Below are 72089 nucleotides of genomic sequence, written 5' to 3'. Positions count from 1 at the left end.
ATAAGAATGAAGTATGGATTGTAACTATGTGAAACAATTATGTCAATATGAGGTGTTCATGAATGGCCAATAGTAATGATCAATTTGGTAAGACTTTGGTATGTGTTTATTTGAGGTAATGGTATAATGATGCTATGAGAATGAATGAAGTGTATTAAGATTATGGAACAAATGTCTTGGTATGATTATAGCTTATGATTTGGCATGATTTGGTATGGATGACAAGCATGAAATTTATTAATGATGGCATGGCATGAATGGTGTATGTTTTGGTTGTGAATTGGTTGAGAATTTGGTATAAAATGTGCTTTGTTTTATGCTTGTAGGGATGACCCTTTTTGGGTCGAAATTTGGCTTTGCAAATAGCCTATTTTTGTCCACACGGGCAGAGACACGGGTGTGTGTCTCAGCCGTGTGCGACACACGGTTATGTTACACGGCCATGTGTCCCCTGGGGTGCCCTATGATTTAAAGTCATTACACCATACAGTTTTGACACGGCCTAGACACACGGGCGTGTTTACCGGTCGTGTATGGCATACAGGCTGGCATATGGGCGTGTATCGACCGTGTGACCCAAGTCAGTAGCCTCCCTAATTTTCACATGGCCTGGCACACGGATGTGTCTTGTGGCCTTGTGGACAAGTCAGTATGTATGCCCTTTTTACCACGGCTTAGGCACACGGGCCTGTCTAATGTCGTGTGAGGTACACGGCCAGCTCACACGGGTGTGTGACCTTTATAACTTTAAAAAATGTTTAAGTTTTAAAAAATTTTGTATGAGCTCAGTTTAGACCCGACCCTTTTCTAATGTATGTTTAAAGTCTCATTGACTTACGTAAAGGACTCTATAATGATGTGTGACTTTGATGCTATATTAATTATGAAATGAATGCGAATTGTTTCGATATGTTCGGTAATGCCTCGTAACCCTATTTTGGCGATGGATACAGGTTAAGGGTGTTACAATGCAAGCATACACCGGGAGTTATGATTATTGGGAAGTTGTCAAGCAAGACTATGAGGTGGCTCCACTTCCTAACAATCCAACTATGAACTAGATTAAATTGTATAAGGAGGGAGTCATCAGGAAAGCAAAGGCAAAGGCTTGCCTTTATGCTACTGTTTCACTAGTCATCTTCAATAGAATTATGGTCTTTAGATCAGCAAAGGGTATATGGGACTACTTCAAGGCTAAGTATTAAGGAGATGAGAGGATCAAGAGCATGAAGGTGTTGAACTTGATCAAGGAATTCAAAAGGCTACATAAGAAGGAATCTGAGTCAATCAAAGAAAACTCAGCTAAGCTAATAGATATGCTAACATGGTAAGGGTTCTCAAGACTGATCTCTTTGATAGTGGACTGGTGCAAAAAATACTAGTTTATGTGACTGAGAAGTATGAAGCAACAATTGCTTCTTTGGAGAATACTAAGGACTTGAATCAGTTGAGAGTAGTGGAGTTTGTTAGTACTTTACAAGTGCAAGAGCAGATGAGGCTAATGAGTAGAAAAAAAGCATATAAGGAGCATTGAAGGCTAAGATGTAATAGGGTGAAGGAGGAAAGGACAAAAAGTGGAAAGGAAGAAGAGTGGTGGCAGTAGTGGTTCAGAAGCTGTTGCAAAAGGTAGTGGTACAGCAGAACCATCCCCATTTCAAGTAATAAAGAAGGCTAGATGTGAAGTGTAAAAGGTAAAACTTAATGGGGCATGTTGAGAGGTTTTGCAAGGAAACAAGAAATCAATAATAATGCTGCAGTAAAAGAAGAAGAGAACCAGTTGTTTGTTGCCTCTTGCTTCTCATCAAACACTCCATGTGATAGTTGGTTAGTTGATAGTGCTTGCACCAATCACATGACTTATGATGAAAAGCTGCTTAAACAGGTCATTAAAGTCGAGAGTTGGGATAGGAAATGAAGAGTACCTAGAAGTAAAGGGAAAAGTCATAGTGGCAATAAAGAGTTGTGCTAGAACTAAGTTTATATCAAATGTTTTGTTTGTACCTGAGATTGATCAAAACTTGGTGAATGTAGGGAAATTGGTAAAGAAGAGATTCAAGGTAATGTTTAAAGAGGGAAAGTGTTTAATCCTTCACTCTAGTGGCAATGAATTATTTAGAATCAAGATGCAGAAGAAAAGTTTCTTATTGAATTCACTCGATGATGAGCACGTGGCATTCAAGTGTCAGGTCAGTGACTCTGAATTATGGCATAAGAGGTTAGTCACTTTCATCACAAAGGTCTACAATTCATGTAGAAGAATAAGATGTCAATTGGGATACCAATTTTGTAAGAGTTGAACTTGAGGTGCAAAGCTTGCTTGACTGGCAAGCAAACAAGGTTGTCTTTCAAAAACTCAACTTGGAAGGCCAAAAAGAAGTTGAAGCTGATCCACATTAATCTATGTGGTCCACATGCAACCCTTTCATTGAATGAGAACATGTATTTCATTATCTTCATTGATGATTTTACCATAATGTGTTGGATTTACGTTATGAAGCAAAAGTCTAAGGCTACTGAAGTTTTTTCAAAGTATAAGAGATAGGTTGAGAATAAAAGTGGCTATAAAATCCAGATTGTCAAATATGATAATGAGACTAAATATATCTTAACAAAGGTTCAATGCTTTCTATGAGGAGGCTGGGATAGAGCATCAACTCACCGCTCCTTACTCTTCACAATAGAATGAAGTTAGTGAGAGGAAAAATAAAACTATTGTGGAGAGACTAGGTGCATGTTGCATGAGAAGTCCCTACTTAAGGAGTTCTGGGCTGAGACAGCTAACACAGTTGTATTTTTGTTGAATAAACTGCCTACAAAGGTTTTAAAGATGTTCAATTCCTAGAAGATGAGTAGTGGGACTGGACAAGTGTTGAAAAATAAAATAAGCAAGATTTTCTCTCAATACTAATGAACTAAGGGATGATACACTAGTTAGAGGTACAAGATCATCGAGTGAAGCTTATCAAAGGTGTAGTGTGGTTTTTCTTGAACTTGCAGGGTATGAGGAAGCCAAAACGATTAGGAATGAATAGAGGCAATGAAGGAAAAGTTGGGTATGATGGAGAAAAAACAAACATAGGAGCTAATTGAGAGGCCTACAAATAGAAAGGTGATTGCAATGAAGTGGGTTTTCAAGATCAAACTTAATCCTGATGGCTCTGTAAACAAGTACAAGGCCAAGTTGGTGGCTAAAGGAAATGCACAAGTTTGGGAAGTTCATTTTTTTAAAACTTTTTCTCCTATGACAAGGATGGACACAATTAGAATGCTTCTGGGTGTGCCAGCTCAACAAGGTTGGATAGTCTATCAGTAGGATAAGAAGTCAGCATTCCTGAATGAAGTAATGTAGGAAGAAATCTATATTGAACAACCAAAGGGCTTCATCATACTAGGTCAAGAAGAAAGGCTTATTTTTTAAGGAAGGTTTTCTATTGGTTGAAACAATCTTCCAGAGCATGATACAACAAGATGGATGAGTATTTGCTGAACTTAAGCTTTATGAAGAGCCTGGGTGAATCCATTCTCTATGTAAATAAGTTAGAAGTAGATCTAGTTATTGTATCTCTTTATGCATATGACATGTTGGTGACAGGAAGTGATGTAACTCATATTACATTCAAGAAGGATATGATGAAGGTATTTGAGATGACTAATATTGGTGAGATGCATTACTTTTGGGAAATAGAGATCAAGCAGGGTCAAAATGAGGTGTTTCTCTGCTAGAAGAAGTATATGAAGGGGATTCTGAAAAGGTTCAATATGGAGGAGTACAAGAGTGTGAGCACTCTGATGAATTAGAAACAAAAGCTTCAGAAGATAGATGGTGCAGATCCTACAGTTGAGAATCTGTACATGAGTCTTGTTGGGTGTCTCATGTACCTCACATCAACTAGACCAAACATAATGTACATCGTAAGTGTTTTGTACAAATTTCTCCATTGTGCAAGTGAAATTCGTATGATTGCTGCAAATATGGTATTATGATACTTGAAAGGGACACTTATATATGGAATCAGTTTTAGCAAAGTTGAAAAGTTCAAGTTGAAGTTATTCTAATAGTGATTGGGCAAGATCACTAGATGATATGAAAAGCACTTTAGGCTATTACTTCACATTTGGGCCAAGTTACTTCTATTGGTATTCAAAAAAGCAAGAGATGGTGTTTCAATCAACTGTAGAATTTGAATTCATTGGAGCTATAACTACTGTGAATCAAACCTTATGGTAAAAGAAGCTAATGGATGATCTACATTTGAAGCAAAAGGAAAGTATAGAGATGTTTATGGATAATCAAGCTACTCTAGCTATTTCACTTAATCTAGTATTTCATGGAAGAACAAAGCATTTTAAAGTCAAGTTTATATACTGAGGGAAGTGTATAAGACAAGTGAAATGAAGCTGGTTTATTGAAGATCAAAAGACTAGATGACAAATATTTTTTCTAAGTCTTTCCATGTTAGTCAATTTAAATTTCTTAAGAGCTAACTTGGTGCCTACAACACTTGAGTTAGGAAAAGAATGATAGTGTCTCAAGGGCTATAAAGTATTTTTGTCATTAAAATAATCTTAGTCAAAGTCTTAGTTTCTAAAGAGATTGTTAGCTTGTTAATAAGAGTAGGAAGCTAAGTTTGTTAGCTTGTTAGTACGAGTAAGAAGCTGAATTTATTAGAGTTTGTTAGCTTGAGTCATGTATATAAGCACTGCTTGTTAATGAATTTTCATCATCCTTCTCCGTTTTTAGTTTTTGTGCCTTTAGTTTGCTCTCTTCTAAAACAACAAGCTAAAGCCTTATTCTAACTTTCTTTCTGTATAGATAAACTTATTTTTGCTCAAATGGAGATTTCTCTTTTTTTCAAAGTACTACCTGGTATTGTCACCATTTTTTACAAATACCTAAACACATCAAGCAGAACATGCTCAATATTTTTGCAATAGTCGAGCAAGAACGCCATTATAACCCATCATAAGTTGTAAAATAATTGGTTGAGAGAAATTCCATACTCTTCCAATATATGCACAAAAAAAAGATACAATGGAAAATGAAAAATCAACCTCCAACACATACAACCATAAATAAAACCCTCTCTCATCCTTTTCCTCGTAGATCTAACGATGCAAGCCATTCAAAATTGAAAAGACATACAAGTAATTTGGTACCTAAATAGCCCTTTCCTTGCACATTTAATTGTGCACCTAAAACTATCATTCTCCACCTTGATGGAATAACAAATTAGCCCCAAGTGATGTATTCGGTGCATGTGAAATTTAAATTTTTTGAACACATTTATATTTGTAAACATGATCTTAAATCTATACAGCACCCCTAACTCGTCTCCATCGTCGGATTAAGGTTACGGAATATTACGAAACATGTCAAAACCATTAACATCATTAAGCATTCATTTATTAAATTAAATAACCAATATTCAGTTCTAAATATCATTCATAGTATAAATACATTTACGAGCCTTAAATCAAACTTACAGAGCCTTAAAAGTAATTTAGAAACAATTAGGGACAAATTTGAAACAAAACAGAAAATTATAGAAAAAATTTGAAAATTTGAAAACACAGGTCACACAGCTATATGGCTACGCCATGTGAAAGAGAGCAACCTATGTGGCAACAAACATGGCTGTGTGGCTACGCCACATGCCTGTGTGGCTACTCTACATGCTCATGTTGTCAAGTCGCGTAATAGGCTGATGTCGTGTGAAAAATCTTGCACCTAAAACCAATAAGGCACACCGCCATGTGCAGAGGCCGTGTGATAGCCCGTGTCCCGAGCCATGTGCACCTAAAATGACATCTAAAACAAGCCAAAATATTACTCATTTATTATCTGCCAAGCCAAACCAACACCAAACATTTATATACCTTCAAAACACATTCAAACAAGCTTAAAACATACCAAAACATACAAAACATACAACCTAAATGCCTAACCAATGTGCCCTTATTGACACCACAATTCAAATATCAAACCAAAATCATATTTCATACCAAACTAATTTGCATTCAAAGTTCATAAGTCCATACATTAAACACATGCCAAACTTATCTTTTCATTTAATCCATTCACATTCAATCTTACCAAAATTCAAATTATGTTCATAAAGCATAAACCAAATGACCAAAAACATTTATAATCACAACCATTAACCAAAGACACCAAACATATATACATAACCCCAAAAATTTCCTAAACCAAAAATTCAAACATTATCAACATGAACAAAATTAACCAAAAGACTCCTAATACATGTCATTTATAACCCAACGTCAAAATGATCAAATCTTCTACCGTGATCAAGGATGAATAGTGTAAATGTGCTTCAACTTGATTCCAATTGATCGAGCTTTCCTATAATCTACAATGAAATAAAACAACAAACGTAAGCAAATCAAAGCTTAGTAAGCTCGTATATAATGGGAATTTAAACTTACTGAATTTGAACCATTTTGTACAATTCATGCATAATTTCATTAACACGCTTATGAATTCATTCATTTCCTATATACAGAACAAATCTCACAAGTTAGTGAGTTCACTTATATTCTTGAAACTTGAGTCTACTATAGCAAAAACATTCAAATAACATATTTACCAATCAATTCTTATCTCATATTCAAATGGTAAATCACATTCCATTTTAATGTATCATGTCTAATTTCTCCTTTTAATGTTTAATTCCATGTAGCTAATGCATATATTCTTTTCATTTTACTCATATAAAAACTTAAATCATATCATGTCATATAATGTTCATAATTAACAATTGCAATTCAATAATCCATCTCATGTTTATATCATATAACACATTTATCATCCGATGCATATTACCTGATAAACAATTGTTCAAGGATGCCATAGCATATTTCAACCACGGTTTTATTTATTTCCAACATGATGCCATAGTGTCTTTCAACTACGGTCTTATTCATTTTTAGTATAGTGTCATAATGTTTTTCAATTATGATTTTACACGTTTGAATCGTGATGCCATTGCATCTTTTAGCTATGGTCTTACTCTTTTGAATAGTGATGTCATAACGTCTTTCAACTATTGTCTTACCCGTATTTCAATTGAGGAACTCGGTTATCATCACATATATATACTAAATTACCAAAATAGAAATTAAATTAAATTAAATTAATTTACGAACTTACCTAGACAAAAACGATTGCAAAAACAAGACTGACGACTAATCCGTTAATTTAGCTTTTCCACAATTCGATTTCGATCATATCATTTCTCAACATAAATAATAATTTTCATTCAATTAATCCATTTAAAACAATTTAACCGATTCAACTTATGCATATAAACCCCTTTTATTATCATTTTATACTTTTACCCTAAAATTTTACCTTTTATTCAATTTAGCCCCTAAATCCGAAACTTTCAATTCAACCATAATTTTATCCAAACAAGGCCAGCCAAATTTTCTATAATTCCCATACAACCTATATTCATCATATTTTTACAATAACTTTACTGTTTTAGCAATTTAGTCCTTTAACTTAAAAATTAACCAAAACCACATTACAAAATTGTCCTATTTAACTATCAAGCTTATAAATCTCTCATAAAACTTCAAAGCATCACCAATTCATCAATGACATAATTCAAAATTTTTAAATTTTTACGAATTAGTCCCTAGATTGGCTAGATTAAGCCACAACAATATCAAAAACATAAAAATTACTAAAAACGGAAGTCAAAATTACTCACTTGCAAGCATCTAAAACCACTGAACGCTCAAGCTCTTCCCATGGCCAATTTTGGTTCTTCAATTTAGAAATAGCTCAAAGAATTTGATAATGGTTTGTTTATTTTCATTTGTTTATGTTTTATTAACTTAATTACCAAATTGTCATTAATAACACTTAAAAACTTCTTTATTAACCAAGCATAAATCATCCACTACCATAAAAAGGGCCTAAATACATAATGTTTCTTTAACGAATTGACACATTTAAGCAAGTAGTGATTAGTTTTTTTATATTTTACAGTTTAGTTCTTTTTACTTAATTAACTATTTAAACGTTAAAATTTATGGACCCTATAACACCCCATACCTGTAATCCACGTCGGAGCGAAATACGAGGCATTACTTAACTCGATCTCATGCACACAACATTCCCTAAGTCACCGAGACTTGATCCAAATTAGAACTTTTTCAATTTCAACTTAAAACTTATTATTATGGGCCTATGAACTCCAAATCGACCATTGAAACTATTTGGGATCAACCCAGGTCCTTAAACCATCTATAGAAAATTTGACTTTGAAACAAGGCACATGCCCGTGTGGAAGGGCAACATGCCCGTGTGGCCATTTTGACATGGTCGTGTGATGGCCCGTGTGGCTCACACGGCCCAAGAAATACAGGGATAGGCACATGTCCTCCACTTGTGTGGAAATAATTTTAAATGCACACCTATAGGGGTTTTCTCACGGCCTAGCACACGCCCGTGTCTTTCACACAGTCGTGTCTTTCACACGGCCATGACACGCCCGTGTCCTAACCCGTGTGCAAAAAAATAGACATTCTGTTTCTAACGTCAGCATCCCTAAAATGTCACACAACTAAGGCACATGCCCGTGTGCTAGGCCGTGTCCATCACACAGCTGAGACACGGTCGTGTCTCTACCCGTGTGCTTATTATCATGCATACTGACTTGAAATTTTTACGTACAGGGGACACACGGCCGGACCACAGGCCCATAGGGCAAGCCGTGTGTCGCACACGGTCTAGACACACGCCCGTGTGTCTACCCGTGTGAACAATATAAGGCTATTTACCAAGCCTTATTGCCATCCTTATATACACAACCTACACATAAGCAACCAAAACCAATACAAAGCTATCTCATGCATCCAAATCAGCCATAATAAACAACATTCCATTAGTGCATTTTACTCATCCATGAAAATAACATCTTTGCCTATAAATCAAAATGAATAATAACCATCATTCAAGGCTTAATACAAAATGAAGGGTTTCCAATTCAAGCCAATACATTTGACCAACTCTCAATGACTCAAAACACAAGTCTAGTTCCCTATACATGCCATACTCAAAAAATATAAATCAAACTATACCGAAAGCTTTGATTGATAGTGTGATCAATATCTCTGACTTCCATTGACCCTTGAGCTAGATAAGCGACACTATAAGAAAATGAAAAAGGAGAGGGAGTAAGCATAAAGTTTAGTAAGTTGCACATAAATAAATATACAACATAACTTTACCATCCATCAACAAGTATCATAATACACAAATGGCCTAAGCACAAATTACTCATCAATATTCAATACACCTTATATAGTATATATCAAGCTCACAGTTCATACATACCATATAGGTACGTGTACCACTCACAACACGGTTATACTTTCCTTGTTAACTTGAAATCATGCTTTCACCGTTGAACCATTTAGAACTTTATTGGATATTCATTTAGCCTCAAACATGGGATCAGGTGCTGATGTCATGTCCCACACATAGTCTTACACAAGCTCTAGTATATCTGTACTGATGCTAAGTCCCAGACATGGTCTTACACTGACACATCTCGTAGCCAATGCATGTCCCAGACATGTCTTACACTGGCTTACTTCTAGAAGCCGATGCATGTCCCAAACATGTCTTATACTAGCGCTCGTCTCAATGCCGATGCCATGTCCTAGACATGGTCTTACACTGGCTCTCATAATGTGGCCGATGCATGTCCTAGACATGTCTTACACTAGCTCACACAAGTGACCCAAATGTCATAGCATGAATATCCGATTTATTTCTTGAGGTTCATTCAAGAATTCTACTATATCTATTCTCATCACATTATCTCATTTCCACAATCAAGAAATTCATGCTATAATAATTTCAAGTACAATTCAATCACATACATTATCAATGTAGTTGTATTATTTACATACAACTTACCTTGGATTACAAAATGTGACGACTAGTCGATTTAGTCGATTTGCTTGGCTTTTCCTCGGTCTAGATTTGGATTAGGTATTTCTTGATTTAAAATAAAAAAAATGCACTTATTTAGTCACCTTATCAATCTAGGCACTCTACCATACATAATTGGGCAAAATAACCAATTTGCCCCTAAACTTTTACAAAGTGACAATTTTACCCCTAAGCCCGAAAATCGATTTTTATCGAATTTCTCCACACCTCACACCTTATGCCTATCCGAACCCTTTATACTCTTATAGCAACTCCAAATTTCCACTATTTCACACACTTATCATCTATTTTACAACTTATGCAAAATAGTCCTTTTAGGTGTTTTCATGCTAACACATTTCACAAAAGTTGGTTATAAGACAGCCAAGACTCATTTTCTTCCATAAAAACTCAGCAAACATTACAAATCATTTCATGAAAAAGCCCTAAACTCTTAATTATTTTGCAAAATAGTACCCTCATTTGAAAGCTCATGCTTCAAGGGTCTCAAAAGTACAAGAATATTCAAGAAAAGCCATAAAAATCACTTCCTTGTGAAGGCTTAAAGTTGTTGAAATTTCAAGCTCATAAAACCCCATTGTTTGCTGAAAATTTCGGTGAAGAAGGAGAGGTGAAGGAGATGATATCATCCTTTGATTATTTTATTTCTACTTTAGTCAAAAAGTAAAAAAAAAGTCAATTACCTAACATTGAAAATTTTCAATTCATTGTCCCCTATGACCTGCCACCCTATTTCTAAGGGTCTAATTGCCCTTTAAAGGCCCCCAATTTTTATTCTCTAGCTATTTGACACTTTTAGCTATCAATTTAGGACTTTTGCATTTTATAAGATTTAGTCATTTTTCTCAATTGAGCTCACGGACGTCAAAATTAACTCACCAAAATTTCCATACACTAATGTAAACATGCAATGACTCCAAACTAATAATAAAATAATTTATTCGACTCTGGATTGTGGTCCTGAGTCCACTATTCCGACTAGGCCTTATATCGGGCTGTTACATTTCTCCCCCCGTACGGATTTTTTTCCCCAAAAATCTTACCAGCGAATAATTTATGGTACTGATCTCTTATAGTCTCCTCGAGTTCCCAGGTGGCTTCCTCGACTCCATGTCTATGCCACAAAACCTTCATGAGTGCAATACTCTTGTTTCTTAACTGTTTGACCTCCCGTGCCAATATCTTGACCGGCTCTTTGCCATAAGTCATATCTGGAAAAATCTCAACCTCTGTTGGCGCAATCACAAGCGAAGGTTCTGATCTATATCGGCGTAGCATGGACATATGAAACACGTCGTGAATCTTTTAAAATTTTGGTGGTAAAGCCAATCGATAGGCAACCGACCTACTCTCTCGGTAATCTCATAAGGTCCTATGAAAGAAGGACTCAACTTGCCTCTTCTACAAAATCTGAGTACTTTCTTCCATAGGGATACTTCTAAAAACACTCGATCACTGACTTGGAATTCGATCTCTTTCCGTTTCAAATCTGCATAGGATTTCTGCCTATCCGAGGCAACCTTTAAATAGTCGTGAATCACTTTAACTTTCTCTTCAGTCTCTTGATTAAATCAACTCTGTGAATCTGACTCTCTCTGAGTTCAGTCCAATATAAGGGCATTCGACACTTTCGCCCATACAAAGCTTTAAAAGGTTCTATTTTCAAACTTGTCTGATAACTTTTATTGTAGGGGAATTCAATCAATGGTAAGTACCTTTCCCAACTGCCTTGAAACTCGAGAACACAACACCGCAACATGTCTTCTAAAATCTAAATCACTCTTTTCGACTGGTCGTCGATTTGCAAGTGAAATGCCGTGCTAAAACTCAACTTTGTTCCCAATGCCTCTTGTAACTTTTTCCAAAACCTCAAGGTAAATCCTAGGTCCCTATTTAAAACAATCGACAAGGACACCCCGTGTGTAGTCTCACAATCTCAGAAATGTACAACTCAACCAATCTCTCAAGGGAGTAGTCAATACGCACTGGTGTAAAATGTGCCAACTTTGTTAGCCTATCCACAACAACCCAAACTGTATCCTTTTTTTTCGGGGTTACCAGTAAGCCCGTCACAAAATCCATGGTAATCCAGTCCCACTTCCACTCTGGAACCATTATAGGCTGAAGTAGACCCGAAGGTACTTAGTGTTCAGCCTTCACTTGTTGACACATAAGACACTTAGAAACAAACTCTGAAATAACTCTTTTTATCCCCTACCACCAATACATTTTTACACTACCCGAATGGACAAAAATACAACCATTATGTGCCTCTTACAGAATCTTCTGAATAAGCTCATTGCCCTTGGGTACAAAAACTCTATTTTTGAACATTAAACATCCATCAACACCAATACAAAACTCAGATTCATTTTCCGTCTCACACTGAGTCTTTTTAGCTTGCATCTCCTTATCATCTTTTTGAGCCTCACGAAGATCTTATAGAAATGTCAGTCTAGCTCTCAACCTGCTAGAACCGAACCATCATCTAATAAAGCTAGTTGGGCATCCATTGCTCTTAATGCAAATAACAATTTTCTACTCAAGGCATCGGCGACCACGTTTGCCTTGCCTGGGTGATAGTCAATCACCAACTCGTAATCCTTTAGTAGCTCTATCCATTGTCGTTGCCGCAGATTCAACTCCTTTCGAGTCATCAAATACTTTAGACTTTTATGGTCGGTGAAAAATCGACATTTCTCACTATATAAATGGTGTCTCCAAATCTTTAATGTAAACACTATAGCTGCTAGCTCCAAATCGTGGGTCGGGTAATTTCTTTTGTGTAGCTTTAGCTGTCTCGAGGCATAGGTTATAACCTTTCCTTCTTGCATGAGCACACACCTTAACCCATTCAATGATGCATCACTATACACCAATAACTTTTTTCCTGATTTCGGTTGCACTAAAACTAAAGCTTCGGTCAACAAAGCCTTTAATTTCTTAAAACTCTGTTGGCACTTCTTTGTCCATTCAAACTTGACATCCTTTTGTAACAACCTTGTCATCAAAGTGGCTATCATAGAGAATCTCTTCACAAATCTTCTGTAGTATCTAGCCCAACCCAGAAAGCTTCGAACCTCTGTCACATTCCTCAGCGGTTTCAACTCAACAATAGCCGAGATCTTGCTTGGGCCAACTCTGATCCCATCTCCCGACACAATGTTTCCTAGGAATCCAACCTCTTTAAGCCAAAATTCACTCTTACTGAACTTGGCATATAATTGCTTATCTTTCCAGGTTTGTAAAACAGTTCTCAGAGGCTCCGCGTGCTCACTCTCATTACTTGAGTAAATCAATATGTCGTCGATAAAGACCACCATGAACTTATCCAAATACGGCCAGAAAATACGGTTCATTAAACCCATAAACACCGTAGGAGCATTTGTTAAACCGAAGGGCATAACAAGAAACTCATAGTGCCCATACCTCGTCCTAAAAGCGGTTTTTGGTACATCTTGCTCCTTAACCCTTAACTGATAGTAGCCCGACCTTAAGTCAATCTTGGAAAACACAGTGGCTCCCTTCAATTGATTGTACAAATCATCGATCCTTGGCAAGGAATACTTGTTCGTTGCGGTTACTTTTTTGAGTTGTCAGTAGTCTATGCACAATCTCATTGACCCATCTTTCTTTTTCACAAAAAGTACTGAACAACCCACAGTGAATAACTCGGTCTTGCAAAACCCTTATCCGATAACTCTTGTAATTAAGCCTTCTACTCTTTTAACTCCGTAGGAGCCATCTTGTATGGAGCGATCGAGATGGGTGTCGTATCAGGGACAAAATCGATACCAAACTCAACTTTCCTAGTTGGACGCAATCCGGGCAACTCTTCCGGAAACACATCCGTGTATTCACATACCACAGGCACTGACTCAATTTTCACTTCCAACGTCTGAGTATTTAACACAAATGCAAGGTAGAGCTCATATCATTTTCTCAAATATCTCTCCGCAGTCATAGACGATATTGCTACAGGCAAGCTATCCGATTCACTCTGTTCAACCCAGAGGACATCCCCGTTTTCACATTTCAACTCGATGACTTTTCATCCACAATCCAATACAACCCCATGAGAAGTCAACTAGTCTATACCGAGGATTACATCGAATTTATCAAATGGCAAAAACATAAGGTTAGCCGGAAAGAAATGACCTCTAATTGTCAAATGACAGTTTCTACATACTTGGTCTACCAACACATGTTTGCCTAACGGGTTAGACACTTTAACCACAAATTCAGTAGGTTCAACTAGCATATCCATACTGGCTACTAATTTCATACAGATATAAGAATGGGTAGATCTCAGATCAATTAAAGCAATAATAAAAATATCATGGATAGAAAAAGTACCCGTGATCACGTCCAGAAACTCTGCCTCTTCACGGGCATGAATAGCATAAGTCCTTGCAGGCGCTCTGCCCTCGGACATCACTATAACATCGCTTGGTGCACCTCTACTAGTAGCCCCACTTCCAGAGTTCTTTTGTGGTCTACCCCTCAATGGATCACTATTTACCTTCGCTTCTTACTTTTTCTCCCTCGCTTCCATTTCAGGATAGTCTCAGATGAAATGGTCCAGTGACTCACATTTGAAGCACCCTCTTTCTTTACCTCGGCACTTACCGAAATGACGTATACCATATTGTGAACATTCTGGCCTATCTGGTCGAGCACTGCCGACACTTGTGACAAAAGTGGTTTGGGCTCTAGAAGTTGTGTTTTACCTGTTCTTATTTCTATTCGAAAACCCTACTGAAGCATTTGATCACGTAGTTAGTTCCTTCGATCTCTTAGATGAGGACTGATGTGACTTTTCCATCTGTCTCTTCTTTAAATCTCGTGACTCAAAACTTGTTTTCCTCCTCTCTTTTACCAGTTCCTCTTCCGTGCATGCCCTCTCAATGAGCACCACAAATTCTCTTAGTTCTAGGATGCCAACAAATACTTGAATATCTTCGTTAAGACCATCCTCGAACCTCTTATACATAGTGGCTTCTGAAGACACGCATTACCACGCATACTTACTGAGCCTCACAAATTCATGTTCATATTCCGTCATCGACATTTGACCTTGCTTTAGCTTTAGAAATTCCTTTCTCTTTTGATCTATGAACCTTTGGCTAATATACTTTTTTCGGAACTCTTTCTAGAAAAATTCCCAAGTTGCTCTCTCTCTCGGTACCACAGGCACAAGAGTGTTCCACTCCTGGTAGGTCGAATCTCTCAAAAGCGATACTGTACACTTTATGCACTCCTCGAGCGTGCACGATAGTTCATCAAATACCCTGATGGTATTTTTCAGCCAAAATTCTACTTTCTCCAGGTTGTCATCTATGTTAGTCAGGAATTCCTCAGCCCCTTGCTTCCTGATCTTATCTACTGGAGGCTTCTCTCTCCTAATCAAGTCCACGCCTTGCGGAGCTATTGGGGCATACTGAGGAATCGGAGGAGGTGGGGGAGGTGGAGCGTTCGAATTCGCATGAACGAACTCCGTGTACCAAGCATCCATCATTCGGAGATAGGCTTCTCTAGCCCCTCCGTCTTAGCCCATAGTCACGAGCTCACTCTCAACTGGCGCGGTCCCTTCTGCGAGAGCTGGTGTGTTACTCTCCACGTCATCCAACGTGGCTCTATCAGAATCCATTTACTTTATAGAAAATACAATTTATAATCATTAGAAGTCGTCACATTATCAATATACAGTTATGGCATGTATAGCTAGACCTATACGCTCGCTAGGTTGTCCTAGAACTGGTTAAACCATAGCTCTGATACCACTAAATGTAACACCACATACCCGTAATCCACGTTAGAGTGAAATACAATGCATTACTTAGCTCGATCTCATGCACATAACATTCCCCAAGTCACTGAGACTTGATCTAAATTAGAACTTTTTTAATTTTTACTTAAAACTTCTTATTATGGGCCCATGAGCCCCAAATCGACCATTGAAACTATTTGGGATCAACTCGGGACCTTAAACCATCTATAGAAAATTTAACTTTGAGATAAAACACACGCCCGTGTGGAAGGGCAACACGCCCGTGTGGCCATTTTGACATGGTCGTGTGATGGTCGGTGTGGCTCACACGGCCCAAGCAATATAGGACTAGACCCGTGTTCTCCACTCGTGTGGAAATAATTTTAAATGCACACCTACAGGGGTTTTCACATGGCCTGACACACGCCCATGTGCCTGGCCCATGTCCTTCACACGGCCATGACACGCCTGTGTCCTAGCCCGTGTGCAAAAACATGGACATTTTGTTTCTGACATCAGCATCCCCAAAATGTCACACGGCCAAGGCACACGCCCGTGTGCTAGGCCGTGTCCATCACACGGTTGAGATACACAGCCGTGTCTCTACCCGTGTGTTTATTATCATGCATACTGACTTGAAATCTTTACGTGCAGGGGACACACGGTCAGACCACACGCCTATAGGGTAAGCCGTGTGTCACACACGGTCTAGACACATGACAATATAAGGCTATTTACCAAGCCTCATTGCCACCCTTATATACACAACCTACACATAAGCAACCAAAACCAATACAAGGCCATCTCATACATCCAAATTAGCCATAATAAACAACATCCCATTAGTGCATTTTACTCATCCATGAAAATAACATCTTTGCCTATAAATCAAAATGAATAATAGCCATCATTCAAGGCTTAATGCAAAATGAAGGGTTTCCAATCCAAGCTAATACATTTGACCAACTCTCAATGACACAAAACACAAATCTAGTTCTACACATGTCATACTCAAAAATATAAATTAATCTATATCGAAAGTTTTGATTGATAGTGTGATCGATATCTCTGACTTCCGTTGATCCTTGAGCTAGATAGGAGACACTATAAGAAAATGAAAAATGAAAGGGAGTAAGCATAAAGCTTAGTAAGTTGCACATAAATAAATATACAACATAACTTTACCATCCATTAACAAGTATCATAATACACAAGTGGCCTAAGCACAACTTACTCATCAATATTCAATACACCTCATATAGCATATATCGAGCTCATAGTTCATACATACCATATAGGTACCTGTACCACTCACAACACGGTTATACTTTCCTTGTTAACTTGAAATCATGCTTTCACCGTTAAACCATTTGGAGCTTTATCGAATACTCATTTAGCCTCAAACATGGGATTAGGTGCTAATGCCATGTCCTAGACATGGTCTTACACAAGCTCTAGTATATTTGTACCGATGCCATGTCCCAGACATGGTTTTACACTGACACATCTCGTAGCCAATGCATGTCCCAAACATGTCTTACACTGGCTTACGTCTCGAGGGATGCATGTCCCTGACATGTCTTACACTAGCGCTAGTCTCAATGCCGATGCCATGTCCCAAACATGGTCTTACACTGACTCTCATAATGTGGCCAATGCATGTCCTAGACATATCTTAGACTAGCTCACACAAGTGACCCAAATGTCATAGCATGGCCGATGCATGCCCTAAACATGTCTTACACTAGCACTCGTCTCAATGCCGATACCGTGTCCAAAACATGGTCTTGCACTGGCTCTCATAATGTGGCCAATGCATGTCCTAGACATGTCTTACACTAGCTCACACAAGTGACCCAAATGTCATAGCATGAATATCCGATTTATTTCCTGAGGTTCATTCGGGAATTATCTCTATTCTCATCAAATTATCTCATTTCCACAATCAAGTAATTCATGCTATAATAATTTCAAGTACAATTCAATCACATATATTATCAATGTAGTTGTATTATTTACATACAACTTACCTTGGATTACAAAATGTGACGACTAGTCGATTTAGTCGATTTGCTTGACTTTTCCCCAATCTAAATTTGGATTCAGTATTTCTTGATCTAAAATAACAAAATGCACTTATTTAGTTACCTTATCAATCTAGGCACTCTACCATACATAATTGGGCAAAATGACCAATTTGCCCTTAGACTTTTACAAAGTGACCATTTTACCCCTAAGCTCGAAAATCGATTTTTATCGAATTTCTTCACACCTCACACCTTAAGCCTAGCTGAACCCTTTATACTTTTATAGAAACTCCAAATTCTGACTATTTCACACACTTATCATCTATTTTACAACTTATGCAAAATAGTCCTTTTAGGTGTTTTCATGCTAACACCTTTCACAAAAGTTAGTTATAAGACACCCAAGACTCATTTTCTTCCATAAAAACTCAGAAAACATTACAAATCCTTTCATGATAAAACCCTAAACTCTTAATCATTTTACAAAATAGTACCCTCATTTGGATACTCATGCTTCAAGGGTCTCAAAAATACAAAAATATTCAATAAAAGCCATAAAAATCACTTACTTGTGAAGGCTTAAAGTTGTTGAAATCTCAAGCTCTTAAAACCCCATTCTTTGTTGAAAATTTCGGTGAAGAAGGAGAGGTGAAGGAGATGATATCATCCTTTGATTATTTTATTTCTACTTTAGTCAAAAAGTAAAAAAAAATCGATTACCTAACATTGAAAATTTTCAATTCATTGTCCCTTATGACCGGCCACCCTATTTCTAAGGGTCTAACTGCCCTTTAAAGGCCCCCAATTTTTATTCTCTAGCTATTTGAAACTTTTAGCTATCAATTTAGGACTTTTGCATTTTATGCGATTTAGTCTTTTTTCTCAATTGAGCTCATGAACGTCAAAATTAACTCACCAAATTCTTTATACACTAATTTAAACATGCAATGACTCCAAAATAATAATAAAATAATTTATTCAACTTCGGATTGTGGTCTCGAGACTACTATTCCGACTAGGCCCTAGATCGGGCTGTTACAGACCAAATTTCAATATACCTAAATAATCACTCCATAAATATTTAATAAAAATATTTACGAGTTTGATTTATAGAAACAAGGTCCTAATACCTCATTTTATAAAATCACTTGACTTTAGGGATAAAGCACTTGAACTTAACTATTCGTTCAATTAGCCAAAATTATAAAATCAAAATTTAATATAATACTATATTTGACTAACAAATATTAAATAATATTTATGAACTCAGTCATTGGATTTGTGATCTTTAAACTACTATTTCTGACATCATTGAAAGGCGAACTGTTACAATCTAAGCAAAGACTAATACAAAATTAACAATCTAATTGCACGACAAGATTAATAAACTCATATCATGAATAAAAATCTAAAATGCATCAAACAATATTGTAAGGAAATGATTTGTCACACCCCTTACTCTATTTGGGGGGCCTGTAAGATAAAAAACACCACATTCGTCGCCTAAGCAACTTTGATCATTCTATCGTTCAAAGCATTTTTTTGGTCAAACTATTAAAGCCAAGAAGGAGACTACAATGCACTTACCCAAGAATGCACTTACCCAAGAAATATTCTCTTCAAATTTCACAAAAAATAATTCATTCGTAAGGACTTTTGCAGAGTTTTCCTAAATTTTTTAAAAAAAGGTGAAAATTAAAAAGCTAAAATAAGCTATTTATAAAAGTCAAAACAAGCATTTCCAACATGCCTAAAAAACATGGGAGTTCACCCTCTAAGCCACAGTGGGCACATGAAAAGTCTATAGTCACACCTTTCCATTGCCTATTCATGCAAAGACATGCATCATATATATAAATGTAAAATTTCAAAACCCAAGAAAAAACATGCTAGACACGAACTTTCAATAACCTGCTTAACAAAAAAGAAACTTTTCCAAGTATCTAAAAAAATTATTACTATAGACCTCTTTCACCAAGTTAAAATTCATTTAGAAAAATGTCACTTTATAACATTTCCCTTGACTTGAAGGATTATTATATTAAACTACATTATCCAAACTAGCTACCTCAACTAAAGAGGATAATAAGGAAGATTTCACCTAAATCATAAATAAAAGATTGCCTTGCCCAAATAAGCTACTTAGCTATACAACATATGATTACCATGCCTAGAAGATCTAGGTTGTTTCCTTAATCAACACTAGTCTTTTGCATGCATACGTGCACAAGTAGCAATTAAAATTAGCCCCATCTAAGGATTATTTAGTAAATGTAACAACCAATTTTTTGCCAATTTCAAAAAAATCGATCTTGGGTTGGATCTCTTAAACCAAGTCATTTCGAGAAATTATACTAAAAGGTTTTTAGGAGTGACACGATAGTATATTAGGGTTTTATTAATTAGTAATTAGGTATTAGTTAGAAATATTAAGTGATTAAATTATAGAATTTAGGAATTAAGGCCTCTGAACTAGATTATGAAGTTAGCAAAATTAGACCAATCCTATTTTTACAATTATTCTTTTTTTTAAAAAAAATAGTTGGAAATAATTTATTCCCTTCCATTTTCTTAAAAACAAGATATTTTCAATTTTCTCTCATATCTTTCAACTAAATTTTTATTTTCTCTTCAAGAATTTAGATTGGTAACCTAGATTTCTATTAAATTCTTGGATCTGAACAAGTTTTAAAAGATCAATTTTAACATGTCTTCTTTATTATCCTAGTCACATTTGTTTTCAGAAGAAGAGAGAATAAGAGTTCTTTTGATTTCTTTGATTGGATCTTGATTTTCTAGCAATGCAAAGTGTTTTCTCATCTTAATTCATAATTTTAAACTATTGAATATTGATTTTTTTTATTTCCTTTTCATTTTTCTCCATTTTAAGAATTTTTCAAAATAAAGAGAGAATTTTGATTCTTGGTTTTTTTTTCTTTTTGGATTAGTTTTTGGTTAAAATGAGTTTGAATGGAGTAGGTTAGCTAAGGATCAAGTTAGAATAGAGGTTGGTTAAAGATTTCTTGAGTTGTCATTGTTAGGTACTTAAAAAGTTACAGAGAGAATGTGAATTAGTTGTTATTGCTGGTAAGTTTTGGAAGTCATTATTAATGTTCTTAAGGTTAGATTTTAGATGTGGTAGGGTTAGAGTAGAGTTTTCATGAATTTTCTATAAAAGTTAGAAAAGTCTCGTTGTATCGAAATGCATTTCACGACTAGTTAAAGTGATTTTTCTTGCTTGATTATGTTCATCTAACCTTGTTTCATTTATTGTTCAATAGTTGTAGCTAAGGAGGTAGTTGAGGCTTACAAGGCTAAGGGAAAAGAGAAAATTATTAAGAATTTACAACTTTTGATGGGTGTCGAATCCACCAAAATAAATCCCTATACCTAAACATAATATAAATTTGAGAATAGGGAGTAAGGTCGATCCCACAAGGATTGAATATCTAAAATTGTGGTTCCTTATAACCAAAATGTGTCGCAGGCAATTGTTGTGCCCACAACAAGTGTCGACCTATACAAAACAAAAAGGGGGATTAAATCTGATTAAAAATAAAAATAAAAAAACCAATAAAAATTGAAAATGAAGTAAAATAAACAAAAATAAATTAGAACTAAATAAAAGTAAAAATTGATAAGACGATGCTTCGTAATTAATAAATTCCTAAAAGAAAAAGGCAAGCTTCAAAATACAAGAAGTCCTAATATAAATAATAAGAAAATAATCTTAAAATCTTCGTTTTGTGTGCCAACTTGAGTTATCATGTTAAATCTTTGTCATTTTTTCAATGTGTTGGAAAATAATTGTACCTTCAAAGAAAATTATCAATTAAGTATCAAATTAGGTAAAAATCTTATCCAAAATTAATTAAAAATAAATAATAAAAATATATCAATTAAGCGTATTATCAGATTCGGTTTGTGCTAACTTATTTTGATTTCTTAATATAAGTTTATTAAGTGATTGAGTTTAGAACATTGTTGTTATTGATTTGTTGATATATGTTGAATTACATTAATGTAATGCTTTCTTGTTTGGTAGATGTATTGATGAAATGCTATGTGGATGCATGAGCTAGTTGGATAGAGTTTATGCCTTGATTAAGACTATTGAATGAGGATTTATGTTGATTAATGATAATGAAATATGTAACTTAACATGTATTAATATAAAATTTCCTATTAAGTGATATTGGATAAAGTTCGATTTAGTTGGCATGCCATAGAATGTGTTTCGTGTTAGTAGGAGCATTTGACTCTTGTGTACATTTTATTGGACAGCTGTACGAGTATTAACATATTAGCACTTGTGTGCACCTTTATGAAGTGTTAGGGGTAATGTGTTTATACATATTGGAGCTTTTATGCCTGTTTGGGGCTTGTGTGCATCATTCTCGATTGTTAGGGGATTTGTCCGTGTATTCGACCTTGAATCCATATTTGGTTAATAGGGTTTGTAATTTTGATATAAAGTTATGTTCTAAGGGTTTATGGAATAAATATTACAATTAATTGACGAACATGGAAGTATGTTGATAAGCATGTTGATCTTGGTTTAAGAATTCGAGATGAGTTGATTCTTCAATCTAACATGGTAACTCTTTGTTACATAGAAGTCATGTGATGATTTATATTTGAATTTATATACTGCTCATTGACTTTTCTTCATAAACTAGTATACTTTAGTGATTAATGCCTTTATATTATGAGCTCAGTTATGTTAGCACCACTGAGTTTCGTTACTCAATGTGCAATTTGTTTGTTTTCATGCACATGTGTTTAAAATATTTTCGAGTTGTTTTGGCATATCTTTTTAGCATCTGAGGCTCAACATCTTAGTTGGTTGCTTGATTTGTAATGTTATTTTAATTTTCTAGTGGAATAAATGACATGTAATTAGGTCATGATTTGGATGTTGGTATTTTGAATGTTTTGGTCACTTGACATATATTGGTTATCATATGGGTCTCTTGGACATTATTATTAATAACTTTGATTAAGGATTTGATATGTTTGTATATGTTTTTACATGTTTTAATTACTTGCCTAGTGATATCTTGATGGATGAAATTGTATGCTATGAAATCTTATGTTTTAGACTTGTTTTATATGCCAATTTTGTATGTAATGAATAAGTTGAATGTTAGACATGTTTAAGAACATATAAGTTATAAATTGCATGCTTTGAATTTGCATTCCTCTACTTGACTATAATATAGTCTCGAGACACCAAGTACATGTCTCAAGATCATATGAACAAATTCATGTGTTTCATGCATTTTTGGGTAGAGGTCTTAGGACAAACCAAGCTTGTCTCGAAACATAAGGTGCTAGGTCTCGAGACATGGTGACCTTGTCTCGAGACATAAAACATCGAAACTAAATTCGTGATTTTTCAGCACAAGGTCTTGAGACACCAAATTCCAAAGTAAAATTTAAATGTAAGGAAGGCGTCTCAAGACATCACTTCATTCTCTATAGACATTACCTTGCACTTTGACATTTTGACCTAGGAACCTAGTCCCATTTTTACCAACCTTGACCTCGAGCTTTTGTAGGTGGGCTGCCATTAACATCTATTGCATTCTTATAACATTCTAATTACTCATTGATAGTATTTCACGCATGCTTATTTTTAGTTTCAGTGTTATGCTTAATTATTGCCTAAATTGCTTCGAGAATAAATGTGACGTTCTGCATCCAAATCCATCTACTGAGTCAAGTATAGGATTTTACAGCAAAATAACATGTCATTTAATCTCTTTTAAATGCATGTGTTAGAGGTCTACCTTGACTCAGTTGATTTGTTTCCCCTACAAGACGTTCATATTAAAAAGACCCAACTTCCAAAAGCATAAAGGCCCCTCTCATTGACCATGTTATTTTAAAACACCGTTTTTCACGCCTAGACTTTACCAAAATACAAAGAGAACATTCAATCTTCCTTCGTGGCTCTTCACCTATTTTTCTTGACTCTTTTCTTCATTCTTGGTACTACCTTGAACCACCATTAACCATTTTCTTCCTAATTGAGTATCAACAATGTTCATCACATGTCATTAATTATGATTAATGTTGTCCATGGTTGGGTGGTTTGCTTGGTCTGGTCGACTTTGCTCGGTCACAAAAAGTTTTTGTCCACAAACCGATTCAACCTTACTCAAATTTAAATGAGAATATTTTTATTTAAATTTAATTATAAAAATATATAAATATAAATATTTTATTTTTTAAAATAGCAATATGTGTTTTTTGAGTCGATCTAAACCACATTTTCCTCCAACGAAAGAGAGACGACACAAAAGAAAATATGACTGATTGGATTATTTTACCAAAATAAAGACAAAAAGGAAAAAAAAAAACAACAGATGCGGTTGGAGATATGAGCGACACCGAACAATAGCAGCCGGCCGCTCACGGAAAACCAAAACCGCAAGGGAGGGATCAGAGAAGGAGTTGACGAGAGAACAACCAAAATGGCGTATTCGTATACTTTATTCTTTTTTGAAAATACAACCTTTTGCCTACCGTCATTACTACCAATTTGTGATTAGGTAAGACATCTATAAAATTTAAAGATTTTTTATTTACAAAATTTAAAGATTTTGTCTTGTTGAATCGAATTCTTTGAAGGGTCCAGGTACGACATGGGAGCTTATGTACCCCTTTTAACTTTTTTTATTTATTTATAATTTCATCCATTAATTATTAATTCCCAAATAATGGTGAATAGTACAATTATGTAGAATAAATAATTTAAGCCTTGGATTCTCTTTCTAAACGGCATGCTTTTCAACATTATGTGGAAGTTAGTTAGTAGCTGTCGCTACAGGAGTTTCATTACATAAAATACTGTGCCCTTATTACGTATACAATTTATAATTAGCACTTGGTTAATATATTATTCGGTATTTAAGTTTAGTTTTAATATTTAATTTGATATTTAAGTTTTTTGTTTTAATATAATACTTAAATTTAGTTTTAATGTTCAATTTAATATTCAGACAAAAAATATTTGACATGTGTGTTCTAATAAAAAACATAGATATTTTAGACGAAAAAAGTTCAAGTACCAAATTAAACATATAAGTCAAATTTAGACACAAAAGACAAAAAAAAAACTTAAAGCATAAAAATTAAGTACTAAAGTGAGCACTGAAGTCAAACTCAAGTATCAAATTGAGACAAAAAAACCTTAAGTACTAAATTAAAAAAAAAAGTAGGAAATATAGTATATGATTCCTTAGCATAAAAACACAGTATTTGTCCTGCTGGTTACTGAGAAAAAATCATCTATACAATTTCTGTCTCGTCTCGTCTTCAAAGCATTAGGTGGCTTTCACATTTAAGCTTCAACAAAAGCAAAACATGAAAAGAGAAAATCATCTGAAACATGTGAAAGACAAGTAATCATTCATGGTTAAAAAGAAGAAGAAAATAAAAATCATGGATGGAGTATAGGCCATTAAAGCGTATTACATTAAAATATGGTTTAATTCGGGTAGATATCAAAATATTTAGCTCCCAACTCGATATTCCATCAAATCAAATTCATATTTGAGAAAGATTTCTATACTTACGAATGTTGAAGTTTATAGTAATATTTTATTTCATTATTATCAAACAATTAAATAATGGATTTTATAAATACTATTTACCACTGATAATAAAATTCGACATTCTAAAATAATGTAATTTCAAACAAAAAAGTGAAATTACTTAAATTATTTTCAAGTTAAAAATTCACAAATAAGAGTCATAGAATATAATATTGGATTAATAAATATTAGATGGAATAATCTAGTTTCTAAGTAAATGAATTTAAAAATTGAATTGTCGTAATTATTTATACAAATTTTGAGATGAATATAAATATCTTAAATGTAATTATGACTCGTAAAAATAATATCAATATAAAGACAATTTGTTTTAGTACCAATTAAAGCTATCAATTTTAGAAATAACATGAATTCGAAAAAAGTAACATGGCACACTACATAGATAAAAACAAATAGGCATACAAAATTCTTAAATTGAGAATTCTATACTAAAGTTATGGATTTAGTCTTTGTACTTTTCAAATTTTAAAATTTTAGTTCTGACTCAAACAATAACAATTAAATTCAATTACTAGTATTGTGTTATGTGTATAGTCATAAATTTAGTTTATATTCTCTAATTGAATCGTTCTAAGTCCACATACTTTTCGAAATTTGAAATTTCAATCTTGATGACGGTCATTAATTCATTAACTAAATATTTAGTTAGTAATATGTGGAATAACAAGCTGGTATGATATTACACATATGATTATATGTTTATTGCATCATATTTTGAAAACAATAGAACTTAACTTTATGAGTTTAACTGTTATCATTTGGTGAGTATTGAAATTTTAAAATTTAAAAAAGTACAAAAACTAAAAATGACTAGATTAAAGTGCAAAGATTAAATCTACAACTTTTATAAAGTACGTGGATTAATAACAAAATTTAACCTTTTCAAAATCTTATTTTTGAAATAAATTATTTCCTTATTTTACTAAAATGATTAAAATTATGAAATGAATTTTCAAAAATTAAGATTTATTATTATAAAAATAGTAATTATATTCAATTTTTAATTTTGACTAATATATCAAACAATTTTATCATATAAATTTAATGTTCATAAAATTTAGCACTAAATATTTGCTACTTAATCTTTCAACATTTAATTTTTCAATTTATCAAAGACATCCTAAGTCTTAAATAGCTATCTAGTATCTACTTATCATATTCAACAGTTTGTTGATGAAAATTTCATATTAAGTCAAAAGTTATTATGGTTATCAAACACGACTAGAAAATTAAATGTTAAAAATTTTCAATGGTTTCAAACACTCCCTTAATTTTAAGAAATATATTGAACATATTTTATAATTTAAATTCAATACTTAATTTTTCAACATATTTTATAACAAAAACCACCACAAAACCCAAAACCAAAAATTAAATCCGAGAATTATACCAAAAATCAAAAGTTCAGAAATTTTAATTATTAATAATTCAGACCATCTTCTGCAAGAAAACCAATCTGAGTTCCCAAATGTTGCCCAACCCTAATTTTGTCGGTTACCTAAAATGGTGAAATGAAAAAGGTGAGCTATAAAGCTCAGTAACTTAAATAGAAACACAAATAACATAATAAACAGATCACAACATTGCAGAGAATCCCATCAAAGTCAAATGGCAAAATTGTGCATGCATGGTTATGATAATGTAGTATTTTCAAAAAACGTAAAGCAGGTTTTTTAGAAAACTTTCTACTCAACTTCGCTACACACCAAATTAGAGTTCCCCAAAACTCGTCCTTCTAAAATCACACCAACAGATATTTTTGGACAATGCCACTAGAGTTGTAGTTAAACTACCAAATCAGATACATGTGGTCAAGCCACTATATTACAGTCAAGCTGCCAAAACAGATACGTGTGGTCGAACCACTATAATTGCAGTTAAGCTACCAGAACAGATATGTTGTTAAACTACCAGATAGTGCAAATCATTAAACTGCCAGAACTTCCTCCTTATCATATTATCCCAACACCACACAATGTGACATGACATACAAATACAGAATCAAAACAGTAAGCATGCTGAACATGCATTTGTATTTTTTACAGAAACTAGTAAGCATGCGATTTCATACTCTGCAGAACAGATATATCAGATTTCAATAATTACAAATCACTTTAATCTGAATAGCCACAATCTCACATGTTATGGAAATTGAACAATACATAACATATCAATAATCGTATATACTTAACTAATCAGAAACATGCCAATGATGCTTATTAATTTACATATCAGAACCACAATGTATAAGGCAACATACCTCCAAAATTAATGCAATCATATCAAAACAATAGTTTTTTTTAACAGACATCATACATATCACTTATCAACCCTACAGAATCACTGACCTCAAAATGCACTTCAAAACATGACCCTATCTAAAATTTATAGAAAATATGCCCACACAGCCTACTTAACCCAACTCGTGTGGCTTATACGGCCTACTTAACCCAACCCCTGTGGCTCACACAGCCTGGCACATAGTCGTGTAGCGTCAATGGTAGGTTTTTCGGCTTTATGTCATTCGTTGTTTTTATGAGATAGAGTCACACACCTTACTACTTCTAGAAAATGATGATACAACACACTTCCAAATCCTAATGCACAAAAATCCAATCAATTTACTTAGCTACAAGCGATAAGTATTCGACCCTAACACCAAAAATCAATCTTTACTAGGCAATCGGATACTTACCCAAATAAGAAACCGTTTCCAAAACTCTTAATTCACAGGAGGGTTAATGCATCTCACAATCCCCATCTATCAAATTCACCACATCTATTAGACCAAAATCTCACAAGCCAAACCAAAACTTCACATACCTCATTGAAAAAGAATAGAGAAAATAAATAACACCACTAACGAGGACACAAAAAATACTTACCTAAAAAACAGAATGATGGAGATATTAGGGGAGAGGGGGGACAAAGAGTAGGAGAAGATATAGGAGAAAAGTTCTAAAAATACTTTTAAAAGAATACCCCAACAATCTTGATAACAACCCGCTAAATCCTATAAATTATCCACATCAAATTTTTTAAGGGATTTGAACACAGGACTTCACACACACAAACACAACACTTAACTATTGTACCAGATTAACACACTTGACAAAATTTAACAACATTTAACTAAAAACAGGGCGTGACCACTCTCTTGGTTCACTAACCCGGTTTTGAGATGTGACATATTTAGTATTGTTATAAAAAATTGCTTTTGAGAAATAAAATGTCCATTTTAGACATTGTGTTATAATGTAACAAATATACATTTAAATAATATTCAAATTAGTTAATAATATGAAAATATAAAAATAACTTATTATAATTTGTTGTTAATATTTTAACATATGAAATATAAATTTTAAATATTTTTAAGCAATTAATATTAATTATTTATAAATTTGAATTTGAATATACAAAATATATTGTAATATAAATTTAAAAATATCATATTATATATTTAAAATAAATTTCAATAGGAAAGTAATTACATACCTAATATAAGTATTATAAAAAATATTTTATAAAGGTTAAAATTGTCCTTTGCTTTTAAAAGTGTTTTGGCCAAAAGGTGCTTTTGCTTTTGAGTTCAAAAACACTTTTGATTTCAAAAGTTGTCTATTTATTAGTATTATTTCTGGCTCCAAAAGCGCTTTTAAACCCAAAAGTACTTTTGAGAAATAAGCTAAACTAAGAGCCAGTTCTGCATTGCTTTTCAAAAACACTTCTAGCTCCAAAAGCACTTCTGGAAGAAAAGCTGTGCAGAACAATTTGCTTTTGGCTGAAATTTTTAGCTTTTCAGAAGTGCTTTTGAAAAGCACACCTGAAAAGGAGAAGCTAAAATTTTTAGCTTTTCCTCTCCCAAAAGCACTTTTAGTGCTTAATTACTTTTTCACCCCTCCAATAACATAGTACTTTCTCTTTTTTTTTCTTAGTACTTAATTACAAATGTGTTAAAATCATTAATTAAAAATGAAAAAAATATTTTTTAAAATACTAATTACAAATATTTAATAGTTATATTTAAATTTTTAAAATATAGTTTATATATTCTAATTAAATTTTATAAATAATTAATATTTATTGCTTAAAAATATTTAAAATTTATATTTTATATATTAAAATATTAACAAGAAGTTATAATAATTTTTTATATTCTTACTAAAATATAATAATATTAACTAATTTAAATATTATTTAAATGCATATTTATTACTTGATAATAATATGTCTAAAATGGACTTTTTATTTCTCAAAAATACTTTTTGACAGCAATGCTAAACACTCAAATTTTACACCAAATTTTTCAAAAGCAATTCTCAAAAATACTTTTCCACAGTACTTTTTAAAAGTACTTTTTAAAAGCATTGTCAAATTAGCTCTAAATCTCGCTCCATGTTTTGAACCATATAATAATAAACATTAATAATTAATATATTATGTACTAGTTTACTATTATAGTATGTGATATAGTATTATATAATGAAATTATATATTTTATAAGTATTAATATATATAACTATTATTATATTATAGAGTATAATAAGAGATATAATATTAATAGTTATATCTAATTTAGTATATTAAATTACAGGTTTATAATTATAACTAGCAATACATAAAATATTATTAAAATTTTAATATCCTAATAAAATATTATTTTTATTAAATTAGATTTTGAATTGAGCTTTAACTTTTTCAAATTGTATTTAGGTGTTGAGTTAAATTTTTGTTTTACTTGAGATTTAGGCAATAATTAGTTTATTTTTCATTAGGTAATAATAAGTATGTTATTTGGGTTTTGACTTAATATAATATATTTGGATTTTGGAATAATTATTCTAAAAATAAGTATTAGGTTTATAAATTTAATAAGAAAGATAAAAAAAAATTTAAGCAATTGTCAACATAATATAATAATGAACAACAATAGATATTTTCATTAATCCATGTGATATTATAGAAGAATAAATTTGCCAACAATAAGCCCTATAATTATTTTATATAAAAGAATTTTTTTAAATATATATAATTTATGCTTTTTATATGGTAAATTTAAATTATGTTGCATCATATAAAAATAAAATGAATTATCACATTATAAATTAATATATTTATAGCTTATAAAATTTAAAATTGTTTAAATTTGTCAAAGCCTCCCTGCGCAACTCAATATTAACTCAAATCCAAAAAATGTCTGAGTTCAAATGGATCTGAACGCCGGAAAACTCAAGTCCAAAATGAGCCCACTCATTTACCAACTCTATAACTACTATGACACTGATTCAAGGCTTCAACAGAAATTCCCCACATGGGATGTAAGTATATGCAAAGAATTCAATAGAAAAGGAAATGACTTAAACAAATTGAGAAATTTGATTTATTATTGCTAATTTTGATACAGTTTATCAAGTGTATTTATATACAATTTACAAAGGGATAACTGCTACTAACAACTTGTGAACAACTCACTAACAATACTAACAGCCCAACTGCCTAACAGATTCTTTACTAATGATGATATACTCTAACATTCACCCAACTTTCTGGTCGGCAAGATTTGAAGAAGACTACGAAAATGAGCAAATGTGGATGCAGACAAAGGCTTTGTGAGAATATCGGCAACCTGATCGCAGGCTGGAACTTCACCGACAATAAGAGAACCATCAACCACTTTTTCTTGAACAAAAAACAAGTCAAGCTTAACATGTTTGAACTTATAATGTAAAACTGGATTAGCAGTTACCACAACAGCACTAGAGTTGTCACACCAGATGGATTGGAGTGTTAGCAGAGCTTAACAATAATTCTTTCAATAAAGAAACTAGCCAAGTAACATCAGAAGTTGCAACAGCCAAACTCATGTACCCAACCTCAACAGTGAAGCAAGACACAACTTGTTACTTTTTAGAACACCAAGAGATAGGAGTATTTCCAAAATACAAGCAGTAGCCAATTATCGACTGTTTAACATAAAAATCCAAGCCCCAATTAGCATTAGCATAACCAACCAGAGATAGTTTGTCAGATGGGTGAAAAACTAACCCATAATCAACAGTGCCACTCAAATATCATAAGATTCGTTTTAACGCAATTAAATGAACACTAATGGGTGCATGCATGAACTGAAAAATTTGATTTACCGCATAAGCAATGCCAAGTCGAGTGAGAACCACATACTGCAACTCGCCAGCAAGACTTTTATATTCAGTAGGATCATTTAGAAGAATTCCTTCATCTTTAGACAATATAAAAGAACTGATCATAGGTGTATGTGTCATGGGTTGGGCATGGGAGCCCGCAATCATGATGCACTTGTGCGATCTATCGTGTTCAAAGGAGATCATTTGGCCCAATCAAACTAGCTCGTTGCTTGGAGAGATTGAAAGCCCAACTACGAAGCTTAACAAATATGGAATGTGATCTTCAAATATATGTAATCCTATATATTAAATGTAATCTTTAGAAGATATGATTCTGTAATATTAGAGATTTGATTTCTAGATAGCTCTTAATCTTAGCCATTGATGTACTTTGATCTATATCGTTGATTTTGGGGAGGCTCCACTATAAATAAATGCATCTCCCCTCATTGTAATTTATTCAGTTATTAATAAAATTTTGAGAGCACTCACTCAAACTTTTCTCTCAATTGTTCTTGCTTTTCTATGGCTTTTATTCATATTTCAAGTTCATTCTTATTTCGTTCTTTCGCTACTTATTGTGGGTGCCTTGGAGGAATTCTGTTGAATCCTCAATTGTTGCGGGTTAGGCTAACTTAGGCATTTTTGGAGCAAAAGAACTGCCTAAGGCCATACGGATTGCGTGGGAAAAACCTAAGCCTGTGAAAGTTGGTATCCGAGCTAATGCTCAAAGGCACCGTTGAAAGATGTAAAAAGAAATTTCTGAGCATGGTGAGCCAATAGAGACCCATGAGAGGGCCAAGACAGCTAGTCATTCGAAGGACATACTGTCGGCATTGGAAGATCGAGTTGTTACTCTCGAGGAATCCGTGGGGGATGTCAAGGAAAGAATCAATGATGTCGATGATAGGGTCACTGATGGGTTATACTCCATGAAGGAACAACTCAGAAATTATATGTTGGACTCTTTTGAAAAACTAAATAGTAGGGATGATGCCATCGGGGCTATGATGACGACCATGAAAGAGGAGATTGCAGAGCTCAAGGGTAAACTCACAATCTATAAGGTTGCTTTGGGCAATGGAGGGTTACTGTTGTTGCACCCAAACCCAGTGTGGATGTTCTCAAGCCCAAAGAGTTCAAGGGAACAAGGTTTCCAAGAGATATAGATAATTTTCTGTGGGGAATCAAGCAATACTTTTGAGCCAAAGGTATCATGGATAATGTCACTAAGGTAATTATTGATGCTATGTATCTTACTAACGTTGCTTTGTTGTAGTGATGTTGTAGGTCCACTAATATAGGGCGTGGTGGGACTGAAAATGAGACTTGGAAGGAGTTTCAAAGTAAGTTCAAGGCATAGTTTTGTCCTAAGTATGTGGAGGATGAGGCTTGAGCAAAGTACACCGGTTTACGCAACAAGGCACTTTGAGGGAGTATGTGCAAGAGTTTAGCAAACTCATGCTTCAAATCTCAGATATGGGTAAGAAAGGCACGTTCTTTTTCTTTATGGATAGGTTGAAACCATAGGCGAAGCAAGAGCTACAATGCCGAGGAGTCCAAGAGCTTACCAAGGCTATGTCTGTAGCATAATTGTTTATCGAATTTAGTGGGAAGAAAAACAAGCTTGAGTCTTCCAAACCCAAATTCAAACCAAAGGGCAATGGTGAGGGAGACAAAGAAAAGCCCACTAGGAATGGAAATGGTAAGAAGCCTTGGGACAAAAAGAAGAATATGCTTATAAGTTGCTTCCATTGTGATGGTCCACATATAATCAATGACTGTCCGAAGAAGGTCTGACTCTCTGCTATGGAAGCAAAAGAGGAGTCAGATGAGGAGGATAACAATGTTGGTTCGATACTAAGGGGTGTCGAAGACAAGACGGGTCATGGGTTGTGATTCATGATATTTGTGACAGGCTTTAAAGATTTATAAATGAATCATTCTTGAGACTAACTTATTATCACGATTAAGGCAATTGTACCTATCGAACAGTAGTATAGTTCAGCAAGACCGGATAATCAAACCCAAAGAAACCACGAGCACTAGTATTTACTTCTTTTTATTATCTAGCCTAAAAATTAAGAGGTTTGGTTATCTAAACTAATTACTAAACTAAGAATGCACAGAAAGAAAATTTGGGAAAATACTTTTGAGAGAATTCGATTGATTAAGATAATACCTAAGGAAAAATCCACCTAGACTTCACTTGTTATTTGACTCTGAATCAGACAATTTATTCATTTGACTTGATCCGTAAAATCCCTAAGTTATATTATTATCTCTCTCGAGACTAATAATGTCTAACCCTAGGTTGAATAATTGAAATCTCTTTCTAATTAACACCTAAAATTGCATTAACTCGATCTATGAATTCCCTTATTAAGTTTCACCCTAATCCGAAAAAATCTTGTCACCCTATCTCTAGCTGCGCAATCAACTCCGCTTAATTATGGTAATTTTACTCTTAGACAGGGTCTATTCCTCCTCTGAATAAGAGATTAACTTGAATCAATATCCTAGAATATTAAAACAAGAATTAAGAACCCATAATTAAGAACAAGTCAAATATTTATCATACAATTCAGATAATAATAACAAGATCCATCCTAGGTTTCATTCCCCTTAGGTATTTAGGGGGTTTAGTTCATACTTATGAAAGAAAACATCTCAAAAGCATAAAGATAACAAAACATAAGAAAACCCAAAACTCCTGAAGGAACTTGAAGGGAGATCCTCAGTCTTGATGATGAATCCGGCTTTTGAGATGGATCAATCGGCTTTCCTTAAGTAATTCATTGCTTCCTACTCCGGGTCTCCCTCTTAAGTACCTCTTCAGGTGTTTAAATAGGCTTTTGAATGCCTAAGAGCCCTAAAAATTAGCCTTTTCTAAATAGGACTATACTTGGGCTCGACAGGGACACGCCCGTGTGACACGCCCGTGTGTGATTACTCCATCCCGTAGTCAAGGCTGTTGAATAGGCACGGGCATGTAGTCTACCCGTGTAAGTCGTGCTTCAATCCTGCCAAATGGACACGGCCGTGTGACACGCCCGTGTGAGGAAGTCTAGGCCGTGTTGATTTTCCACGTGGGTCCATTTTCTCTGTTTTCGTCCCGTTTCTTAATCTTTTTACTCTCCTATGCTCACCTAAGTATAAAACATGAAATTAAAGGATTAGGAGCATCGAATTCACTAAATCAAAGGAGAAACCATTCATAAATGGGCTAAGCATGGGATAAAAATATGTATAAATTACAGTTTATCAAATACCCCTACACTTAAGCATTTGCTTGTCCTCAAGCAAAATCCTCAACTCACAATCAAAATAAATTCTTCTCAATTTATAATCCGTATCAATAATATCTCAAAATAATCCATAAGTACTCATACATTGAAAATTCAACTAAAAGTACATCAAAGTTTCAAACATTCCAAGTTGAGCATTTTATCACGAAAACACAGGTGTCTCCCCTCATCTAAGTAATTACATTTGATCAAAATATCGCAGAATTTAACATCCTCACTAAAGATTCACTCAAATCACTCAAGGTGTTTAAGGACATCAATTACAGCACTCATTAGTCAATATGAAAAGTTATTACCATAGGCTTGCTTGAAAATCAAATCTCTACCACTATATATTGAGCTGATACATTAATCAAAAAGGTCTTTTAGAGGGTTGTAATATGGCTTTGGTTAGGGGGTGTGGCCACAAGCTGAAAGAAGAGGTTAGAATCGAGATTGAATTGAAAAATTATCTAGTTAGAAAAATAACTAGTTATCAATTGAATACAAGTGAGTTTCTTCTCGGAATATAGAATTAACACTCAAGCTCAAAAAAGACGAATTACTACTAACATGTATGTAAGTATTTTTTTTTAAGAACAAGTCATATACATGGAAGAACAAAACATAGCTAAGCAATTTGTTCAAATCAAATCTCGACAAAAATAGGGATCAAATTAGGGGATTTCAACAATTACGGGTTATGGGTTAATATTAAGGGTAAATCAATTAATGGCTTGTTAGGCTCAAAAGGGGTTCACTAAGGGTTAATTATGGAGGTAGGCTTTTATGGAGTGAGTGGGTTAAACCTAAGTACCTTTATTATCTTGGCATATCAAATCAAATGGTGTCGTGTTGACATGCATAATCAAGCAAGTTTTAGAATAACAAATCAAAACTGACGCACTCATAATGAAAGTGAGCTTGAAAAGAATAAAATATGCTCTAAAGGCTCAAGATCTCACAAAATTTATGGCTTTTTTATGTTTAAACTTGTGAATTTTAACTCAAGATAATACCTAAACTTAGGAAAACAACCTAAAAGTCTTTAATTCTTCAAAAATTAACTTATCATGCTTGATTCCCTAATGTCTTAAAGTTTAAACAATCAATGCATAATTGCCTATATTTTAATTCAAGACATATCAATAAAAATCATAAATTAATTAAAATTCATTCTAATAGTGATATTAGTAATTCATGTGACAATAAGACAAAATTCAGGGATTTCAAATGATAATATAAAAGATCCCCCCATACTTAAGATGTACATTGCCCTCAATGTACGAAGATAGATATATTGAAAAAGATAGATATATAATCATAAGATAGGGAGAGAAGTGAAACTTTCTTAATGATTAAGGAACTCCTTAAATTGGAGTTATGGAGAATAATCGGCCAAGGCAATGATGAGAGTGGAAGAGGATACTCCGGTAATGGTAGAGGTTGGGTTCCACAAGTGCTACGCCAAAAGAATATTATATCTCATGGTAGCTATGGTCGTGGTCGAGCAGGGCATGGCAATCGTGGAGAACCTTTCCCAATGGAGTTTAAAGTTCCTAAGTTATAGTGAGCTTTAGAGCTCTTTATAATTGTGATAGAATTAGGAACTTTTTAGGAAATATATAAAAAATAATAAATAAAAGTTTTTAAACATCTTCATCGCTAGATGATTCGCGAGGTGGGGGTCACGATGAGATGTGGAAGTGCTGACAAATCTGCTGTAGAGTAGCATCAATGTTATCAAAGCGCTGAAAACTGCTCGAATCGAGTAAGGCACTCAGAGATGTCAGCGTATGAAGCCGCCGCATGAACTGGACGAGAGACGGTGGGTCCTCATGACGTGGAGGGACATAATCAGTAATGTCCTCTAGGTCCTCTTCCTCGGTGGACTAGATGAGGCGGTACTGAAAAAGGTAGGTGCCACGTCGTTTCTCAATCATTCTCATACTTAGCATACTCAAGATGCCCTATAGGGACATCTGGCCGATGAGAGTGAGGGAGGATGTGTAATAGCCCGATTTTAGGCTTAGTCGGAACAGTGGTTTTGGGACCACAAATCCGACGAAAAAAAAAATGTAATGGCTTGAATTTTCAGAGGTGTCGGAACGGTGATTCGAGATCACTAAATTCGACAAATGGGTAGAAAATATTATTAATTTAGTAAGTATAAGTTAAATATGAAGTTAGGAAAATTTTTGAAATAGTGAATAGTGCACTAGAAATAAATATTAAAATAATTAGAATCGAAATGAGGTATCAAGACCTCGGGGATTTTAAACTGAGCCATAAATATTTTTATAAATATTCATGGAGTGTTAAAAAGTTAGTATTAAAGTTTCGTTAAGAAATTTTAAAGTTCCGATAATTAATTGAACAAAAAGGACTAAATTGTAACAAATGCAAAATTTTGGGAAATGATTAAATAGCTTAAATGATAAAAGGAAGAGGGCTTTAAAGGCAAATAGACCCAAGGTCTATTTGGGCTGGACGGCAGAGGCATGAAATCAGCAAGAAAGTAAGGAGAATTAAGGGCAAAATTGGAAAATTGCAAAATTTGCTTAATAAAGTTAGGACCCAAGTGGAATTATCTAGATTTCTCTTCATTTTTCTGAATTCTCATCAGCTAAAACACCATGGAAAGGCTTCTTCAAGCTGGTTCTTCATATTTTTATTACAAGTAAGTTCAATTCTTGACTATTTCTTGAAATTTTTGTATTTTTATGACTTTTACAACTAGGCCCACTTGTTAAATCCATTAGTTTTTGATTTTATGAAAGAAGTTGAAAGTTGATATGAATATGTGCTGGAAGTATATGATGATTTAGCATGAAATTAGAGCTTTAAATTGTTCATATGCTGATTTTATTGAAAGAATTGAATAGAAAGTGAATGTTTGGGACCTAATAGTAAAAGAGTTTGAAGATAGAGTTATATGTGGAAATTCTGAATTTCAATAGTTGTGTAACAACTTATAATGTCTAGTAAAGTACTAATTGAGAAAATTAGATTAATTGAGGGGTTAATTGAGAAAGGACCGAATTGTATAAACTGTGAAATTTGGGGCAAAATGGAAATCAACATTTTGCACTAAAGCAGTTTTGGACAGCAGCAGTAGTGTAACTTTGAAAAATCACCAAAAATTGTAGAAATTGAATTAGAGGATGAATAAAATATGAAACTAAAGCTTATTGAGTCTAGTTTCTTATAAAAGAAATGATGTGAGCAATGGAATTGTAAATCATGAGATATAATAGATTTTGTGAGACAAGGTCAGAATGAATTCGGGTTCCCCTGTTCTGACTTTGGAAAATCATTAAAAATTGTACAAAAATGATTATGAGTTATAGTTTATATGGTTAGAATCCTTAATGAGTCTATTTTTAGAAGAAACAAGCTAAAACATCATCCGAATTCTGTACAATGAGATAATTAATTTTTAGTGAAGAGTGGTCGGAACTGTCAGACAGCGAAACAGGGGAAACTTTAAAGAATAAACTGTACTATTTGGCTGAACCAAAAATTATGAAAATTTTATGGTATGAAGATATGTGAGTCTAGTTTCAGAGAAAATTAACGGATCTTAATTTGGAGCTCTGTAGCTCCGGATAAAAATAATTTAGTGACTCTGACTCGGATAAACAGCTTTGAATATACATGTTAGTGAATATTGAAATTATGGTTAATGTTGTTTAAGTGTGTTATACACATTAAGGATGTGGAATGGAGAGGAGGAGGAGGAAAATTGGGAAATATATGAATGATTCGTGTATAAATGGTCATATGTTTGATTATAACTCATAAACGATGAAATATGAATGATGCTTATTCTTGTGCATTATTGGTCATGGTTTAAGCTCATGTGTGAAAATAAAGTTTCATAGTATGTGTGTATGGTATATTCAGTATATGATTTGGCATGAAATAATACCATGAATGGTTTATGAATTAACACATGTTGGTAAGCCTGATATATGAATAAATGATCAAATTGAGCGGAACGCCGGATTTGAGTACTTCTGATCAAGTGACAAAGTGATAAGTGGTAGCTTTAGCTACACTTATCTGATCAAGTGACAAGTGGAAAGTGATAAGTAATAGCTTCGGCTATACTTATCTGATCAAGTGACAAGTGGAAAGTGATAAGTAATAGCTTCGGCTATACTTATCTGATCAAGTGACAAAGTGATAAGTGATAGCTTCGGCTACACTTATCTGATCAAGTGACAAGTGAAAAGTGATAAGTGATAGCTTTAGCTACACTTATCTGATCAAGAGACAAAGTGATAAGTGGCTACACTTATCTGATCAAGAAACAAAGTCATAGGTGGCTACACTTATCTGATCAAGAAACAAAGTGATAGGTGGCTACACTTATCTGATCAGGGACAAGTGATAAGTGATCATACGTAAGACCATAGTTATACTATGGCAAAGTGAAAGTGAAGTACTCAATTTTCCGTGACCGTTCCCTAATTTGATTAAGGATGGTAAGTGACAAATGGGCCCAAAAGAATTAAAGTAAATGGATAAGTGGTAGTGTATTTATATCAGGACGATGTTGTTATTCAAACTAAAGTGATATTTTCATTGCTAAATTGAGAATTTCATAAATGTGTTATTGAATGGTATAATCAATAAACATTGAGTTAAATGGTAAATACGTATTAGTTTTGAATTTGATGTCATTGAATTGCACGTGAATTAAATGGAAATTGCTAGTGATATGATTTAAATTATGAGCATGAGAAATTGCGAATTGAATGAAATGGAAATGAAGCATTAAATTGCATGAGTATGTATCGGGTCTCGCAGGCCCTAATTATTATGATTATAATATTTTGAGGATATATTGGGAAAAGTTATAGAAACATGTTAATTATTTTGAAAGTTTTAATTTTGATGAAATTTTATAACTCGGTTAAATACGTTTACAAGTGTATGTGTTTTGGTAATGCCTCGTACCCTATTCCGGTGTTGGATACGGGTAAGGGGTGTTACAGGATGATTGTGTTACTGTGTTGAGGAGCCTGAACTACCGAGCCAGTCGAGTCACATAAGGCCCGATAGAGATGACCCCTTCCTATGTCACTCCATCTGATGGCGAATGGCGAGGGTGATAAAGTAAACAAGGTCGAGGATGTACCCATTCGCCATGCTCCATAAGAAATAGGCGTCGTGGGTGGTGACGACGCCGGTGCTCTCTCGTCTCCCTGTCAGAGTGTAAGCCAAGATGGTATGTAGATACCTCAAGGATGGAGAGAGAGTTGATACCTTGGAGCAGCTAGAATCATAGGTGGCCGAAGCAGGGATGAGGTCCCTCCAGCATTTTGAGGGGGAGTAGTGGATGTGGCGGTGGAGGGTGTCGAGTTTATTGTCGTCCATGAACTCCTCCGTGTATAGCCCTAGTGTAATCCCGAACTCGGGTACGCTCAACTGCCGTACTAGACCACCAAGACGAAACTGAACCGTTCTAGGATCGTCGAAGTTGGTCGTGACGGTCTAAAGATGGAACATCGAGTAGAGTTCCAATGTGAACTCAAGATACGTCGGCACGACGGTCTCAAAAAAGAGCCCCCATGGGTCAGTCGTCAAGAGGACTCGAACCGCATCAGCCAAATGAATCTATTCTAGTACGGCCCAGTCAATGCAGCGGCCTACACCTAGAGGTCGGGCCCGTAATATCTGATATAATTCCTCTTGAGGTCCCAAGGGAACCTGGAGGAACGGGTGCCTAATCTCCGTGGTAGGACCCGAAGATGACGCTGCTCATTTCCTTTTCTTCGAGGCGGGAATAGCAGTCTTCTTACCACGTGAGGATGACATTGTACCTGCATTGAAAAGTTGAAGTTCAACCAATACATCCCAAAAATAGCTTGAAAAATCAAGACTAAATATGAATATTTCATGAGATTTACGTACTAGATGATACAAACTAAAACAACTAAATATATAAAGTTATAGGATTATGGGAATAATGTAACGAGAATATGAATGAATGCATGTGGGTAAGCCTAAATTTCATGGAAACAAGGATAAATGAAAGAGCATAGCATAATATGGTAACTAAAATGACAAAATTTTTATAAAACAGGTATGAGTATTTTAATATTCTAACTATGAATATTCATTCAAAATAGTTCAATAGAGTAGAGAAATCATGAAATAAGCAACATATTTAAAGAAAATAAAAAGAAAAGAGTAAACAAACGCAAAAGGAAGGAGCTTGGGGCGTCGGAAACAGTGTTGTATGCGGCGTACGGGTGTGGCAGGTAGGGCATGGGGAGTTGCAGCGACTAGGGTTAGGGATTTTTAGGGAGAGTGATCATGAATAGTGAAGGGTTTATATAGATTTTGGGGCACACGGTCGTGGGGCACGCCCGTGTGCCCTAATTTTTGCTCGTGTGTTTCGTGATTTTTAAATTTGGGCGCCTCTGACATTCGGCCCACGCCCATGTTCCTTGAGCGTCTAGGTGCACACTATTGTGTCGTACGGCCGTGTCTTGCTTCGTTCACTTTTCCCACGCCCGTGTACATAGGTCCACGCCCATGTTCATTTTGACAGTGTCGACTACAGGTGGATGGCACAGGCGTGTCAAACGCTCGTGCTAAATTGATAGGTTCACCCACGGTTTCAAGGCCCGGGCGTGTTACACGCCCGTGTTGTTTTGGCAGTTTCGCCCACGGCCTTATCCCACGGTCATGGCGACTTATCGTATCCCGTGTTGGGGAAAGAATTTTGTCCTGTTTTCACACGGCCGTCTCCTCTTGTGGTGTGAGCACGGCCTACGACACGCTCGTGTGCCTGGCCATGTAGATGGGAAAACCCCTGTGTTTCAAGACTCAGTTAGTAGGTTAGATGTGAAAAACTAGAATTCAAATAAATCATTATTGTTAGTGCTCGGGTTGCCTCTCGAGAAGCGCTTATTTATAGTCTTAAGTTGTGCTTACCTCTCTAGTGTGTGATCATGGTGGCTCGAGGAGTTTACACTCATCATCCCTGGTATCAACTTTATCAATATAAGGTTTAAGACGAGTATTGTTTACCTTAAAAGTTTCGAATTTAGGGAGAATTACCTCGACTGTACCATATGGGAAAATACTGAGTACTGTGAGAGGAGTTTCTTCATTAGGTTTAGAAGTGGTAATGCGAGGATCTGTTGTATCTAGTAATACTTTGTCTCCAACCTTAAGTTGATTTGGTGAGGTATTAAGCTTGTCCTAGCTCGGTTTCGATTTATCGGGCGTTCTCAGTTTCTTTGTCCGTCATTCATCTAGCTCCTCGATTTGTAGCCTTCGTTCTTCATAGATAGGTCCTTTATTGTTGTCTGAACATGGCTCATATATGTTCTTCGAAACTGTTTCCTACATAGAGGGTTTCACCATATGATCAGTACTAGTAGAATGATTTATACAACCACCTTCAATTCTTGATGTGTTACTCGAATTACGAGCTTGAAGGGTGATTGTTTCGTCTCCTACACGAAGTGTGAGTTCACCTGTACTAACATCAATAATGGTTCTAGCAGTCGCTAAAAAGGGTCGTCCTAAAATTAAAGGTGCGTTACTATCCTCTTCCATGTATAAAACAACAAAATCTACTGGGTATATAAATTTATCGATCTTAACAAGAACATCTTCAATGATACCCCTAGGAAATCTAATGGTTTTATCAGCCAATTGAATGCTCATCCTAGTTTGTTTGGGTTTCCCAAGACCTAGCTGTTTAAACATTTTATAAGGCATAACCTTAATGCTTGCCCCTAAGTCAGCCAATGCATTATGAACATCTAAACTACCAATTAAATAAGGAATCGTAAAACTCCCTGGATCTTTCAATTTTTTTGGGTAACTTATTGTGTAATATGGTTGAGCAAATTGCATTCAAATCCACATGCGACTCCTCATCCAATTTTTATTTATTTGTTAAAAGCTCCTTTAAAAATTTGACTATGTTTGGCATCTACGAAAGAGCTTCAATAAATGGTAAGTTAATATGTAACTTTTTTAATAATTTAAGGAATTTACCGAATTGTTCTTCTGTGCGGTCTTTTCTTATCGCGTTTGGGTATGGCACATGGGGTTTGTACTTTTTATTTACCGGTTCTGGTCATTGTGGTCCACCTCACCTTTATCTTGACTTACTACAATGCCTTACCTTGGTTCTGGTGCAGGCTCAACTAACCCTTCCTTGTCATGAGTGATAATCGCGTTAAGTTGCTCCATTGGGTTAGATTCAGTGTTGCTTGGCAGGCTACCTTGTGGTCATTCAGAAATCAACTTGGTGAGCTAGCCAATCTGAGTTTCGAGCCCCTGGATTGATGCTTGTTGATTTTTGAGTGCCGTCTTAGTATTCTGAAAACAAGTTTCTGATACTGAGATGAATTTGGTTAGCATCTCCTCTAGGTTCAGCTTTTTCTCCTGCTGGTACGGTGGTTACTGAAAGCCTGGAGGCGGTGGTAGCCTCTGATTTCCTTGGCCTCCCCATGAAAATTTTGGGTGGTTCTTCCAACCTACATTGTAGGTATTGCTATAAGGATTGTTTTGAGATCGAGGATTATTACACATGTAATTTAACTGCTCACTCTCCATGTTGTGGCCATAAGGTGGGTATTCTGAACTGCTCGATCCACCTCCATTTGCTTCACATTGCATTACTGGGTGTACCTGTGAGGAACAAAGTAAACCATCAATTTTTCTATTTAATAATTCTACCTGATTGGAGAGCATGGTGACCGAATCAACTTTAAAAACGCCGGCTGCTTTCGTTGGTTTTGTCCTCATGACTTGCCACTGATAATTATTCAGTGACATTTCTTCTATAAATTCATAGGCATCCTCAGGTGTCCTTTTATGATAGTTCCACCAGCAGCTGCGTCAATCATTTGTCTAGTCGAAGGATTCAAGCTATTATGGAATGTTTGAACCTGTAGCCAGAGTGGTAACCCATGGTGAGGGCATCTTCTCAAAAGGTCATTGTATCTCTCCCATACGTCGTAAAGTGTTTCTAAATCCATCTGCATAAAAAAAGAGATATCATTATGTAATTTGGCCATTTTTGCTGGCGAAAAATATTTTAATAGAAATTTTTCAGTCATCTGTTCCCAAGTAGTACTTGACCCTCGTGGTAACGAGTTCAACCACTGTTTAGCTTTGTTCTTTCATGAAAAAAGAAATAACCGAAGGCGAATGGCATTATTAGAGATGCCATTGATTTTGAAGGTATTGCATAGTTTCAAAAAAATTCACCAAGTAAGCGTTTGGATCCTCATCCTACAAACCATCAAATTGAACAAATTGTTGTGTCATTTGAATTGTGTTAGGTTTCAGTTCAAAGTTATTTGCAGTAATAGCAGGCCTAACTATACTCGACTCAGTTCCTGTTAAATTAGGTTTAGTATAATCATACATAGTGAGTGGAGCATGATTCTGATTTACTAGATCAGTGGCAATCGCAGGAGGTATCAGATTTTTCTGGTTATCGGTCATCTCCTCAGTTGTGGTTAAAGTATTGTCATCTTGCTCGTCCTCTGTGTATTTTAGGCTTCGCCTTATTTCTCTTCGATTTTTATGAACTGGGCGATCGATCTTACTATCGAATAGTAATGGTCTTGACGGGTTTCTTCTGGTCATAAACTAGAAAAACCTTTCAGAAGAAAATAAATGAAGAATTAGAAAAGAAAATAAAAATTTAAATTGTAATAAAAGTAAAATGGCTAAATTAATAAAAATCGAGTGTTCTTAATATCCTAGTTCCCCGGCAACGGCGCCAAAAACTTTATACGTGATATTCGTGACAGGTTTTAAAGATTTATGAATGAATCGTTCTTGAGACTAACTTATTATCACGATTAAGGCAAGTGTACCTATCGAACAGTAGTATAGTTCAACAAGACCGGATTGTCGAACCCAAAGGAACCACGAGTACTAGTATTTACTTCCTTTTTATTATCTAGCCTAGAAATTAAAAGGTTTGGTTATTTAAACTAATTACTAAACTAAGAATGCATAGAAAGAAAATTTGGGAAAATACTTTTGGGAGAATTCTATTGATTAAGACAATACCTAAGGAAAAATCCACCTAGACTTCACTTGTTATTTGACTCTGAATCAGACGATTTATTCATTTGACTTGATCCGTAGAAATCCCTAAGTTATATTATTATCTCTCTCTAGACTAATAACGTCTAACCCTAGGTTGAATAATTGAAATCTCTTTCTATTAACACCCTAGAATTGCATTAACTCGGTTTATGAATTCCCTTATTAGGTTTCACCCTAATCCGACAAAAACTCGTCACCCTATCTCTAGGCGCGCAATCAACTCCGCTTAATTATGACAATTTTACTCTTAGACAGGGTCTATTCCTCCTCTGAATAAGAGCTTAACTTGAATCAATATCCTGGAATATTAAAATAAGAATTAAGAACACATAATTAAGAAAAAGTCAAATATTTATCATACAATTCAGATAATAATAACAAGATCTGTCTTAGGCTTCATTCCCCTTAGGTATTTAGGGGGTTTAGTTCATACTTATGAAAGAAAACATCTCAAAAGCATAAAGATAACAAAACATAAGAAAACCCAAAACTCCTGAAGGAACTTGAAAGGAGATCTTCAGTCTTGATGATGAATCCGGCATTTGAGATGGATCAATCGGCTTTCCTTAAGTAATTCCTTGCTTCCTACTCTGCGTCTCCCTCTTAAGTGCCTCCTCAGGTGTTTAAATAGGCTTTTGAATTTCTAAGAGCCCTAAAAATTGGCCTTTTCTGAATAGGACTATACTTGGGCTCGACAGGGACACGCCCGTATGACACGCCTATATGCGATTACTTCATCCCGTAATCAAGGCTGTTGAATAGGCACGGGCGTGTAGTCTACCCGTATAAGTCATGCTTCAATCTTGCCAAATGGACACGGCCTTGTGACACGCACGTGTGAGGAAGTCCAAGCCGTGTTAATTTCCCACGTAGGTCTATTTTCTCCATTTTTTGGCCCGTTTTTTACTCTTTTTACTCTCCTATGCTCACCTAAGTATAAAACATGAAATTAAAGGATTAGGAGCATCGAATTCACCAAATCTAAGGAGAAACCAGTCATAAATAGGCTAAGCATGAGATAAAAATATGTATAAATTACGGTTTATCAGGCTGATATTTGTAGACATCATGGTGGCCGGTAGAAAATTGAATACGCTTGTTAGCATAGGTGCACCTGATTTGTTCATGTCCGAAGAGGCTTGAAAAATTTGGCCTCAAGATCGAAAATTAGTCAGGTCGGATCGAAACGGTAAACTCAGGAAGTGTTCTAATCAAGGGGGTTTGATAGGGAGTAGATCTCCAACTTGGTAATTGGACCGGTAAGGCATCCATTAAGGTAATAATACTTAATGACTATGATTTTGTGGTTGGATTAAGTTTCCTTAACCGGGTTAATGTGTCTATTGTTCCTTCTGGTAATTACATAGTGATTTCGGATTTGGACCATCAATGTATGGTAAGAATGACAAGAAAGTGAAGCATGGAAGAAACAGTTAAGTTCGTTAGGGGTGTTCAATCGGTTAATCGACCGGTTAACCGACCCGAAATAACATTAACCGAATTAACCGACCTTTCAAAATTTTTAACTGTTAATCGAACCGAAATTTTTTCAAAAAAATTAACCGAACCAAAAACTTTTCGGTTAATTCGATAGGTTAACTGAATTAACTGAAAATTATATATTTTTTTAATTTTTGGTTAAAATAAGTATAAAATTAACCGAATTAACCAAATTAATCGAATTAACCGAATTACCCAATTTAACCGAATTAACCGAATTAACTGAATTATTTGTATAAAATTATTTGTTTTTTATTTTTCTTTTTAGTTTTAGATTTTTATTTTTATTTATTAAATTATTTGTAATTTTTATGATTGGGTGGGGTAATTGGGTTGGGTTGGGTTGGGTTGGGTACTTGGGTTAATATATATTAGATAGGGTACTTGGGTTTATGTTGGATTGGGTTTGAATAGTGGGCTATTTATACATTATAATTTTATTTATTAATTTTTTCGGTTAAACCGAAAAAATTCGGTTAACCGACCGATTTCAAACCAAATTAACCGTTAACCAAAAACTTAAAAAATTATTAATCGACCCCCGACCGAATTAATTCAGTTAACCTACAGATTAATCAAATTCGGTCGGTTAACCGAATTTTTTCAGTTTTACCCGAATTTTGCACACCCCTAAAGTTCATTGGTGAGATCCTGAAAGAAGTAAGCTAATTATTGCAGTCTTTTCGGAATGTGACGCCCACCTAGTTGCCTAAGAGTTTGCCACCCAAAATGGAGCTGGACCACAGGATCAAGTTAGTGTCCAACATGGTGCCTTTAGTAAGGGTCTCATATTGTATGTCTCCACCGGAATTAGAAGAGCTACGGAAACAATTGAATGAGCTTTAAGACACGGGATTCATTAGGCTATCTAAATCTTCGTATGGTGTGCCAGTGTTGTTTTAAAAGAAACACGATGGGTCGTTGATGATGTACATCGATTATCGGGCTCTAAACAATATCATTGTAAAGAACAGGTACTCTATTCCCCTTATTGCGGATTTGTTTGATCAACTTAGTAGTGCGAGATGATTTACCAAGTTGGATTTCAGATCGGGGTACCATCAAGTTTGAATACCAAGGGGGACGAGCCAAAGATAGTTTGTGTGACGCGGTATGGTTCGTATGAGTTTCTTGTGATGCCTTTCGGACTCACAAATGCCCCAGCTACATTTTGCACCCTAATGAATAATATACTTCAACCTTTCCTTGATCGTTTCGTAGTTGTTTACCTTGATGATATTGTGGTATATAGTAAGTCACTCGAGGAGCATGTGGAACATTTGAAGAAAGCAATGAGCTATTTGTCAAAAAGGAAAAGTGCCCGTTTACCCAACGAGAGGTGTCATTTCTAGGCCAAATTGTGGGAGGTCACAAGATCCGGATTGATAAGAGCAAGATTCGGGCCATTGTTGAATGGGAGCCTCCAACCAAGGTGACAGAGTTGAAATCTTTCCTTGGGTTGGTGAATTACTATCAACATTTCATTGAAGGCTAGTCCAAAATTACCGCACCCTTAACGGACATGTACAAAAGGGGTAAAGTATGGGATTGGGATCCACAATGTGATAGGGCCTTTAATCAATTAAAGCAAGTGATGACGAGAGAGCTCGTACTTACTTTACCGGATTATTCAAGGCCTTATGAGGTACGCATGGATGTATCAGATTATGGCATTAGGGAGTACTGATGTAAGATGGACATCCAATTACTTTTGAAAGTTGAAAGCTTAACAAGACGGACTGGAGGTACACGATCCAAGAAAAGGAGATAACCATTATGGTGCATTGCTTGTGCACATAGAGGTATTATTTACTAGGTTTCAGGTTCATGGTCTTTACCGATAATGTTGCCAACAGTTATTTTCTAACCCAAAAAAAGTTGTCTCTCAAATAGGCTCGCTAGAAGGTTTTCCTAGCTGAGTTTGATTTTACGATGGAGTATAAGCCGATGAGTGTCAACACTATGGCTAATGCACTTAGCCAAAAGATGGAGTTTACAGCCGTCAGCCAACTCGATGGTTTATTATTAGAGCGTATTCGAGAGGGACTGTCCCATGATCCCACAGCCAAAAACTTGATTGAGCTTGTTAATGAGGGGAAAACGATGAGATTTTAGCTTCATGGGGAGTTGCTATACACTTATGGGCAACGTCTCTATGTGCCTCATTATGGGAAATTGCGTGAGAAAGTCATGAAGAAGTGTCATGACTTGAGATGGGCAGGCCATCTAAGAATGCACCACACTTTGGTCCTTTTGGAGGATCGTTACTATTGGCCTCACATGGGTGATGATGTAGAGACCTATGTGAAAACTTGTCTAGTATGCAAACAAGACAAGGTAGAGTTAAAGACTTCGGCCGATTTGCTACAACCCTTACTCATTTTGGAAAGACCATGGGAAAGTGTATCCATGGATTTTATTGTTGGTTTGCCTAAGTCTGATGGGTTTGCAAGTATTGTTGTCATGGTAGACAGGTTTTCAAAGTATACGACATTTATTCCAGCTACCAAAAAGTGCCCTACTGAGGAGGCAGCTCGTTTGTTCCTTAAACACATGGTGAAATATTGGGGAGTGCCACTATCTATCATCAGTGATCGAGATGGGTGATTCACAAGCTAGTTCTAGGCGGAGCTGGTCAAGTCAATGGGCTCGGACTTAAACTTTTCCACTAGCATGCATCCACAAACCAATGAGCAAACCGAACAAGTGAATGCGTTGTTGGAAACATATCTTCGGCACTATGTGTATACCACATAAAGGGATTAACCAAAGTTGTTGAATGTGGGCCAATTTTCATACAACTTGTAGTGAAGTGAGGCCACGAATCAAAGTCCGTTCGAGATAGTGACGAGCCAACAGCCATTTACACCTAAAGCTATTGTGACCCATTATATAGAACCAAATCCAGCATCTTATCAATTTGTGAAGGATTGCCAAGAGAAGAATGACTTGGCTAGAGTTTGTTTACACAAGGCAAGTAAGCGTAATAAGAAGTGGGCTGATCAAAATCGAAGAGATGTGCAATTTCAGGTGGATGACTTAGTCTTTGCTAAACTACACTTGATTTTTCAACATACGGGTTTACACAATAGGCTTGTGCAAAGGTATGAGGGGCAGTTTCGAGTTGTGAAGAGAGTAAGCAAGGTGGCCTACAAGCTTGAGTTACTAGCAAAGCTTAAAGTCCATTCAATGTTTCACGTGAGTATGCTTAAGTCGTTGTATGGGGATCAAGAGGATCTAAACTGAGGCAAATCTGAATGAGCACCAATGAGGATAACGGTCTCCTACGATTGTGAAATTGAAAGCATCGAGGCAAATCGTGTGATCAAACAAAAGTACAATCAGCCGTGGCATGAATACTTAGTTCGATGGAAGGGACTTCCTGACAGTGAAGCGAGTTGGGAACTGCCAAGGCATTGTGACAATTCCAAGGAAAGATAGACCTGTTCCATGAGAAGGACGTGACGAAGGCATCACTAGAACAAGTGGAGGAGAATGCCATGGGTTACGTATGAGAGCCCACAACCATGACGAACTTGTGCAATCTATCATGTTCAAATAAGGTCATTTGGCCCAATCGGACTGGCCCGTTGCTCGAAGAGATTGAAAGCCCATCTACAAAACTTGAAAAATATTGAATGTGATCTTCAAATATATGTAATCCTAGACATTAAATGTAATCTTTAGAAGATATGATTCTGTAATCTTAGAGATTTGATTTCTTGATAGCTTTTAATTCTTAGCTATTGATGTATTTTGATCTGTACCATTGATTTTGAGAGGCTCAACTATAAATAGAGTCATCTCTCCTCATTGTAATTCATTCAGTTATTAATAGAATTTTAAAAGCATTCACTCAAACTTTTCTCTCAAGTGTTCTTGCTTTTCTATGGCTTTTGTTTATCTTTGGAATTCATTCTATTTCGTTCTTCCGTTGTTCTTCGTGGGTGCCTTAGAGGAATTCTGTTGAATCCTTAATTGTTGCGAGTTAGGCTGACTTAGGCATTTTTGGAGTAAAAGAACTGTCTCAGGCCGCATGGATCGTATGGGAAAAACCTAAGTCTGTGACATATGGATACCATTGGCATTTGCTAACAAAATTTTGTCAAGAAGATCCAGAATATACTTACGTTCATAGAGATAAAGGCTCCCAGTTGACGATCGAATAATTTCAATGCCCAAAAAATAATAAAGATCTCCCATGTATTTGAGAGCAAACTCAACGTGCAACTATCGAACAAAATCATTAATACTTTTAGGTGCATTTTTGGTAATGATAATATCATCCACATAAACCAAACACATACATATTCAAGTCATTTGTAACCCGAACAAACAGAAAAGCATTAGATTTTGATAAAAGAAAACCTAAGGAAACAAGAAACTATTTCAAATTTTCAAATCATGCTCGTGGAGCTTGGCGTAGCCCATACAAGGCTTTCGTCAATCGGCACACCAAAGGCTCTCCATTCTCACCACATTGAACTTACCTTGGAGGTTGGTGCATGTACTCCTCTTTAGTAAGAACACCATTCAGAAAAGTATTGTTAACATCAACCTGCCAATTTTTGGAGGCAGCAACAGACAAAATAGTCTGCCTAGTAGCAGATTTAACCATTAGACTGAACATTTCTTTAAAATCACACAGTGGTACATGATAACAGCCTTTTTTCCACTAATCGAGCCTTACGACGAGCTACAGTACCATCAGGATTCTTCTTCACTTTGGAAAGCCATTTAAAACCAATCGTCTTTCTACTAAGCAGCAAGGGAACTAGTTCTCAGGTGGAATTTTTAATCAAAGCATCATACTCAGCTTGTACACAACTGCCACTCCTCACTAGCAAATACTTCAATAATCGTGTGTGGCTCATGATCAACAACTTCAACAGACAATGCTTTGGTTTAAAAACTTTCACTTTGGACCGTGTAACCATGTAATGTGTATTACCCATAAATGGAGGGATAGAAGAAGTAGTTGGAGTGGTAGCAGTCGGAGCAACATGACTTGAATCCTCCGGTGTAGTAGACAGAGTGTCTTGATCATAACTAACAACACCCAATTCAATCTTTGAGTCTACCGGTTCCGTTGTGGTACGAGAATCAGTGTTAATAAACAAGTCACGGAACAAAGATTTGGGACTTGATAATTCAGCAGGTCTATCAGATAAAGACTGCACAATAGGAACATATGTGGAGACACACCCACCGGACTGGGAAGGAACCACAAAATTCTCAAGGTACATTGACATTCATCAAACACGTGTCCAAAAACAATAATCCTACCATCCGGTGTAAGACATTGATAACCTTTATATTGAGGACTATATCATAAAAACGTGCACGACTGAGAATGAAATTCTAGCTTGTGATTATGAAACAGGTGCAGATATGGGAAACAACAACACCCAAACACTCGTAAATGATCATACGTTCGGTCCTTACCATGAAGAATCTTATAAAGAGACTAACCTTTCAAGACCAAAGTAGGCAGTCGATTTATTAAATGTACAACACAAATGAAAGCATAACCTCAAAATTCCATAGGTAGATTCGCTTGAGCCAAAAGAGTAAGACCCATTTCAACAATATGTCTGTGTTTCTGTTCAGCCACAACATTCTGTTCTAACATATATGGGCACGAGAGCCTATGAATAATACCATGTTTAGCCAGAATTACCGTGAAAGCTCGAAACTCACCACCCTAATTACTTTGAAATTGTTTGATATCTTTCCCAAACTAAGTTTTAACCAACTTCTGAAATTGAATAAAACAATCAATGGCCTAAGACTTACGCCGAATGAAAAATAGCCAAGTAAAACAACTAAACATATCAACAAACAAGACATAATACCAATTACTTCTACAAACAAAAGATGGATGTCCCCATAAGTCGAAGACAACCAAGTCAAAAGGATTAGTATATTTAGTAGTAGAGTTTGAAAAAGGAAACTTATGAGACTTTCCTTTTTGAACAGCAGTAAAAATATTATTAAGACAAACTTTATTCGAAACAATTTGACATTTATCTAAAACTGATTTAACAATACGGGCGGAGGGATGACCAAGTCGACGGTGCCATAGTGCAAAAATGTCACAACTGGCGGAGCTAGTTTGAAGTCCAGTGTTATGAACAGAAGGAAAAACACCATTAGAAGCAACCAGTGAGAAATGATAGAGTCCATCATGAGTGTGGCCCGTAACAAAATTTCCTAAGTGTAGATGTCCTTAATAACACAATGAAACGAGTGAAATTCAAAAAGAAGACATTGTTTTCTTTAGAAAACTAGGAAACAAATAACAATTTTTTTCATATATTCGACATACACAAAATATTAGACAGATAGAGCAACTTATTTTTTGTAGGCTAGGTAGAATGTCCGACACGCGTAATTTTTACAAGGTGTCCAATCACCTATAAAAAGAGGAGATGTATCTGAGTATGGTGTAGAATCATTCAAAGCAGAGGCCTCATTGCAAGCATGATGCGTAGCTCCCGAATCAGGATACCACGATGAAGTCCCTATGGTTATAGGAATAGAAGAATCAACATTATCAAAATTGGACCCATACTAGGTCGTATTCACATTAAACTTAGCGGTGTTCGAGAAATCCGACGTAGGCACATCAGAAACCCGTGGCAACGCAACACATGGTAGGGAATAAAAAAAAAGTCAGATCTAAGGCCCTAACTCTAGAAGTTGGCCCAAGAAGAACACACGCTCTAAGCTTTGTTAATCACGGAACACTCGATCCACCATACAGTCCGCCATTTGGCCTATGAATACCCACATCGTTGACATCTAGGCACCCAATACCTTGTTCATGACTAGGTGGGCCCCCAAAGCTAACAAAATTAGCACTCAGCCCAAGTCTTTGACTAGCATCATGTGGCCTAAAAAAGTGGCCTACACCATTCGACCTAGCAATGCCACCATGTGGCCCAAAACTCTGGCTTGTAACAATTGGCCTAGTAAGGCCCACACCATATGACCCAATACCCATAACGTCAAAAAGGTTATGTGAAACCCTAAAATTTGTCATATGTAACACGACCACATCTGGTGGTATACCCTCCCACCATCGGCCATGACTGAAACCTGGTGGAGCCATCATCGACAATGGCCCGAATGGACCTAGAACCTTTGGAGGGAAGGAGAAACCACCATTGGCAGCATCCTCGCGTCGACTCGTAGTACTTGAACCAAAAACATCGCACAACCTCTTCCGTCACTTGTAATCAGAGCCCACGCAGTCGAAGCCCAAGCCACCATCGGCGCAGAGGGTTGTCGTAGTACTTATTGAATCGATAATAACAACGCTGTGCCAAGTGCCCAAACTGACCACAAATTTGGCACTGGATCTAAGAGCGAAATCCCCTCCCACGGTCACCAGTAGAGAAGCGACCACCACGCGCGAGTTCCACCACTATCGGCGTTGGAGCGGCCTTTATCAGATTTGTATAAAACGACACCTCCTGTGCCACACGAGTCTGTCGACTCTCATATTCCAACAGAATATCCACAAGTCTTTGCATGGGAAGAGGTTCGGACGAGAACGACGAACGGGTGAGAACGGCATTGTAATTTAGTGTTAAGCCCGCAAGAACAATCTGCACCTTCTCAACCTCCGAGATTCGAGATCCAAATGCTTCGATCAAGGCACAAGTATTCTGAATCTTAGCCACATATCCTTTAATTGACATATTACCTTTTTTAATTGAAAGCAACTCATGTTTAATGCAAGATAATTTGGCTTCAGTCAAAGCGGTGAACAGGCAGTTTGCGGTACCCAGACATCATATGAAGACTTTGAATCTGTAAAACAAGAGAGAAGAGCACCACTTATTATGGACAAAAACCAGAATGCAAGCAACTTATCTTGCTGATGGAACAACGATGCCTCTGGATTTGGAACCAGAGGACCCTCCGGAGATGGAATAAACCATGGTGGAGCAGGTAAGGTACCTTCAATAAACTTTGTTAACTCATAAGCTTCAACAATCAATTTTATGTATTGTTGCCATTGTACAAAGTTACCTTCATCTAATTTGACAGTATCATGTTGAGGGAAGCATTGAACTAATCGAGAATTTGACAGTACATTGGACGGATTACCATTGTTTGCAAAAACAGAATCAATCAAGTTAGCCATGAAAGCGCAGCACGAGTAAGTCTCCAGGATTTAGGCGAAAGATACCATGTAAGTATATGCAAAGAATTCAACAGAAAAGGAAATGATTGAAATGAATTGAGAAAATTGATTTATTATTGTCTATTTTGATACAGTTTATCAAGTGTATTTATATACAATTTACAAAGGGATAACTACGACTAACAACTTGTGAACAGCTCACTAACAATACTAACAGCCTAACAAATTCTTTACTAATGATGATATACTCTAACATGGGAAACTTCACAAATCTATTTTCAAATGTTTGGTTAGAGTGTTGGAAAAAAAATGAAAACACGAGCTAGTCTCAATGACACTTCTAAATCGGGGAGTGAAATAGCTTTAGTTAGTGGCGATGGAAATGGGGATATTGATGACCCTTTAACAGAGGGAAGGTCCTTTATGAAATCCCTAGATCTTAATCTTCCTATATGAAATAGCAAGGCACAACATCAAATATTGTTCCATCTTTCATTTCAAAATTTAAACATTGGAGCAATTCATAGTATATGTTTTCTTTTTTCAATGACGCCAAAAGGAAGATCATCAGGACCTCCTCCAATGACAGATTCTGGGCGCAGTTTAAGAATGAATTCAAAAAGCCAACTATTTGTAATGAGTCCAAGAGCTAGAAGAGCCTTTGGTCATGCCTTAGATTCCCAACTCCCCTAGTCTTTCTTCGTCAGGTTCGATTTGCTTAGAGACAGAAAAAGAAAACTTCATTTGGTTTTCATTGATGATTGATGAATTGCTTTCCTAGATCAAACATGGCTTCTATCTGAATACGAAACAAAGGAATTACGGTCAATCCTAATGAACTTGTGCTAATATGCTTAACCATCCGTACACTATACATAGCCTCTGTGCTGAACAATCATGCTTAGACCTTAGTTCATGAAAGATGAGACAAATTTAGCAAAAACTATTTGGAAATTCTTTAAGCATACCATGTTAGTGCTCCAAAGCTTGACAGAGCAGTCATTACTTCAACGTACTGGCCAAACTTTGTTGGTTCAACTTGAGAAAAGTCGACAGCACATTGCCCACTTTTGGTTGTTCAGTGAATTGTAAGAACCCTCAACAAGTTTCGGCATCCCATGTCTGTATTTTCCTATTGCTACCATGAGACTCCTTAAACTTCCATCTCCAAAGGATTGAGCAGTTCTTAATGGCCACATTGTAGACGCTGGCGGCCAGCATAGCAATGGAGTAATGGGTCGGGCCTAAGTTTTGGCGAGCTTAGACCCAATTAATTAGATTTCATTTCTTCCCAATGATGATTAGTATAAATAATTTTTAACTAACCTCTTCCCCATATTTGTCCAATAAAATAAAGTCTGAGCTGTTACTAATTTGCGGGGTTAAAAATTTTGGTTCTCTAGCTTCATGTGGTGCATCACAGCCATCCCTTACAAACATATATATACACATATGTATTGTCTTCCATCCCTGATTTTAGTCGATCAAGGAGGTAAATCATTCTGTTAAGCATTACAGGCTTTAAACGATTTGTCAAAAATGAGGGATGATTTAATTAGGAGATGGAAATATGTCATTATTAAGATGCTGTGGGTACAGGTTTTAGAAGCAACAACATGGAAACAAAGTACGTATTAGGTGATGAGGAGGAGGAGACGACGGTGGCCATTTATGAGGCTGATGACTTGCGGCAGCCCAATGACACATTTCTTACTGATTTGAATCTCATGATTGTGGCGCTTTCACTAAGCTCCATATGCAACGAAGGAGATGATGGCTTAAACTTGGATGCCACCGACAACAACAAAGTCAATATTAAGGATCTTGAAGCAGGTAAGGATAAGGGCAAGACCTGCAATGTTCCCAGGCTCCATGCTAGAAAACGGGATACCAACAACGACAACGTAAAGCTCATGAGACGACAAACACCACACAAGGATTTCAGGTGAGAGATTTGGCAGTGTTTCTTTTTTTGTACGTTACGTTTTTACATTAAAGAAAAGAGAAGCAGGTAATATATGTCCAGTTATTAATGTGCTTAGTTTATGCACAGGCATGGCAGAAGAATGTAGACGACGACATTTGTACAGAGAGGAAGAGCGAAAACGAGAAAATTTTGATGGTTAAGCGCCGAGGAAATTGGCGGTTCTTTTTTGTATTTGTAGCTGCTGGTACTCTTAATATATATTGTTTTTTTGATTGGATGAAGATAATTCCCTTGCTCCATTCACGGTCAGTTTGCTGCTAGTACATTTTTTTTATATATATTTACGCACATATTTTAATTATTTTTAAAGTTGCATGTGTTTTTTCTTTTATAAATCATAAATGATGTAGCACGTTTAAATACATTCCAAATAAAATATGAAAAAGCTCAATCTCATTAAACATAAAATTAGCCAATGTTTAAGTTGCTATCTAAATCAATTACCTCAACCAAAATTCAAGTACCTAATTTGACTAAAAAAAAAATTTAAGTATCAAATTGAATCTTGAGGCTAAGTTATAGATATCTAATTGAACCAATAATAATGTTAAGTATCAATTTGAACTTTGAAGCTAAATTCAAGTTCCAAAAATGTATATTTATCTTATGAATAAATAAATAAAGGTTTAAAAATGTCAATAACCTATGTACTTTTTTGAAATCTAAAATTTAATTCCATTTTAATTTTGAGACATTGAGTTTCTATATTTTTCTTGATTTAAAATTCTTGGTCCCTAACCGAACTTTCGTCCATTTATTCAATTAGTCTCTAATGTGGCAATTACAAAAAAAAGGGTGGCTGTAATGCCTCCCCTTCTCAACCCTTTTACGCATATATATATATATATATATATAATATGGTTTAACTATAAAATTGGTATTTATTTTTTTGTCCTAAATTGATACGTTAACTTTTTTTCCCGTTTCCTATATTAGTATCGAAGATTAATGTTGTTAATTTTTTGCTGATGTGGTGGCGTTGACGCCGCCACGTAGCATTCTCTTATGCCTCTTTTTTCCTTTTCTTTTTTTCTTTTTTCTTTTCCTTTTCCTTTCCTTTTTCTTTTTCTTTTTCTAGGCCTGCATCTTTCTTCTTTCTTTCTTCCTCCCGTGGGAACGCTTGTCTCCACCCAGAACTAGATTACCCAATGCCTCATCTCCATCTGATCTCTGAGAAAATGAAATCAGCGACAACTCAGAACCCGGTGTAAAGAAGAGCCGCAACCAGAAGAAGCGCGAGGCTTGTCGCGTTGCTCGTTAGGGCATGGACCTTGCTTCCTTCTCAACCCCTCAAATCAAACGTATCCTCAAGTGTAGTGCAACCTACAAACATATATGTATTAAAAAACATTTTTAAACTTTTCAAATCAAATGGTACAATACTGAAAGCTAACATCTTTGTTTGTTTTAATTTCTTTTACGGCTCTTCTCTCGAACAAGATGTTTTCGATGCTTTAATGCTAGTTAAGGTACTTAAGGAAGTGCAAGTTTTATAATTCTGAAGCTTCTTAGTATTTCACTGTAAAATATGTTATTGTAGATAAGGTGTTTGTGTTTTGGTTGCAAAGACTAGGGCCTGATGTTCGAGAGGGAAAACGAAGGCAGTTCAATTATATTGGTAAAAAAAGTATATTGGAAGCCGATTGATTTACGTTCCTTTATGGATTGTGGCGAATGATTTATACTATATTTTGTGTTAGGGAAACTGCTGAGAGAAGTAGAACCTGAATTGATGGAAGCTTTGATCCAGGCTACAAAAGTAGATGACCAGATAACATTATAGGCTTTAGTTGGTTCAAAGACACAAATCATTGAAGAAGATGATGATGATGACGACCAATTTGAATATAGTGTAATTCAAGTTTTGATTTGAAGACTTATTGTAGGCTTAAACTGATTACACTTGTATGTATATTCTCTTACTATTGTGCTATTTTTTTTACATGCAGCAGTCATAGGAGTTTGTTAACACTGCTAATAGATTGTTTGATGGGTTGATCAGCAAGGACATTGAATACTAATGAAGTATTTTCAGTTAGCAGTGTCAATTTTGATCGTCAGGTAAGCAAGCTGATTAAATTGTTTCTCAGTTGCTTTGATCAATATGTACCATTGGAGTCTCGAGGCTAGTTAGGTAAGCAAATTCATCTAAATTCTTCTCCTTCAAATTGCTTCACTGCCTTGCATGAACAAGTTAAATGTTGCATTGCTCAAAAGTCGGATTGTTGTTCGCTTTTCATTTTCTTTTATGTTATTTTGGATAAGTAACAGATTTAATTTATCCATGAAGTTGTTAAACTGCTATTGGTACGCAGTCCACTAGATACACAACTTAGAGCATCTCAATGGACTCGAAAATAGAGGGATTTAAACCCCGGGCATTATAAAGAAGATTTAATATGTTGTAGTGCTCATTAGACCAGCATGCAAAGCCATAAGCGTACTACATCATTGATAGTTGATATAGCCAAGTACCACTGCCACTATTGCTTGATATCTTGCCCTATTGATATTAATCAAGTTTTGTAGGTTTGACAGGAATTGCGTAAACTTGTTTGTAGAGTTAAGAACAAATATGAGTGAAGAAGATAAGGAAAAAATAGAAGCAGCAGTAAGGAGTGCCAGAAAGACCCTCGCTCGGTTTCCTCGTACCGTCGCCAAGCAATTGATTACAGAAGAGAGTTTTGATTAAACTGATTGGTAATACCATTATTTTGTACCATAATTAAGTTCATTTTCTTATGCATGTCATATTGCATACGATTAAAGTCTTAGAAATCGCAAAATGCATGTTCTGTTAACAAACCAATATAATGAAAAGAACACTTTCTTATGCATAATTGTTGTCCGTCATTTTTTTTTTCCTTTAGGTGCCCATCTCTTGCAGTGTTGAAACGAACACTTTCTTAATTTGATGTATAGCCTTCTATTTCTAAACCACTATTTTTGTATTTATTCACAACATTTTACATGTAAATATCAAGTGGGAGAAAATAAAATTAAAATCTCAACCAAACATAACAACTTATTTCAAAATCCGGAAGAGTAGGCACAGTAGCATCTTTTCTAGTTTGGTCCGCAATCATTGACGTTTGTTTCCGAAAGCTCAATAACCATAAATATCTATATATATATCGCCATTGAAGAATCTCACTAATCTTTTCCTTCGTCGGTGCTATCTTCACGCACTTTCCATGGTACCACTGTTCATAGTTGTCACACTTTCCATGCACTACACCTGATGATACGTTTGATTTGAGGGGTTGTGAAGGAAGCAAGGTCCATGCCCCAGCGGACGACACAACAAGCCTCGCGCTTCTTTTGGTTGCGGCTCTTCTCTATATCAGGTTCCGAGTTTGTCGCTGATTTTGTTTTCTCTTCTCAGAGATCAGATGCAAATGAGGCATAGGGTAATCTGGTTTCACCTGGGTGAAGACAAGCATTCTGACGAGAGGAAGATTTTTTCGGAGGAAGAATGCAGGCCTAGAAAAAGAAAAGAAATGAAAAGAAAAAGGGAAGAGAAAGGAAAAGAAAAAAGAGGCATAAGAGGATGCCACGTGGTGGCATGGAATTGGCCAGTGTTGCCATGTCATCAAAAATTAATGTCATTAATCTTAGGTACCAATACAGTAGATGGAAAAAATTTCAGGTATTAATCTAGGACAAAAAATCATGAGTACTAGTTTTAAAAAAATTGACAAATATAGGTATCAATTTTAAATTTAACTCTAATAATATTAATAACCCTAATTAATAAATCCATAAAATAAAAAGAGACAAACTTAAAAGAAAATAGGTCTTAATAATAATAATAATAATAATAATAATAATAATAATAATAATAATAATAATCTTAAGATTTTCGTTTTGTGCATCAAGTTAAGTTCTTGTGTCAAATTTTTTTACAATCCACATATCCACTTACTACTCGACACATCTAGCAATAATTGTACCTATATAGAAAAATAATTAATTAAGTGCCAAATTAGGTAGAACTCATATACAAAATTAATTAAAATAAAGGTTAAATATAAATTTAATATTTAAATTTATCTACTTCCCTTAAATTAGTATTTATAATCTTTTTTTATCCTAAATTAATATACAAACTTTTTTTTCCATTAATTAAAACAGTACCCAAGCATAATGTCGTTACGATGATATCATAATCTAAAATTTTTTTAAAAATCTTTTCGACTTTTCTCCCCCTATTTTTCTGTCCTTTTCTATTTTTCTAAAAAAATTAATTTTCTTTTTTCTGTTTTTTCTACCGTTTCTTCTTTTAAAAAGTATTTCCATTTTTTTTTCTTCTATCCTTCTTTTTTCCCCGTTTCCCATCTCCTTTTTTCTTTTATTCTTTGCATTCTTTCTTCTTCCTCATCATCCAACATAATCCCATTCTGATTTCCGGGCTTTTTAATTTCATTTTTATGTTTTTCTTTCGATCCTAACAATTTTTAACTCCAAATCCAAAATTGCACCAAAATACATATTATTCAAAACAAATATTTGGGTTTGATTTTTAGACATTTCAAAACTTATTTCTGGGTTTGAATATCATCTGATACAAATTGAAAAATCGAGTGATTTTAAGCCCAATGCTCGATTCCCTCACAAGCTATTACTTCTTCTTCCTTTCGCCCAGGTTTCTCTTCACCTTCCTCAATCATCCTGAAACAAGACATAAGACAGATGAAGGAAGATTAAAGATGCATAAGAGATGAACAAAGGAAGATAGGAGAAAGGTTGGAAGATGTTAGACATCAATGCGATGAATTTAGACTAGAAATAAAAACCACTCATATTCAAAATAAGAGTAGGAACTGCAAATGCTTATGAACAAACCAAACCAAACTAAATCCTCACTAATAATATAAGGCTGGAACTTTGTATTAAATGAAAGAAAGAAAAAAGAAAAATATTTTTAAACAAAAATTTTAGTTTCTGGATTTCAACATCATAATCACATGGAAACTTTGTATTTAAACAAAGACTTACCACTGGAAAATCCATTGCATGGACCCAAATCACGCGAAAACGGACCAAGAAAACTAGAATATCAATTACCAGAATAACATTTTCTTCTTAATGGTTTTTAAAGACCAAAATGTTTTCTTTGCAGAATATTTTTGAGAATAGAAAAAAAAAAAAGAGAGAGAATCAAAAGCCAAAATAAAAATCTATGTGGAGATTTTTGGAAACTATTTGGGAGTGCTGAATAGTGAAGAGGTTTGTCATATCAAAAGGAAGTTGTTGTCAAAGTTACACTATGATTGGATGGTCGGATCTTTAGATCAAGCTAGAGAAGTTTGAAAGTTTAAAGACACTTTTATGACTTTTGAAAAGTTTTTTGAGAAATCTAATTTGAGCAATTGAATGAGTAAACGGAGAGCTACACTCCTGTGCCATTTCCAGTCCGAAAAGGAGGCCAACCACCGTTGGCGACAGAGGCAGCAAAACCAGTTGAGGGAGGATAAAGAAAGAAGAAGAAGAAATGGCAGAAAAAACAAACAAAAAAAAAGGAAATTAATTTTTTTAGACAAAGAGAAAATGGAAAGAAAAATTGTTCAAGTGCTAATCTGGACAAAAAAAAAATCATAAATACTAATCTGGAAGAAGTGAATAAGTTCGAGCACTAATTTCTTATTTAACACTTAAAATAAATAATAAAAATATGTGGATTAATCACATTATTAACGTGGTTATGTATTAGTTTCTTTAGGTTTTTAAGTTTGGATTTTAGTACAAGAATATGGCAAATTAGTCCTATTTTGTGCTTCAAATTGAAAGCATAAACCGAAAGACAAAGGATTCTAATAATTACATTCCTTGTTTTTGTTCTTGTTTTTATTAATTTTAAAGTATTTTTTTATTTTTTTCGTAATTTTTGAATTTTTTAAAATTATATATTTAATTTTTTTAGGATTTTTATGGAAAATTTGAAAAAATATATATTCTTTAATTTTTTTTATAGACTTGTTATGTACTTTTAAAGAATAAAGGTTAAATTTTTAGATTAGTCCCTGTATAAACCTCATACTGTTTTTAGAAATTTTATTTACTCAATTGTGTCTTTGATATTATGAACATGCTAGCATCTATGATTTGATGATTGAATTGCCACTGTATCATGATTATATGTGAATATTTCGTGTTTACTATCACTGTCTTTCTAGTAAGCTGATACTGTTATTCTTACCACTATGTTACTAGTTGAAAACCGAATACATGTTAAATATGCCTATTGTTACTATTGAACTGAATACAGGTTAAGCATGTCTACTGCTACTGTTGAACCAAATACATGTTAAGCATGTTCACTTTTTTTGTACTATACTATTACTAGCATGTAATACTGCATTGCATGGGGTGGGACGATTGCAAGGAAGAAGTAGTGACAGTTTAATACTCTGCAAACACTGGTGATTTATCCACAAACTTACTGGAAGCTTTTATCTGCAAACAAGTTGTGCATTCACAACCTATTGGCAGCGTATTGACCTGCAAATACTGATGGTTCATCCACAAACTGGAGTGTCCGAATTAAAAGAGTTCTAGGGAACTCTTACTGTGGAGTGTAACAGTGGAGTACGATCTTTTTTGTTAAATTGAAATTGCATTGCATTGGCACTCATAAGCATGCTCGAATGAACTGTTAATATCTGCTATATTATACGAATGCCATTATACTGAAAATTGTTATTATGTGTGCTTGGTTTATTATTCTGCACTGTTTTTCTTGTAATGGAACTCACACTGAGCTTCATAGCTCACTCCCATTTTATTTCTATTTCTACAGATAACCGACTAGGTTAGGATGCGGACATGACATACAAAGGGCTTAGAAACGTTTTATTTATATAGAAGTATTATTAGTCTTATTTTTATAATTCCTATTATTTCGGAACTGTATTGTTTTATTGATATTGTGGCATGGGACTTATGTTTAGGGTTTAATTAGCATGCATGATTTTTAATTTGAATTTAGGATATTGAACATGGAATTAAATTTGGTTAATGCATTAAACAATTCTGATTTAACTTAATTAAAACTAAATTGAATATTAATTTTCTGTTGCCAAATTATAAATAAATTTTGAAAGAATAAATAGTTTAAAAATTAACTAAGTTTTCAAAAGTAACCATTGTTACAAGAAAAATGTTAAACTTAATCAATTTTTATTAATTCATGAGTTTTTTTTGAAAATATATTAAATTTTCTTCTAAGATAAACAAATGTTTTTAAAATGATTGTTCTAAAAACTCCGATAGCTTAATGGGTCATTTTGGTGGTCAATATAATATTCTGAATTCGAATATAATGTTTAGGCCAAATTAAGGAGGCTACACTGTAAAACACCTCACCTTAATTAAAACTATATATAATAATAACTAAAACCTAAAAAGGAAAATGGTGGTTGTAACGCCTCCCCCTTTTCAAACCTTTTACACAGAAGAGGAGCAACCAAGACCACAATCTCTACAACCACAACCCTACCCGGAAGCTAAATTAAGAAGGAATCCAGCGCGTAACTGTTGATCACCCCGATGTGGCACCGATTCTAACCGACATATGCACAGATTAATTTTATATTGTATCGATGATCTTTATTATCATTTTACAAAATTAACATTGTATCTAAGAAAATGGTAGTTGATATTTGTTATCATTTCACAAAATTAATGTTGTAATTTGTTATGATTTCACAACATGATGATATTTGTTATTATTTCACAAAACCACATGTTTACATATTATAATGGAATTGATATTTGTTTTCTAGTTTGCATAGTCCTTTCGATGTGGAAATGACAGCATTGTATGGCCCGGGTTCCTAAACTATCCGGAGCATTTTTTTCAGAAACGTTTCAAATATCACGGGATTCTCAGGATATTTTTCAGAACCCATCTCGTCAAAATTATTTTTTAATTCTCCAAGTTTCGATATTTAATCAAAAATAATATACGATTGGTGTAAATACGAATATTTTAAATATCAAATTCAATTATTACAATTATTAAGTTAAAATTTTAATCAATTTAAAATCATAAACCCTAACCCTAAAAACCTAAAACCCTAACTAATCCTACCTGAATTTGATAATTTAGTAAAAAATAAGTGTTAATGGAAATAATAGAAATATAATAATAATCTTAGGCTCTTCCTTTTGTGCATCAACTTAAGCTCTTGTGCCAAAATTTTCATGCAATTCATTTATCCGTTCATTTCCCAACACATCAAGCAATAACTGTACTTATATAGAAAATGATCAATCAAGTGCCAAATTAAGTAGAATTTATATCCAAAATTAATTAAAATAAATAATAAAGATATGTCGATTAAGCACATTACCAATGTAGTTGTGTCTTAGTTTCTTTATGTTTTTAAGCTTGGATTTTAATTACTTTTAGTACAAGAAATGGCAAAATTGTTCCTATTTTGTGTTTCAAATTGAAAGCAAAAACCGAAGAATAAAGGACTCTAGTAATTAAATTCTTTATTTTTATTTTTTAAAATTTTAAAGAGTTTTTATTTTTAATAATTTTTAGGATTGCTATGGAAAAAATGAAAAAAAATGCTTTTTAAAAATCTCTGTAGACTTATTATGTACTTATAAAGAATAAGGGTCAAATTAACAAAAATTAAAAATATTATGGGCTAAAAAAGCTATTTTACCCTTTTTAGAGATCCATGTCAACAACTAACAGAAAAATTGGACGGGAATTAGCTCAGGGACAAGATTTTTAAATAAAAAAAATACATGGACTCAATGTTTTAGAATTAAAAAGTACCTGACTAAATTTTATATTTTAAAAGAGTATTGGGATCAAACCTTAATTAAAAAAATCCATATCACTTGCTTAGCAGTTTTGAGCCTGTCATACAGCCCAACTTTTGAATAGCACAGAATCAGTATCCATAATGTGCAGCTTATTGGGGCCATCAACGTCAGTTCAGGGGCAACAAATTCCTTGTGGAAAAGAGAACTATATTTGGAACATGAATCTTCCAGCTTCCTTAGATGAAAACTTTCATGTCGGCTAGCAGGGGCGTACCCGGGGCTGGCAGGCCCCAAAATGGAAATTTTCATTTAGATACTTTTAAATTTTATAAAAATTTAAATTTAGTAAAAATAAAATTATATTTTAATCTTATTAAAAATAATAAAAATTTAATTTAATCATTTAATAATTATAAAGATATGAATATTAAAATGATGAAATTATATTTTTACTAATTTAATTATAATTTCAGCCCCTAAAAAAATTTCTAAAGATGAAATCAGTTGCATAAATTCAAAAACAGCGCCAAAGACCATGATTGATATTGACACCAAAATATGAGAAGAAATCATGAATAAACATTTTGTGCTTAATAAACATTTAACAGCTGTTGTGAATCATGAATAAACATTTTGTGCTTAATACAACAGAAGTTTGTATTGACGATCTGAAACATCGGGTCCTGTCTCAGCTGCAATTTGGATTCCAATTTTGTTTGCCCTATTTGGTATACATACATGTACCTTCTCTGTTTCCTACGAAAAGGGACAAAAACAAACAAAAGAAAGGATTTCTTTGTTGTTGTTTTTTCATGCAACTTTAAGCCAAAACTACGTACACAGTTAAAAGGTAAAACATGATTGTAAATGGACAAAACTTTTGATTGTACCATACAGTAAAATACATTACATCTCATCCAACTTTCCGACAAAACAATCCGCATAATTTGAAATTATCCTTACGGTTGGAGGCTGAAAGCATGGCTTTTTTATTAAACTAATCCAAAAAATAAATTAATTATTAAAATAACTTACCTTTTTAATTAAATATAAAAATAACCCATTTTCTACAGTAAAAAGTGGTGGAGCCATATGATATGGCGCCACCACAGTGCCACGTCAACAAGGGGTGTTAAAAAATTATTTTTTGGTGGAGCCATGTTAAATGGCGCCACCAATATAAAATACCAGGGAAATCAACATGGCGCCACCAGTATAAAATATCAGAAAAATACTTAAAGTTTTGAAAAAACGGAAGACTTAAAAATAAATTTACCATTTTCGGATGGAGCCATTCTAAATGGCGCCACCACCTTTTCGCCTGACATGTTTTCTTTTTCTTTTATTTTCATATTTCTTTTGTTTTTTTCTTTTATTTTCATATTCTTTTATTTTTACTTTTTTATTTTGTTCCTTAATAAATTCTTTTTATTTTTTTACTTTTTTTATTTTTTTTCTTATTTCATTTTGTTTATTTTGTTTATTTTTTATTATTAACTTTAAAAAATTTGTAATGTATATTTAAAATGTTTTATAATACTTTTTTAAAATTTTAATTATTATTTTTAAAATATTTTTTTAACTTTAGATATATATTTGTGAAATTAATTTTTTATATATTTTAAAAATGTATTTTTCAAATTAATTTTTTAAAATTTTAAATATTAATTTTTAAATATTAACCATATTTTTAATAATATAAAATCATTTAAACTTTTAAAATTTGTAAATACAATTTCTTTAATTTCTTTTTAAATTTTTTAACTTTTTTTTAATTTTTGAAAAGTTGGGAGACCTTAATAATAATTTTTCATTTCTGATGGAGCCATTTCAAATGGCGCCACCAATTTCTGCCACCCTTTTTTTTTACTTTTAATAAAAAAATTAAGAAAAATAAAAAATTTAATAAAAAAGTAAAAAAAAAGGGTGGCAGAAACTGGTGGCGCCATTTGAAATGGCTCCACCAGAAATGAAAAATTATTATTAAGGTCTCCCAACTTTTCAAAATGAAATAAAAAGTAAAAAAAAAAGAATATGAAAATAAAAGAAAAAAAAACAAAAGAAATATGAAAATAAAAGAAAAAGAAAATGTGTCAAGCAAAAATGTGGTGGCGCCATTTAGAATGGCTCTACCCGAAAATGGTAAATTTATTTTTAAGTCTTCCATTTTTTCAGAACTTTAAGTATTTTCCTGGTATTTTATACTGGTTGCATCATTCAACATAGTTCCACCAAAAAATAATTTTTTAACACCCCTTGCTGACGTGGCACTGTGGTGGTGCCATATCATATGACTCCACCACTTTTTACCGTAAAAAACTGATTATTTTTATATTTAATTAAAAAGATAAATTATTTTAATAATTAATTTATTTTTTTGGATTAGTTTAATAAAAAAGCCCTGAAAGCATTTTTGTAAAGGTAAAAAAAAGAGATGAACGAATTCAATTCACGAGCAGGAACTTTTGATATGGTTAATGTATAATTACTAGTGATGGATGTCCAATGCTATAAGGTGGGTCTAGGTCTCTATATCCTATCAATCACTTCACTCTTTTTCAATCTGTCTTTACCACGTTTTATATATATTCCCTAATATTAAATGTTTTAAGTGTGGGTTGAAGTCATTTATGTGGTAGTGTAGTGTACTTGAGAAGAAAGTGAGAATGGGTAGAGGTGCATGACATTTGGCTAATCTATCAAATCAATCCTTCATCATATACTTTTAGATTCATTAGTTTCATGATTAAGCAATTTGGAAAACACGACGTTCATACATGCATTAACTTCACCATTCACCAACTCAACTTTATAATTTTAATTCACCACAGTTTTTTACCTTCAATTAACCTCTAAATCTACACTTCACTTGCTTGCTGTCAAGAAACCCTAACTCCCCACACCTGTCTACATATATATATATATATATATATTTTACATTTAATTAGTCTATATTTTTAATTTTTTTAATTAAGGTAGTCACTATAGTACTGGTGGACATATTATTTTTTCTATTGATACTAGTACGTACTTGTACTAATCTATTTTGATATACCGTTTCAGATTTATAGCTATTTTTTAGAACATTTGATATGTGTATATAAAAAGTATTTACAAATATTATATAATGAGATTAAATAAATCTCAAATATAAAATACTCATAAAAATAAAACTTTGATTGAAGTAGTAAAGAAAAAAAAATAAAATGTTGGTGGCATTAGTTCAAATCTCACAAAAAAAATACTCATCAATTATATAAAATATTCTTTAATAATACAATCATTCATTAAACAAACTCAAAATAAACAAAAAAATTTCATAAATTAAATAATAAGATTATTCCATTTTATACATATAATAATTCATAATTTAACAAATGTCAAAATATATTTTTTAGTACTGATCAATACACCATATTCTGATCAATACAGACGAAATCAAGTAATACGTGTTAATATGATCGATACCAACTAAAATTTACATCAGAAAAAAACCCATGCATGTTTAACCTAGTTAGGAAAGCTTAAACAGAAAGGAAAGAAATTTGAAAAAATATTAAGAGCACGTTTGGTTCGCTGTATTGGATTAGAGGTGTATTGGATTAGAGGTGTAATGGAATAGAGGTGTAATGGAATAGAGGTGTAATAGCAAATCAACTGTTTGGTTGAATGTAATGGAATAGAGGCGTAATAGTAATCCTGTGTTTGGTTGAATGTAATAGAGGTGTAATAGCATAATGGAAAAAACTAAAATGACTAGAATACCCTTAGCAGAAATTTGTTTAGGTAAATGATTATTGTTATTGTTATTAAATTTTAATAAGATTATTAATATCAATAATAAATAATTTAATCATATTTTAACATAATTATTATTAAATATATTTTAATTAAAATATATAATTTAATAAAATTCTTAATAATCAATATTCTTATATTAATTTTTTCATTTAATTTAGAGAAATTTAAATATTGTTTGCAATATTAGTACAATAATAATATTGATTTTGTGCCTTTGAAACCATTTTCTAACATTAGTCCATTGTTTTTAATATTAAACAATACTTTATGTTATAAACAATATTTTTAAATATAAAGTAAATTACGGCCAAGATTATTAAATTATTAGTAAATTTACTTTTTAATTACTCTATTTTAAAAAAATTATAAAATGATGATCTTAAAATAGGGCAGTAATTGAATGAGCAATCCAATGAACCAAACATGATCCTCAATTCCTTCAAGTATGTTTTCAAATCAAAATTAAGAGTATATCTATTTTGTTGACAAATCTAAACTAAGCTTTTTTAATGATTGGATCGAAAGGGTGAAGAACCCCAATAAACAAGAACAAGTATAACTATTGTTTTCTATGTCAGTGTGATCTTCTAATGCAATCCTATAACTAGGAAGAACCGCATATAATTGGTCGGATTGCGGCTTTGAGATCATCGTAAAATCATTGCTCCGAAAATCTGCTAGCTCTTCTCCTTGCTGCTGTAGTTATCTTGAGTCTTTCAGACTCGGGCATCTTCACGATTTTCAGGACTGCATCTGCATCTGCATCTGCATCAATTTCAACCCCATAGTGTGGCATTGAAAGGGTTCTGAGCATGTTAACAGACTGATTTGATTATTGATGCAAGAACAAAAATGATAAGAATCGGGTTGAAAAATAGGTAGTATAATCCATGAACAAGCAACAAAATGTGAATCCCATGCTGCGAAATGTAATAATACCATGTTTTTGCATGGGATAAGCAAACCAGATAGCATATACCCAAACCTTAAGACACTAACATTGCAACAAAGGATAATTATCTAGGCCTATTGAACAGAGGTTTGATTCTACAAGAATGAACATGGTGCAACTTTACGACAAAAACTTGATTGCGATTTCAAGCTGCATATAAAGCAAGCAAAGAAGCAGAATTGGGTTCTAACTGACCATAGTGCAGTGTCATAGTGAACATGTAGAAAGCTTCATAGCTTCCAACTTCATCAGAGTTCGAAAATTAACAGCCTATTGAAAAAAACATGCCTAATATGCCACAAAAGTGAGAACCCTATAGGCCTAGACTAAGGTCATGCAACTGAAAGCTGCAATAGAAGAAGCTGAAACCTATACTAGATGATAAGATAAAACCGATATACGATTTGTATGAGCAACGGTGTAAACAAGTCATCAAGTGAAAGCATTACAAATTGTTCTCTATCAGCAGACATGAAAACTTGCTCTAATGAAAACATTGTCATTGACTTAAAGTAACAAAACTCTCATGCGCTAAGGCTGAAGATTGGTGAAATTTAAGATCCCTTTGATATAGTATTTAATTAGTTTAACAGTAAATGAAATAGACTTGATAGGATTTGCTTTTTGTGCAAACCTCTTTAATATTAAACGTGCCTATCCATAGCTTGATTCATTTTGCAGCCAAAGCCAAGCTATCATTCAATTAGAGAGCTCTATGGGAGAAACAAAACAAAAAACTTAAAGAATGCAATATTTCAACACAAATCCTCATGAGCATATACCCAAAGGTTACTCTAAGAATCTGCCCTGCTCTGTCCTCATAAGTCAAACTTTCCTTTTTCTTTTATTTCTTCAATTCAATAGCAGGAGAGGACCATGGTCATATTAATACTTGCCTTTGGAAATCATATTTTTAAATGACAACAGAAGCAGCAACAAAACTACTCAAATAATAGGGCACTTTACCTTACGTTAAGGTCCTAGATTTAAATTATACTTAAAAGATAAAAGATATTAGCATAAACCATGCACATGGTGACAAATGGAAATAATTTAGCATAAAAGAATAAAGCTTCTTTGCATATTCATCTATGCTAGTTGATCAAATGGAAATAGTTTAGCATGTCAGAGGACCTAACATTCTTTAGGGCCTAAGATGAAACTTAAATGATATATGACTATGCATGCCAGGACTTTTAACATTCTTTCTCCTTTTATGTTACTAAAACCTTGTCCCTCAGAGAATTTTGCTCTTTTGATCAGGTGATGAAAAGCTAATTAGATCAGTCTCAGCCTTTAGAAGACAATTCTAACTCAATTTCAAACAATGGAATGCACTAAATCGAAATTTTAAACTAAATAAATTAAAAACATGAAAATTTAGGATAATCGAGAAACATAGATAAACATCTGAAGCGTAGAAATTAAAGGAAAGGAGACAAGGTATTCTCACTGGTAGTAAAGGCGCAGGCGGCGGTGCTGGAAGGTCAAATATGTGAAAGTGATGAAATTTTTGGGTCCTGATAAAATGAAGAGCAAAAACGTATGAGAAGATGGAGCTGAGGGCAAAAATCGATTTTAAGTTCCCAAACGTAAGAGGGAAAAATCAATGAAGAAGAGAAGTAAAAAGATTACCTCTGCAATCAATGGAAGGGAAACGTCGGAGAGGATGAAGCTTGATGAGGGCAAAAAAAGATTACCTCCCTTCCCGCTACTGTTTCTCAGTCGCTGCAAGAACTGGAAGAATGGTGAAGCCCTTTGGCTGTCAGCATACCTTTGGCCGGAAGAAGATGAAGGCGAATCGATTTGGCTGGAAGAAGATGTGAAAACGTGAAGGTGAATCGATTTGGCTTGATTTGAGGATATGAAATCGATGGGAAATTTTTTGGGAGAAGAAGGCAGGCTATTTTGGTCTCAAAATTAAAGAAGAAAACGATGAATAGCCATTACAAACTAAAACCCA

The 72089-nt window shown here is 34.4% G+C and overlaps 1 protein-coding gene, 1 long non-coding RNA gene and 1 other non-coding gene across 17 annotated transcripts; all 3 read left to right on the top strand.

Annotated features, from left to right (window-relative positions):
• Nucleotides 1-43786: 43786 nt before the first annotated feature.
• On the top strand, nucleotides 43787-43892 carry LOC121204277 (small nucleolar RNA R71). Its single transcript, XR_005899205.1, has one exon. It is a non-coding gene; the product is annotated as a small nucleolar RNA R71 (small nucleolar RNA).
• A 9471-nt stretch (nucleotides 43893-53363) lies between these two features.
• Nucleotides 53364-56890, top strand: LOC107952938 (uncharacterized). 14 transcript variants are annotated; one of them, XR_005930760.1, is made up of 5 exons: nucleotides 53478-54115; nucleotides 54210-54411; nucleotides 54506-54650; nucleotides 56202-56547; nucleotides 56656-56890. XR_005930760.1 is itself a non-coding variant. In XM_016888146.2 (4 exons), exons 3-4 carry the CDS (start codon nucleotides 56219-56221, stop codon nucleotides 56672-56674), a joined length of 348 nt encoding a protein of 115 aa, XP_016743635.1. In that variant the 5' UTR covers nucleotides 53478-54406; nucleotides 54549-54650; nucleotides 56202-56218; the 3' UTR covers nucleotides 56675-56890. The 14 variants fall into 14 exon arrangements, 2 of the variants coding, with proteins under 2 accessions (XP_016743635.1, XP_016743634.1); XR_005930762.1 differs by having other exon boundaries at nucleotides 54195-54406; XR_005930764.1 differs by having other exon boundaries at nucleotides 54195-54411.
• A 607-nt stretch (nucleotides 56891-57497) lies between these two features.
• Nucleotides 57498-59429, top strand: LOC107952939 (uncharacterized). Of its 2 annotated transcripts, none has more exons than XR_001699005.2 (3): nucleotides 57498-58207; nucleotides 58290-58441; nucleotides 58542-59429. It is a non-coding gene; the product is annotated as an uncharacterized lncRNA (long non-coding RNA). The 2 variants fall into 2 exon arrangements; XR_001699004.2 differs by having other exon boundaries at nucleotides 57502-58207; nucleotides 58539-59429.
• Nucleotides 59430-72089: the final 12660 nt, after the last annotated feature.

This window comes from Gossypium hirsutum, chromosome A07 (assembly GCF_007990345.1).
Source record: "Gossypium hirsutum isolate 1008001.06 chromosome A07, Gossypium_hirsutum_v2.1, whole genome shotgun sequence".
In the NCBI taxonomy this organism is placed as follows: domain Eukaryota; kingdom Viridiplantae; phylum Streptophyta; class Magnoliopsida; order Malvales; family Malvaceae; genus Gossypium; species Gossypium hirsutum.
The sequence above is the reverse complement of the archived record's forward strand: the minus strand, read 5'-3'. Positions and strand labels throughout refer to the sequence as shown.

What these genes read in the sequence shown, in the direction of transcription:
- LOC107952938 (XM_016888146.2), top strand. Translation starts at nt 56,219, where the DNA reads ATGGAAACAAAGTACGTATTAGGTGATGAGGAGGAGGAGACGACGGTG.